General features: G+C 46.1%; 1 protein-coding gene across 2 annotated transcripts; it reads right to left on the reverse strand.

Annotated features, from left to right (window-relative positions):
* Positions 1 to 22099: 22099 nt before the first annotated feature.
* LOC141271876 (uncharacterized) lies at positions 22100 to 59288 on the reverse strand. 2 transcript variants are annotated; one of them, XM_073682078.1, is made up of 7 exons: positions 59184 to 59288; positions 45261 to 45410; positions 44955 to 45134; positions 44748 to 44871; positions 44567 to 44664; positions 44276 to 44366; positions 22100 to 23773 (listed from the first exon to the last, which is right to left on the reverse strand). In XM_073682078.1, the coding sequence occupies exons 2-7, from the start codon at positions 45336 to 45338 to the stop codon at positions 22506 to 22508; spliced, it is 1839 nt and encodes a 612-aa protein (XP_073538179.1). In that variant the 5' UTR covers positions 45339 to 45410; positions 59184 to 59288; the 3' UTR covers positions 22100 to 22505. The 2 variants fall into 2 exon arrangements, with proteins under 2 accessions (XP_073538179.1, XP_073538178.1); XM_073682077.1 differs by lacking the exon at positions 59184 to 59288 and having other exon boundaries at positions 45261 to 45443.
* Positions 59289 to 60948: the final 1660 nt, after the last annotated feature.

Genomic DNA, 60948 nt, shown 5'->3' on the forward strand with positions numbered 1-60948 from the left:
CTACCCCCCTAGTGGACCGTGGCCTACCTTCCGACGATCCTCTTCTGTAGGCCGCGGCTCCGCTGCTGCTGCTATGGACGAGGACCTGGCGTCGCGTCCTGATGACGTCAGCGTCGCTCTCTCTCCCTTCCAGGACCTTGCGCAGCGTCGGTGCGTGGGCGGAGCTTCGGATCTCGCGCGGTTTTGACGTCCACGCCCCTCTTCTTCCCGCGCGGCGTCCTGAAGATGGCGTCCGATGGCGGGAAGCAGCCGCGGATGGCGGAAAGAAGGCAGAAGACGGCGGGAAACGGTCCAAGATGGCGTCTGATGGCGGGAATCGGCTCCGGATGGCGGGAAACGACTCCGGACGGCGGGAAATGGTCCGAGATGGTGTCTGATGGTGGGAAACTTCTCCACAGGTAAGTTTACAACAGTCTTTTTCAGGCACGCAGTACCCGGTGGTTGCGGGCACGAAATCCTGCCGACTACGCCAAAGCTGACTCGCCCCCTGGGCCGTGGGGCACTCGGATCCGGGCAATAGGGAACGATGGGGGTAGTAGTGGCAACCCGGTGCCGTGGCTCAGGGTGGTCAGGCCAGTGGTAGTCCGTTATATTATGTCCGACTACGCCACCCGTGGATTGCGGTTATTAGGAACCGCCGCTGCATGCAGACCGCTGGGGCTGATGAGGTGTGCAGCTATGGTAGTGTGACTCCCCACGGGAAGAGTGCGGCCCCAGGGCAGTATAGTGGATGGTGGGAGTGATGGTAGTGCTGGAGGAGCAAGGAGCACACAGACAACAGGTTGCAGTCCAGGGTCTTTACTAACAGGTAAACTGACCCACAAACAGTCCCAGCTAGGAGGGGACCTGGATGTCTGAGAGCAACGGGGAAATTGGCCCTGGTCAGGGTGAGGGTGTAGGCCTACCGTGCTTTCTGCGCTCCTTCTGACTATCTCCTCCTGATAGGATAACAGCCCACGTTTCCGAGCTTCCGTGCTTTCTCGCCTGTATGGCCTGCGACGTGGGTTCCTTTCTGCTCCCAGCCTGGTACGGCTTTACTGGTCCCTTCGGTTGTGGCAGGGCCTCCAGGCTTCTTAGGCCAAGGAAAGTACAGTCCCTTGCGAACTGGTTCTCTGCTGGGGGATGTGGAATCCTTCCAGCCTCAGACACCAAAGTCTGGTAAAGTTAAGTCTTTTCTCTGCCAAGACAGGCTCTCTTCGCCTCTTGTCTCTGGCTTGTGGCTCTCTTCCTGCTGCCACACTTCCTCTTAGGTGCAATCAACTTTCTGTCCCTGCTCCACTCTGGGACACCTCTCAGAGCTGAGACAGGCAATCCAGTTCTCTCTAACCCTGCCCTCAGTACCAGCTTTTATAGGGGCAGCCAGCTCCCCCGACTGGCCTGAGACAGGAGGCATTGCATGCTAATGTTCCCCTGACCAGAGAACCTCCCCCTTGCTCTCAGACACAGCTTTAATTGCACTTGTGGCATCCAGGTCAGGGTGACACACATGTATCGCGAGATTTTGGCCAACAACCTCCTTCCCTCAGTAAGAGCATTGAAGATGGGTCGTGGCTGGGGCTTCCAGCAAGACAATGACACAAAACATACAGCCAAGGCAACAAAAGAGTGGCTCAAAAAGAAGCACAGTAAGGTCATGGAGTGGCCTAGCCTAATCCCATAGAAAACTTATGGAGGGAGTTGACGCTCTGAGTTGCCAAGCGACAGCCTCAAAATCGTAATGATTTACAGATGATCTACAAAGAGGAGTGGACCAAAATTCCTCCTGACATGTGTGCAAACCTCATCATCAGCTACAAAAAAACGTTGACTGCTGTGCTTGCCAACAAGGGTTTTTCCACCAAGTATTAAGTGTTCAGCATACATTCTCTGCCCTTGAGAAAGCGGCTTGAGACGCTGCGAAACATGCATCAGGCAACCACTCTCTTCACCCCCATACTCCCCGTGTGACACGCTGTGCCTTCTTGGTAGGTGACCTTTCCTCTTGCTACATACCATTTGATGAATGGGTTTGAATGAGCTATATGCTGTGATCATTACTACTTTTTGACGTGTCTTCTTCCCTTCATCCTTTATGTAGCCATTGTGGAGGGTATTCTTCTTTATCAATACTCTGGGGTATTTATGGCACAATTAGCGATTCCAGCCCTCCTTTCTGATTTTTTGTAAGTTAACACTTACAGTGAGGCTTTCTTGGGCATTGTGCAATTGTGTCATTTCTCAGTGTTATTATGAATATACTGTACTACTTAGTTTATCCTACCTTGATGCATTATACCATTTGGCACTACCTCTATGTCTGTAACTTATTAACCTTGAGAGTTTTAGGTTTAATAAAACATTGTTATTTGTATGCAATATTCTGCTGTGTATTACTCCTCTTTTCATGGTTTGTTCGTTCAGCTTGCATGTGGATAGCAGTCTGTTTAATTTTATAGGGTACTGTCCACTTCTTTTGATAACTGATATTTCTGGCAATATTCTTTTGTTATTCCAGTATTAAGTGTTGTTTGCCAGAGGGATCAAATACATTTTTTTGCATTTTGCAGTGAGAAATAAGTATCTAATTTATACAATGTGATTTTCTTAATTTGTTTTTTGGATATTCTATCTCTCAATGTTAAAATTAACCTACCCTTAAAATTATAGGCTGTTCATGTCTTTGTCTGTGGACAAAATTACAAAAACAACAAGGGATCAAATACTTATTTCCCCCACTGTACTTTCCTGCAGTCTCTATTTCTTGATGATTGCTTGCCCCTCTCACCCTCCTTCTTGCTGCAGGGTTCTAATTAACTCTTCCTTTGACATGCTTTGTACTTCAGCACCAAGGGCTGAATCCTTCAGATCAACCTATTGCGCCACTCCTGGTGACTAGTGTGTCCTACAGTTTGGACTATATGTCTAAGACCATTCATGAATCACAGCAGCAATAGTAAGGAGTCACTGTAAAATGACTGAGACGAGATTATCCCATGTGGCCCGATATGCCTTCTCAACACCATGGAGAAGCATTATAAATGTTAGGGGGTCCAGGAGCTAGGTACAAAAAGTGATGACCTCACTGGGGGACCAGGACCATTATTCTATTGGCTATACCTATGGTGCATCATGTACCAGCAGTTTATTTTCTATCCTATAAGTTAGAAAGTGTACATGACTCATGGTGGCAGAGGCACCTTGGGTATCCATGGACATGGGGACCCACAGGACACAGTAATTAACCCCACAGGGATTCTGTACACAATATCTGCAATCTTGCATAAGGAAGGGTGTCACAAAGGATGCAAGTTTTACATAAAGTACAGAGACTACAGGGATCTCTGTGTTTTCATACTATCATAGATTACATACACAGTTCTATGTCTATTTTCCCAGATTTATGTTCACTCATTGAGAGACGCTTTGAATACTTCTAACCAATACACTTCTCTTATTCCTTCTTAGTCTTTTTATTATATCACATGCATGGACAAAGGTGGTACCTCTCAGATTGATTATTTTCTTTCAGTTGCCAGTCCTCATGACTGCAACCTAAATGGGCTTGTAGAGTTGTATCCGTAGAAGACTCTACTCTTATCCCAATTAGCTCGCAAGAGAAGGAATTCAACTCCCAAATATTCTCGAAAAAGAAGAATTTTGGGAAATATCAAGATCAGGTAACCAGTCGTATGTACCCATGCAACTTTGATACATAACCAAACAAATAACAATCCAAAAAACTATACTACCAATAGTTATTGCAATTACTTCCACTAGGCAAAATAACATGTCATGGGAGAATAAGTTCTTTTTCTACAAAACCTTTATCCATCTCCTCTGATTCAGACAGATTACAACCATGGCAAAAGAGGAGGGGTTACCTAGATCAGAGCATAATGGCAGGTTTTAAGTACTCCGAACAAGGAGTTCCCTTCAACATCCTGCAGGGGGCACAGCTTGACAAAGAAATCTGTGTTAAGTCTCCCCTCACTGGATATACTGGCTGGATAGACTATAACTGCTATTATCTTTCCTCTCTTGAGTTCACATAGCATGGACACCAAGGATGATGATTCATTAGAACTAGTTCACATAAAACAGAGCACACTGAGGACAACTATTCCTATTCATCAACACAATTTTACAATACGTAAGTCACTCAATCCACACTCCACAATCGCTGGTATAAATCCTCCTGCTGTATTCGGGCTAAGGCTGCATTCAGCGACTCTTTCAAGAGAGTGCCCTTATCAATTAACAGGGGACAATTAATACCCTCAGGCTACTACCTTACCGTGAAAGATTCCTCTGTTATGAACAATCACATTTCCCTGATCCTGTTGGGGACCAATTTTTCACTTCACCACATGTGAAGGAACACACCTAACGAATCCCTTATCAGAGACCGTAGTCCCTTATTGGTCACTCAAAAATCATTCAGTCCCACATACAAGGATCCTCATAGTTTACAACAATATCACTCCAGACTTTACAATCACATAGATAATGAGGCCAACATACAGTGGGTAGGAATTGCAGCCATTTGGTAAATTCTAAAAAGTTCATTTTTTTTCTCATTAAAGTACCCCATCTTGACTGAAACCCCCCCCCCCAGAAATGTAGAAATTTTTGTAAATGTATTAAAAAAGAAAAACTGAAATATCACATGGTAATAAGAATTCAGACCCTTTGCTCAGTTTTGAGTAGAAGAACCCTTTTGAGCTAGTACAGCCATGAGTCTTCTTGAGAATGATGCAACCAGTTTTTCACACCTGGATTTGGGGATCCTCTGCCATTCTTTCTTGCAAATCCTCTCCAGTTCCGTCAGGTTGGATGGTGAACGTTGGTGGACAGCTATTTTCAGGTCTCTCCAGAGATGCTCAACTGGGCTTAGGTCAGGGCTCTGGCTGGGCCAGTCAAAAATGGTGAGACAGTTGTTCTGAAGCCACTCCTTTGTTATTTTAGCTGTGTGCTTAGGGTCATTGTCTTGTTGGAAGGTGAACCTTCGGCCAAGTCTGAGGTCCAAAGCACTCTGGAAGAGGTTTTCATCCAGGATATTTCTGTACTTGACCACATTCATGTTTCCTTCAATTGCAACCAGTCGTCCTGTCCTTGAAGCTGAAAAACAGCCCCATAGCATGATGCTGCCACCACCATGTTTCACTGTTGGGATTGTATTGGGCAGGTGATGAGCAGGGCCTGGTTTTCTCCACACATACCACTTAGAATTATCACCAAAAAGTTTTATCTTCATCTCATCAGACTAGAGAATCTTATTTCTCATAGTTTGTTCTTCATGTTTTTTTGAGCAAACTCTATGCGGGTTTTCATATGGCTAGCACTGAGGAGAGGCCTCCGTTGGGCCACTCTGCCATGAAGGCCCAACTGGTGGAGGGCTGCAGTGATAGTTGACTTTGTGGAACTTTCTCCCATCTCCCTACTGCATCTTTGGAGCTCAGCCACAGTGATTTTGGGGTTCTTCTTTACCTCTCTCACCAAGGCTCTTCTCCTGCAATTGCTCAGTTTGGCTGGACGGCCAAGTCTAGGAAGACTTCTGGTGGTCTCAAACTTCTTCCATTTAAGGATTATGGAGGCCACTGTGCTCTGAGGAACCTTGAGTATTGCAGAAATTCTTTAGTAACCTTGGCCAGATCTGTGCCTTGCCACAATTCTGTCTTCGAGCTCTTTGGGCAGTTCCAGCCTTTCATCAATGAGAAGCAAAGGAGAGCCAGGCTGGAGTTTGCCAAAGACCATAAGGATTGGACCATAGAGGACTGGAGTAAGGTAATCTTCTCTTCTGAGTCTAATTTTCAGCTTTGCCCAACACCTGGCCGTCTAATGGTTAGACAGAGACCTGGAGAGGCATACAAGCTACAGTGTCTTGCACCCACTGTGAAATTTGGTGGAGGATCAGTGATGATCTGGGGATGCTTCAGCAAGGCTGGAATTGGGCAGGTTAATCTTTGCGAAGGACGTGTGAATCAAGCCGCATACAAGGTTATGAAGGAGCACCACATCAAGACCCTGTAATGGCTGCCCAATCTCCAGACCTGAACCCCATTGAAAACCTCTGGAATGTAATCAGGAGGAAGCCATCAAACAAAGAACTGCTTAAATTTTTGTGCCAGGAGTGGCAAAAGGTCACCCAAAAGCAGTGTGAAAGATTGGTGGAAAGCATTCCAGGACGCATGAAAGCTGTGATTAAAAATCATGGTTATTCCACCAAATATTGATTTCTGAACTCTTCCTGAGTTAAAACACGAGTAGTGTTGTCTCTAAATGAATAAGAACGTGTTTTCTTTGCATTATTTGAGGTCTGAAAGCACTGTTTCTTCTTTACTATTTTGACAATTTCTCATTTGCTACAAATAAATACAACATTTTTAGCTTTGAATTTCGGAGATATGTTGTCAGTAGTTTATAGAATAAAACAATGTACATTTTACTCAAATATACATAGATTATATGTATATATATATATATATATATATATATATCTTCTGTGGTAAAGTGGCTTGCTCGGCTGTACACAGCTCTGATTGCTCTCATAAAACATGCCCTTTTAAATATGGCTGATTAACCCTCTTTTTGGAGGCCAGTTGTGGACAACTTTTGGATTGCCTTATCTATCTTCTGTAGGCGATTTTCCCAATCTGGGCTTTAGACAGGGCCGGAGTCAGCACCCGGCGCACCCGGGCAAATGCCGGGGCCCTGAGCAGGCAGAGGGGCCCACTGGCGGTCGCGCACCCCGCCGGGCTATGGGCGGAGGAGAGGGGAGCGGTGTCAGTGCCCGCCCTTCTCCCCTGCTTGCTCAGGGCCCCGGCAGCCGGATACTTACCTCTCCCTGTGCCTCCGCAGATCAGCTGTCTTCCTGCTCTGCGCTCCCTGTGACGTCTCAGGTCAGAGGGCGCGGTGACGCCTTTACACCGCGCCCTCCCCTGAGCCGTCACAGGGAGCGCTGAGCGGGAAGACGCCGACAACGCTGGAGTTCGGACCCGAGCAGCGGGTAGCAGGTGAGGAGAAGGGAGGTGAGTATTTGATTTTTTTTTTTAATGTATGGAGGCATGGGGCAGTATAAAGAGAGGGGGGGACATCCTGCATGGGGCATTATAAAGAGGGGGGGACATCCTGCATGGGGCATTATAAAGAGGAGGGGTGACAGCCTGCATGGGGCATTATAAGGTGAGGAACAGCCTGCATGGGGCATTATAAAGAGAAGGGGGGGGGGACATCCTGCATGGGGCATTATAAAGAGGAGGGGTGACAGCCTGCATGGGGCATTATAAGGTGAGGAACAGCCTGCATGGGGCATTATAAAGAGGGGGGGGGATTCCTGCATGGGGCATTATAAAGAGAGGGGGGGACATCCTGCATGGGGCATTATAAAGAGGAGGGGTGACAGCCTGCATGGGGCATTATAAGGTGAGGAACAGCCTGCATGGGGCATTATAAAGAGGAGGGGTGACAGCCTGCATGGGGCATTATAAGGTGAGGAACAGCCTGCATGGGGCATTATAAAGAGGAGGGGGGGATTCCTGCATGGGGCATTATAAAGAGGGGAGGGGGATTCCTGCATGGGGCATTATAAAGAGGAGGGGTGACAGCCTGCATGGGGCATTATAAGGTGGGGAACAGCCTGCATGGGGCATTATAAAGAGGGGGGGGCATCCTGCATGGGGCATTATAAAGAGAGGGGGGGACATCCTGCATGGGGCATTATAAAGAGGAGGGGTGACAGCCTGCATGGGGCATTATAAGGGGGGGACAGCCTGTATGGGGCATTATGTGGGGGGTAACAGCCTGCATGCAGCATTGTATGGGGCCAGTATCCTGTATGGAGCGTTATAAGGGGACTGGTATCCTGTATGGAGCGTTATATGGGGGCCAGTATCCTGTATGGAGCTTTGTAAGGGGACCAGTATCCTGTATGGAGCGTTATATGGGGGCCAGTATTCTGTATGGAGCCTTATATGGGGGCCAGTATTCCGCATGGAGCCTTATATGGGGGTCAGTATTCCGCATGGAGCCTTATATGGGGGTCAGTATTCCGCATGGAGCCTTATATGGGGGTCAGTATTCCGCATGGAGCCTTATATGGGGGTCAGTATTCCGCATGGAGCCTTATATGGGGGTCAGTATTCCGCATGGAGCCTTATATGGGGGTCAGTATTCCGCATGGGGCCTTATATGGGGGCCAGTATTCCTTATGGGGCCTTATATGGGGGCCAGTATTCCGTATGAAGCGTTATATGGGGGCCAGTATTCCGTATGGAGCCTTATATGGGGGCCACTATTCTGTGTGGAGCGATTCACCGGTTTCTGAGCTATTGTGGAATTTACAATAGATATCACTCATGTAATGTAAGAAGTGAAATCTTTGCATTGTACTATATATATATATATATATATATATATATATATATATATATATATAATATTTCTCCGCCGTATCTCTGCATCATGAATCGTGGTATGTGTTAAATGTTAAAGGGGCCCACTGAGACTCTTTCGCCCAGGGCCCAGAAAAACCTGGAGCCGGCCCTGGCTTTAGATCATGATGTCGTCTAGGTAAGAGGAGGCGTACTCCCTGTGTTAGGCTAGGATCCAGTCCAAGACCCTCTGGAAGGTAGCTGGGGATACCTGCAGACCGAAAGGCATCCTGGTGTACTGAAAACACCCGTCTGATGTAGAGAAGGCAGTCTTCTCCTTGGCACTTGGAGACAGGAGAATTTGCCATTACCCTTCTGTTAGGTCCAGGGTGGTGATGTATCTGGCTGGCCCTAGCCTTTCAATAAGTTCATCTACCCGGGGCACCGGGTACGCGTCGAATTCAGACACTTCATTTAGTGTTCTGTAATCGTTACCAAACCGCAATTCTCTGGTTAGATGAGCGATCTAGCTTTCGGGGGAAGGGCTGCTACATGGGAGGCTTGCGGGGCCCTCTCTCTTTGTTGCAGGACTTTTCCCACACGACCTGACGTCACAACCTCCCCATGAAAAAGACACTGGACTCTGGCAGCAGGGACTGTTAAGCTCTCTGGGTCACTCCCACATCTCCACCCCTGGTCTAAACGCCCAAAAACTACAATGAGCTATACCTCCTTACTGGACTCTCCTAGGGAGCCAGTTCTGGTGTCATCGGATTCATCCGGGCCCAAGCTACGCGTGGATACCAAGAACCAGGGCCCTAGGGGCCCCTGCAAGGCTGTGTCAGGTATCTCCAATTCCTTGCATGCTGGACTGTGTTTAAAGCTAGGATGACATTCCCCATTCCCTCAGGTTCCCAAAAATCTGTTTGGTTTATCGCTGAGATGTATCGTATTCCCATAACTCGGTGTTGAATTATAGTATCTTACACAAAGGAAGCACATGGCTGGGGGAGGGGCCGCTCTGTGCCACTCACAGCTGCTGGAAGGAATGTCACTCCCCTGCCTCTAGACCCCCCGTCCCTTGCAGCTGCAGTGTCTCAGATTTGCATATGTAGACGTCTATAACAGTGATTTACAGGGGATTATCTTGAATATTCTTCATACCTCCCCCCTTTAGGGAGTAGCCCCACCCAGTGTTTCCATGAGCACCCATTCGCAACTTCCCCTTGTCGGGAAAAGCCAAATGGCGAAGTGGTACGGCTGGAGGCTCCATCTAAGCACCCTCCAGTTCATTCCGGATACGGTGTGTAACCAGCTGAGGGGGTTGTGGTGAATTGGAGTCTTTACAAGTATGGCTGCAGGGCCCACACAATTGCCAGACATTCCTTCTCCATCATGTAATAGGTCACCTTCCTCGGCAGGAGCTTCCGGCTCAGGTACAAAACGGGGTGTTCATGGCCTGTAGTGCCAACCTTGCTGAGCACAGCACCGAGGCCAAAGTCACTGGCGTCGGTCTGCACTACAAATTGCCGCGTGAAGTCGGCTGCCTGTAGTATCGGGAGCTAGAAAGGGCGGCCTCACAGTCGTTTGTCCAATCGACTGCGGAGGGCAGCTTCTTCTATGTGAGGTCCGTCAGGGGCTTCGCCAGACTACTATAGTGAGGGACGAACCTCCTATAGTACCCGGCGGTGTCCAGGAAGGACATCACCTGTTTCTTGGTCCTGGGGGTGGGCCAGGATGCGATTGCATCCACCTTCCCTGGCTCTGGCTTCAGAGCTCCCCCAACTACCCGGTATCCCAAGCAGTGGGCCTCACTCATACCCAGCTGGCACTTTTCAGGCTTAAAAGGTCAAGGCTGCCCGTTGGATCCGCCCAAGCACCTGCACCAGATGCTCCAGGTGATCCTCCCAGGTGAGACTGAAGATGGCAATGTCATCAAGCCGGATACTATTCGAGTCCCTTGAGCAGCATGTTGACCATCTGCTGAAAAGTGGCAGGGGCATTCTTCATGCCGAATGGCATCACCGTGGACTCGTACAGTCCGAATGAGGTGATAAAGGCAGAGCGTTCCCATGCCTCGGGGGGGTCAGGGGAATGTGACAATATTCCCGGCTCAGATCCATGATGGTCAGATACTTGACCCCGGCTAACTGATCGAGAAGGCCATTGATGTGTGGCATGGAGTACGCATCGGTGACCATGACAGAGTTGAGCCCCCTGTAGTCCACGCAGAACTGGGTTTTCTGGTCCTTCTTTGGGACGAGGACCACAGGCGAGGCCCAAGAACTGCTGGAGGGTTGAATGACCCCCAGCTTCAGCATCTTGTCAATCTCCTGGTGCATGTGCTGCTGCAGTTCTAGGGAGACCAGATATGCTGAACGCCGGGTAGGGGAGTGATCCCCGATGTTCATGTGGTGGACGGCCGGCTCGGTCCTTCCGGGTTTGTTGCTGAACACGTCCCGGAAGGGGTGTAGAGTTACCCACAGCTGGGACCGTTGGTCTGACAACAGCTGGTGGCAAACATCCACGTCCTCGATGGTCACACGCACTCTAGCCTGGGCGAGCATGTCCTCTCCCTCCTCGGCCAGATTGCACACAGGGAGGGCGCAGGCCTCCTGATCATGATGTGCCTTCATCATGTTTACGTGGAAGGCCTGCTGCCTTCCCCGGGGGTGGTCCAGGGTGACTAGGTACGTCACGGCATTGAGCTGCTGGTGCACGAAGTACGGGCCTTCCCAGGCCGCCTGAAGCTTGTCCTGGGGTACGGTGACCTGTACCCACACCTTTTGACCCACCTGGTCGGTCCTCTCACAAGCATTCTGGTCGTACCATCGCTTCTGGTCGGCCTGGGCTTGCGTCATATTGTCTTGCACCAGCTGCGCCAAGACCTGCATTTTGTCACAGCGCACAACATATTTAATGACCGACACTCCAGGGGTTGCCAAGTCCCCTTCCCAGACCTCCTTCACCAGAGCTAGGTGGCCCTGCACACGCCGGCCATACGGGAGCTCAAATGGTGAGAACCCCGTTGAGGCCTGTGGAACCTCCCGGTAGGCAAATAGCAGGTATGGGAGGTAACGCTCCCAGTCGCGCCCGTGAGAGTCAATCAACATTTTAAGTATCTGCTTCAGGGTGTCATTGAACAGATAGCACAGGCCATTGGTCTGTGGGTGGTATGGGCTGGTCACCAGATGTTGCACCTGTACTTGCTTAAAGAGGGACTCCATGAGCTGTGACATGAACTGGGTACGCCGGTCGGTGAGCATTTCCTGGGGAAAACCCACTAGGGGGAAATCTCCAGCAAGGCGGTGGCCACCTTGTGGGCCCGAATGGACGACAAGGCTACCGCTTCCAGGTGGCATAGCCTGCTACCATCAGTATGAAGCCTTTCCCCAGAGCTGCTGGGAGTGGCCATCGGGCCAACCAAATCCATAGCCACCCTCCTGAAAAGCTCTTCAATGATGGGCAGAGTTACTAGTTGGGTTTTGGGGCACAGCAACCCTTCCCCAACGTCTGACAGGTGTCACACAACAGGCAGTAGGCAGTCACCTCGGCTCCCATCCTTGGCCAGTAGAAATGCTGGGCTAGTCAGGCCTTGGTCTTAGTGATCCCTAGATGTCCGGCCAACAGAATCTCATGCGCCATCCGCAACAACTCAGCCCTGAATGGATAGGGTACCACTAACTGTCGGTCCCTGGGCCACACCTCCGGTGAACCTCGCTGAACTGTTACCCGGTACAGGTGTCCTTGGTCCCAGACCACCAGCTCGAGGTCTGACTCCGAGGGAGGCTGTGCCGCTTGCTCCTTAAGAGCTTTCAGGCTGTCGTCAGTCTCTAATGCCGCCCGAAATCCCTGACTGGACGTGGCCAGAAAAGACGAAACTGCCACGTCTTCCATCAGTTTCCCGAGACCTGTTTCCTGGCCTCCGTCTGACCCGGTAGCACCTCCTCCGCTTCTGACCATGCCTCCGGTCTAAATGGACTACTCTGGCCCTCTGACATCCTGGTTTTGGGGGAACCCTGCCATGCGGCCTTACCTGGGAGCCCTACCTCTCCAGGGACTGCCCCGCCCTCTATGGCATGCTCCTCCTCCGCAGCTGTTTGCCCAGTTTGTACCCTCTGTGACAACCTCACAAGACAAACTGTTCCAGCCTGCCGGCTGGCCACGCTGTAGGGCCGCATTACCGCCAACTAGATTAATTTCCTCCCAAGCCCCCGAGAGAAGTGGGACACCGTACATCACCCACATCCCCATCAGTAGGCATGTTAATAACATTAGCAGCAATAGGGGCGGACATGACATTGTCTGGAGTTAGGCCTTGGGGGCTCAGTGGCCAGATAGTGGGACACTAGCCGCCCTGAGTCTCTCCCAAGTAAAACACTCGTGGGAATGTTCAGAGTTACCCCCACCTCCCTCCTGGTGCCCCAGTCCAAATACACCTTGGCGACGGGCAGTGCCGGCTTGACGCCTCCAATCCCTGAGACGCAAGAGTTTTCCTAGGTGTCAAATCCTGGGGTGACACCAGTTCAAACCACACAAGAGTCATCTCAGCGCCGGTGTCTCGCAGTCCCATGATCCTGGCGTATCCTATGGTGACAGTCTGAAGGTTGTCAAGGGACCTCCCACCACCCCATCTCACACACAAAACAGTGGACGGTTCCTGGGGTGTGGACGGGTCCTTCTTGCGCTGGGGACACATGGCTTTGAAGTGGCCTGGCTGTCTGCAAAGGTGATGCAGACAGGGTTTCCCTACTGGCGTGGAGAGGAAAGCATGGGTAGGTGGCCACTTGGGCATTGGGGGCAGCAGGCACCGCGCGTTCATCTTACTCCCTCTCCAGCCGGCAAGTTTCTTGGCCTCTCGAGTCCTGTTGTTGGAGTACTCGTCGGCAAGTGTCGCTGTTGCAGAGGCCCCCTTTGGCTTACGGTCAAGGAGGTACTGTTGGAGGTCCTCTGGTCAGTTCCACAGAAACTGCTCAGTCGGGATGAGCTCCTTCAGCTGCTGGATGGTGTTGAGCTCCAGTCCCGTGGTTCATTGATCAATCGCTCTCAGTAGGGCCCGCATGTGATACACCCAGCTGTCTGCCAGACCCAGCTGCAGACTCCAGAGTTTCTTCCGGTACGTTTCAGGAGTCAGGTTGTACTGCCGGACCAGAGCCTGCTTGATGTCCTCATAGCTCAGGGTGGTTTAACTGGGCAGATACCTAAAGATTTCTAGGGCCTTACTACTAAGGCGAGGGGTTAAGAAACGGACCCACTGGTCCTCAGGCAGATGGTACTGATGGCAAGTTTTTTCAAATGCCAGCAAGAACGTGTCCAAGTCCCTTTCTTTGTCCAGCAGGGGGAAGTCTTCCACCCGTAGCTTCGGGACTCTGATCTCAGGGGACTCGCAACTGGCTGGGGCCTGCAGCTGGAGCATTTTCTCCTGGGGCTCACGCTCCCGCTGACGTTCTGCTGCGGCGGCCCTACCAATGTGAAGAAATGCCACCAGAGGGCCCCGCAGAATCCCACTGTTGCCACCACTTGTGATGGATCCACACCCCGCCACCCGCCTGACATCACAATTGTCAGAAGAAGCACGTGGTATGGATCACCAATGTGACGTTCCGCACCCCCTCAAGGATGCGACAGATTGGTACAGTTCTGCACAGACACCCCCTGTCCACACAGGTACAGGAAGGATCCAAGGAGTGAGAAGAGGTGGCCCTCTCAGTCACTGGCATCACACTCGCTCACACCCCTGAGAGGTTGAGAGGCTCCTTCACTAGCACCAGTGACTGAGAGCCTCGTCGGCCTGGGAGAGCTGTCACAAGTTTCTATTAAATATAACGGACTTTTATCGGGCTAGAAACCCACCCGGTAGCGTGTTTGTGGGTCGAACAACGGACGTGAGAGTTGTGGATCAAGATAACAGAACAGCCTAAGGTTAAATTATATAATCGCCTTAAGGGCACACTAGACAAAAACTATATTCATAAGTGTTATACAGTTGTGCTCAAAAGTTTACATACCCCGGCAGAATTTTTCCTTTCTTGGCCTTGTTTCCAAGAATATGAATGATAACAAAAAAACTTTTTCTCCACTTGTGGCTATTGGTTGGGCTAAGCCATTTATTGTAAAACTACTTTGTTTTCTCATTTTAAATCTTAATGACAACCAAAAACATCCAAATGACTCTGATCAAAAGTTCACATATCCCAGTTCTTAATACCATGTATTGACCCCTCTAACATCAATGACATCTGGAAGTCTTTTATGGTAGTTGTGGATGAAGTTCTTTATTTTCTCAGGTGGTAAAGCTGCCCATTCTTCTTGGCAAAAAGCCTCCAGTTCCTGTAAATTCCTGGGCTGCTTAGCATGAACTGCGCACTTGAGATCTCCCCAGAGTGGCTCAATGATATTGAGGTCAGGAGACTGAGATAGCCACTGCAGAACCTTCACTTTGTTCTGCTGTAGCCAATGACAGGTCGACTTGGCTTTGTGTTTTGGATCGTTGTCATGTTGGAACGTCCAAGTAGGTTCCAATGCGCAGCTTCCGGGCAAAACTTCAGCGATCCACCTCCATGCTTAACAGTAGGAATGGTGTTCCTTTCATTATAGGCCTTGTTGACCTCTCTCCAAATGTAACATTTATGGTTGTGGCCAATTTTGGTCTCATCACTCCAAATTACCTTGTTCCAGAAGTTTTGAGGCATGTCTCTGTGCTGTTTGGTGTATTGTAGGCGAGATACTTCGTGGCATTTGCGCAGTAATGGCTTTCTTCTGGCGACTCGACCATGCAGACAATTTTTCTTCAAGTGACTCCTTATTGTGCATCTTGAAACAGCCACACCGCCAGTTTTCAGAGAGTCCTGAATTTCAGCTGATGTTTGTGGGTTTTTCTTTGCATCCCGAACTATTTTCCTGGCAGTTGTGGCCGAAATTTTTGTTGGTCTACCTGACCGTGGTTTGGTTTTTACAGAGACCCTGATTTTCCATTTGTTAACCACAACTTGAACGCTGCTGACTGGCATTATCAATTCCTTGGATATCTTTTTGTATCCCTTTCCTGTGTTATACAGTTAAGCTACCTTTTCCCGTAGATCCGTTGACAATTCTTTTGCTTTCCCCATGACTCACAATCCAGAAACGTCAGTGCCTGGATTGTGAGATGCAAGAGTCTGTCTGGATTCCAAAAACTCACTCAGCTTTTATGCACACACACTGATTACAAGCAAACAGGTCACAGGTGAGGATGTTACATTTAGTAGCCATACAAATCCATTTGTGTCAAATTGTGTAATTGTTATCAGGCCAAAATCACCAGGGTATGTAAACTTTTAATCAGGGTCATTTGGTTATTTTTGGTTGTCATTAAGAGTTAAAAAGAGACAACAGAGTAGTTTGACAATAAATGGCTTCACCCAACCAATAACCATGAGTGGAGTAAAGTTTTTTTTTGGCATCATTCATATTCTCTGGAACAAGGCCAAGAAAGCAAGAATTCTGCCGGGGTATGTAAACTTTTGAGCACAACTGTACATACACAATGGTCATAGTATGGGTCCAAAAGATATAAAACAATTATTATGAGTCAATTACTGGTTAGATGGGCGACCTGGCTTTCAGGGGAAGGGCTGCCACATGGGAGACCTCTTTTTGTTGCAGGACTTTTCCCACCCAAGGTGACCTCACAACCTCCCCAGGAAAAAAACAATGGGCTCCGGTAGCACAGACTGTTAACCCCTTCATGACCGGAGCATTTTCCGTTTTCATTTTTTGCTCCCCTTGTTCCCAGAGCTATAACGTTTTTATTTTTCAGTCAATATGGCCGTGTGAGGGCTTATTTTTTGCGGGACAAGTTGTACTTTTGAAGGACATCACTGGATTTACCATATAGTGTACTGGATTTACCATATAGTGTACTGGAAAACAAGAAAAAAATTCCAAGTGCGGTGAAATTGCAAAAAAAAGTGCAATACCACAGTTGTTTTTTGGTTTGTTTTTTTTACCACGTTCACTGAATGCTAAAACTGACCTGCCATTATTATTCTCCAGGTCATTACGAGTTCGTAGACACCAAACATGTATAAGTTCTTTTTTATTTAAGTGGCTAAGTAGTGATCCAAAATTTGCTATAAAAAAAAAAAGTCGCCATTTTCCGAGACCTGTAGGGCCACTATTTTTCAGGATCTGGGGCTGGGTGAGGGCTTAATTTTTGCGTGCCAAGCTAACTTTTTTTTTATACCATTTTGGGGTAGATCCGATGTTTTGATCGCCCATTATTGCAATGCTATGGCGACCAAAAAAACGTAACTGGCGTTTTTATTTTTTTTCTCGTTACACCGTTTATTGATCGGATTAATTCTTTTTTTATATTGATAAGATTGGGAGATTCTGAACGTGGCAATACCAAATATTTGTATGTGTTTTTTTTTATTGTTTTATTTTGAATGGGGCGAAAGGGGGGTGATTGAAACTTTTATGTTTTGCTTATTTTTTTATATTTTTAAAAACATTTTTTTTTACACTTTATGCCTGCTTCAATAGTCTCCATGGGAGACTAGAAGCAGCACTTGCCTGATCAGCTTTGCTGCATACAGGCGACAAGAAGATCACCTGTATGCAGTAGATTTGCTCACTTGCTATGAGCGTCGACCACTGGGCGGCACACACAGCAATCTAGACATGACAACGACAGGGTTCTGCTGCAGACCCGGGGTTGTCATGTCAACCCATCGGTGACCCGCGAAAACGTGACAGGGTCACCAATGGGCGGAGTCAGTGACGCGCTTCCCGAAAGCACGAGTTAAATGCTGCTGTCAGAGATCGACAGTGGCATTTAACTGGTTAACAGCCGCGGGTGGATCGCGATTCCATCTGCAGCTGTTGTGGGCACATGTTAGCTGTATAAATCAGAACCGGGGATACTGACGTGGTGCGTACTAGTACGTACCACGTCGGAAAGGGGTTAAACTCTCTGGGTCACTCCCACTACTGCCCCCTGGTTGAGCCCAAGTCTCCACCCTCAGTCTAAATGCCCAAAAACTACAATGGGCTATACGTCCTTACTGGACACGCCTAGGGAGCTGTTTCTGGTGTCATCGGATCCAGCCGGGCCTCAGCTACATGTGGATACCAAGCACCAGGGCCCTAGAGGCCCCACAAGGCCGTGTTGGTTATCTCCCTTTCCTTACGCGTTGGATGGTTTTTAAAGCTAGGGTGACATTCCCCCAGGTTCCCAAAAATCTGTTTGATTTATCACTGAGATGTATCATATTCCCATAACTCTGTTTTGAATTATAGTATCTTACACAAAGGAAGCACATGGCCGGGGGAGGGGCTACCCTGTGCCACTCACAGCTGCTGGAAGGAATGTCACTCCCTGCCTCTGCAGTGTCTCAGATTTGCATAAGTAGACATCCACCAAAACAGTGCACAGTGATTTACAGGGGATTATCTTGAATATTCTTCACACCCCACCACACCGAGGAGAGCGACGAAGCAAAATGTTCCTCCTCAGGAACTCCCAAAGCCCCTCCCACACTAAAAGTACCAAACTGTGGATGGTAACCGTATGCACCAAAGAACGATGACCAGCCAGTAGATTCTTGACGATGATTAATAGCAAATTCTGCGGTAAGTAGGATGCCCAATCCTCCTAATTTTCGGAGACAAAAACACCTGAGGTAAGTCTCCAAATTCTGATTAACGTGCTCGGTCTGTCTATTGGACTGAGGATGGAAAGCAGAGGAAAAGGACAGCTGCACCCCCGGTCAAGGACAGAACGTGTTCCAAAACTTGGAAACAAATTGGGTCCCCCCCCATCTGACACCACATCGGAGGGAATCCCATGAAACTTCGCAATCTCATTTATAAACACCTGAGCAAGAGTCTTGGCATTCGGAAGTGCCGGTAATGCGACAAAGTGAAACATTTTACTGAACCTACCTACAACCACCAAAACCACAGTTTTGCCTGCAGATACCGGTAAGTCAGTAATAACATCCATGGACAAGTATGTCTGTGGCCTGCTAGGAATAGGTAGTGGAAGAAGAGGACCAGAAGGACGAGTATGCGATACTTTATAACGCGCACAAATACTACAAGCAGATACGTGTTCAACCACATCCCGATGCAGCCTCAGGCACCAAAAACAACGAGGAAGGAGGTCGACAGTTGCCTTACCACTTGGATGACCTGCAAGCACAGAATTATGATCTTCCTTAATTACTTTGCGGTGCAGATTAGATGGTACAAATAACCTTCCTGAAGGGCAAGAGGCAGGGGCGTCCCCCTGGGCCTCCAACACCTCACCTCAATTTGATTTAATTCCCGGAAATCTAAACAGGGACGTAGACCGCCATCTTTTTTCTTCACGAAGAAGAACCCTGCTGCCACGGGTGAAGATGAGGGTCTTATATGTCCCTTCTCCAGACTTTCCCCAATGAAATCCTTCATGGCTTTTCTCTCAGGGCCAGAAACATTATACAGTCTGCACTTTGGTAGTTTAGCTCCGGGGTTTAGGTTGATAGGATAGTCATATGCACGATGAGGAGGCAAATCCTGACACGCCCTCTCAGAAAAAACATCCTCAAAACCCGACAAAAATGCAGGTAAGGTCTCTGTAGAAAGGGAAATATTTAAACAGTTGTCCTGGCTGTAATCTCCCCACTCAATGATCTCTCTAGATTGCCAATCCACCAACAGATTATGTTTCACCAACAAGGGTAGACCCAAAACAATTGGGGTGGGAAGACCGTCCCGGACATAGCAAGGAATTATCTCACAATTCACCGACCCCACCCTCAGTTTTACACCATGCACAATCTGAGTCAGAGCTCTCTGTGCAAGTGGCACTGAGTCAATAGCAAAGATGGGAATGGGCTTAGCTAAAGTATAGCAAGCAAGACCACGAGTTCTCACAAACTCAGCATCACCAAGCTGACTCCAGTTCCACTATCAAACAAACACAGAAATTTGCTTGGTTTTGCTCTCTAGTACCACCTCTGCTGTCAGGACAAACCGGGAACTGCAGGTTGACAATAAATGCACCCCTTGCTTATCCAACTCCAGACACCCCCCCCCCCGCCCCGGAAAAGGAGCATTACCCTGAAAAGAAGGCTTTGGAGAAGGTGGTCTCATCCACCTATCCAAAAAGTTGCTATCAACACGTATAGCCAATGACATGGCAGCCTCCAAGGACTCTGGGGTTTCATACACTGCCAAAGCATCTTTAATCTTTTCAGTAAGGCCCTGACAAAATTGGCTTCTAAGAGCTGGGTTATTCCATTTTGTATCAGTGGCCCATCTGCAGAATGCGGAGCTGTATGTCTCCACTGACCGATTCCCCTGATGAAGGCGACGCAACCTGGACTCAGCCCAGCAGATTCAGCCCAGGTCATCATAAATGAGGGCTAGAGCCCCGAAAAACCCTTCCACAGACTGGAGACAAACCAAACCCTGTGGCAAAGAGAAAGCCCAGGATTGAGGATCACCATTCCCACTTGTTGCTCCTCATTTCCAGAGGAGTAAGTATGAAGTTTAAAATACAGTTTGCAAGCTTCCTTGAACACAAAAAACTTGTGCCTCCCTCCTGAAAACCAGTCCGTGAGGGCAACCTTGGGTTCAAGCTGGACTGGCCTACCTGCAGAGACCCCAACGTTTGGGAACAGCAGCCGCTGTTGCTGAACCTCATAGCGGAGGTCAGTCACCTCCATAGACAGCTTGTGCAGCTGCTCTGACAGCTCAGCAATGGGATCCATGAACCAAGCTAAAAAAAAACCCCCACAAAAAAAACAGACACTAAGGAAAGGGGGAGTGGAGATCCGTAGGCAAATCTAATAACACCCTGCCTAACCTACTGTCTCTATATTGGTTCCACACCAATTGCCGAACAGGAAACCTAAGCTTTGTATATTCCTAGAGATAGGCCCGGGATTGGGAGGGGAGAGATGAACACTGGTCAGTCCCCACTATAAACTAAAACACAACAAGGGAGACAAACAAAGGTGGGAAACTTGGCTTGAGCAGACACCAGAGAGATAACACCAAACATCCTCCAAGGCAGCAGAGAGGAATCTAGCTGACTGCTATAGCCCCAAGTAATCACAAGGGAAAATCAGAATATCACCGGCAACTCCCTGAAGCAGACAGAGTTTAACACCCAGACCAAGGTGTGTCAAACAGAGCAGGAGGAAGGTTGCCACTGGGTCCAAAAGCCAGAAGGATTAAGAAGGCGTCTGCAATACCAAACACAGAGACCTTCTGCAGCCAGCTGCAGAGCGAATGTCTGTTACATCTGACACACCCGTGACACCACCAAATCCTGGCACATTCTCAAAAGACCTGCATCTGGTCAGTAAGCTGCTTGACAGGATCCATTTTTTAATATATATGGCTGCTTATCCTGTTATGCGTTTTGCAGAGGGACCCAGCAAGACCGGCACGAAACCAGCAAAGGCGTAGTCACAGACGCACTTAGAACTACCTTCCCAGCTAGGTGAGCCCTTGAGGGCCAGGAATACTTTTCACCCAGCTCTCAGTAAATGGAAGGGGGACTTTGGAAGAGTCCTTTCCAAGTCCGCTGTCGCCGGACAGCAGGTGTCTGTTGACGCGACCGATGCCTAGTCGAGAACCATGTGAGTACTTCTGCAAAAACCCAAGGAAGTGAAACCAGAAGACAAAATGAAAAAACCTCTGAAAAGATAGCAAAACCTAATGCTAGCACCACTCACCACCAAGCACATAAGGAACTGCAATAAACAGCAAAGGGCTGAGCAGGGAGTGGGGTTAAATAGCCCGCCTAATGATCAGGCGTTGATTACCTCCCAATGATCCACAGACAGCCACTCATGCAGCTTCAGCAGCAGACTGAACATATTCCCACCACTGCTCAGTACCAAACACAACAGTGTCCTGCGTCCTCACACATCCCACAACACCAAAACGTGACGCTCCACAAGACTGTGATAGTTTCCCTGCACGCATAGTAGCTCAGCCTCCAGGGTCAGGACAATAGCGGCACTTGCGACCGCAGTAGCGTAGCACCAGACCTGCGCCATTCCCAGGTGGGAGCACAGAACCACGATTTGTAACAATCGCCCCCACCCATCCTGGGCCCCTATGTATCCCCCACACACATCCTGGGCCCCAATGTATCCCCCCACACCCATCCCAGGTCCCTTTGTCCACTCATTATCCTGCCCATTCATATAAAAAAAAATTCTCACCTTTCTGCATTTCCTCTGTGGCGTGTCCTCTTGCAGCTTCATATTGGCGTGTCTTCGACATGGCTGCCGACCCATCAGAGGCAGTCATGCAGTGCATAGCAGTGACTCTAAAAGGCCGCTGGCCACTTGACATCGCTACTATACGCCGCGCACTGACGTCAGCGACAGGCGCACAGCAGCAATGTTAAATGGCCACCAGGCCTATCAGATGGTGCACGTTAACGAGCACAGCCTCAGATTGACCGGCGGCCTTTAAACGTCACTGCTATGCGGCACATGACGATGTCAGCGTGCAGTGTATAGCAAACAGTGACATTCCCTGCAGTCATAATGAAAAAGGTATGCGCCGCACACAGAGGCCTCTGATTGGCCCATGGTTAGAAAGACCCCCAATATATCTGCCATGGGTGCCCACCGAAAACACGGGGCCCACCGGCAGGCCAGTCCGATGCTGGAGGTGGGAGAGAGAGATATTTTATTTTAATTGGAATGGATAACACCAGATGTTCCAACAAACAAGAAATGGATCGTACATGTAAATAGTAATTTACAATATGAACATGTTTATTATCGTAGTATAGAAAAGTTAAAAACTTTGTTCACACATGGAGATTGTGGATTGAAAGAGACTGATGAATGGCAGATCGCAGAGATCTGGAGTTAGGAAGAAGAGGGAGGAGGAAATATTGGTTATTTTTTGAGCGATTTAAGGGGAGGTTTTGCAATACTCTTGTCCATATAGTGAAAATTGCCTTTAATTTGATTTTAGATAACATAAGTATATTAATAACTTTATATGCTTTCATTCAAATGTAAGTTCTAACCTTCATTCTCGTTTACTTCGACTTATGGATTTTCTTGTACAGTTTGTCAAAAACATGATTTATACCTGTAAGTTTTTCTTTGTGGTCAACAAAATGTGATTTTCAAGTAAAACATTTCCCATCTTCTAAGTATGATAATGGCTTCTCCCTTTGTGAGATATTTGATGTCTAGTAAGATTCCTTTTACTGGTAAAATATTTCTCACATTCTAAACATGAAAACGGCTTCTCCCCTGTGTGAGTTCTCTGATGTGTAACAAGACATGATCTATCTGTAAAACATTTCCCACATTCTGAACAGAAATATGGCTTCTCCCCTGTGTGAGTTCTCTGATGTTTAAGAAGACTTGATTTTCCTGTAAAACATTTCTCACATTCTGAACATGAAAATGGCTTCTCGCCTGTGTGAGTTCTCCGATGTCTAATAAGAGTTGATTTATCAGTGAAACATTTCTCACATTCTATACATGAAAATGGCTTTTCCCCTGTATGAGTTCTCTGGTGTGTAACAAGATGTGATTTATCTATAAAACATTTCCCACATTCTGAACATGAAAATGGCTTCCCTGTGTGAATTTTCTGATGTGTAACAAAATATGATTGATATGCAAAATATTTACCACATTGTGAACATGAATATGGCTTCTCCCCTGTGTGAATTCTCTGATGTATAACAAGAACCGATTTATCTGCAAAACATTTACCACATTCTGAACATGAATATGGCTTATTCCCTGTGTGAATTGTTTGATGTGTAACAAGACTTGATTTATATGCAAAACATTTACCACATTCTGAACATGAAAATGGCTTCTCCCCCGTGTGAATTCTCTGATGTTTAAGAAGAGCTGATTTATCTGCAAAACATTTACCACATTCTGAACATGAAAATGGCTTCTCCCCCGTGTGAATTCTCTGATGTGTAGCAAGTTTTGACTTACTTACAAAACATTTCCCACATTCTGAACATGAATGTGGGTTCTCCCTTGTGTGAACTGTCTTTTGTCTAACAAGCTCTAATTTCGGGTTAAAATATTTCCCACACTCTGAAGAAGAAAATCCTTTCTCCTCTATGTGATATTTTGGATGTGTAACAAAAGACGTTTTGAGGGGAAAACTTTTTTGAAATTCTACACTTGAAAATGGCTTGTTTGCTGTAAAAGCAGTTACATTTTTAACACTTCTTTTGTGACTTTTATTTTTCCTATTAGTCTGTGATGAATTCGAAGATAGGACCTGTTCAAAAGGATCAGATGATAGATCTTTGCTGTGAAAGGGTGACTGTATTCGTGGAGTAGTGGCATAGACGTCAGTGATATCTTGAGTGATATTAAGGTCATCTGATTTAAAAATTGAAGAGGTCAGTTGTCCCTCTGATCTCTTGGTGCTGTCACCTGCCAAGAATAAATATTATTTTTGAATAAATGACGCTGAATTATATTTTTAGAACATTTCTAAAATATCCAAAGAAATTACAAGAAAAGCAAGAAGATCTTGAAAAGCAACTTGGCTTCCATGAACCAATCCAGCAAAATCTGTGCTCTCATGACCAAATATTCCCCTCGCTTCTGAGTCCTGCTGTGTGCTCAAATACTGTTACAGTCTTAATAAAGAAAAGAGACAAAATTAAAAGGAATCTTAGATAAAAAATATTTGCAATACAGGGAAAAAGCAAAACGTTTTTCTACGATTTTTCAGATAAATGTGGGAGCCCGCTGGCCAGATTGCTCCACCTACGTATGACAGCTACATTTATCCCATATGTCAGAGGGAAGGAGGGTAGGGATGAACATAATCCCAAAGATATTGTAGATCTTTTTAGGTCTTACTATGAGAATCTATACAACATTAAGAACCAATTTGCAGACATGTCTCCCTCATATCGCTCCAATAAGATTAAAGAATACATCCAGGAGACATCTCTGCCCATGTTGAGTCACTCAATGGTGCAAACTCTGGAAGAGATGATATCCATAGAAGAAACTGATTCTGCGATACGAGCCTCCCCGTCAGGCAAATGCCCTGGCCCAGATGGCTTTACGCCGGCATTTTACAAACAGTTTAGAGAGCAACTCTCTCCAATAATGGCGAATACCTTTAAGGCAATTGATGGAAATACTGGATTTGTCCCCCAATCTCTAGAGGCACATATTAGTGTTCTCCTCAAGCCAGGTAAAGACCCTTCAATAATTGCTAATTTTAGACCAATCTCTTTATTAAATATAGATATTAAATTATTTTCAAAAATCTTGGCCGATAGGTTAGCTCCTTTACTCCCCTCTTTAGTTAATAATCAAGTAGGCTTTGTCAATGGACGAGAAGCTGGGACAATACCATTAAGTCACTACTCATTATTTCTAAAGTAAAAATTGGGTCCACTACACTAGGTCTTCTATCTATAGACGCAAAGAAGGCTTTAGATAAAGCTTCCTCCATGAACCCCAAGTGAACTCTAAGATAGATAGGTTTGGGCCCTTCCTACCTACAGAAAATTATGCCACTATATAAAAGCCCAACAGCAAGAGTGAGCATAAATAATTCTCTTTCTGCTCCATTTGCAATTAACAATGGAACTAGACAAGGGTGCCCCCTATCTCCATTGCCATATGTAGTAGTAATGGAGCATCTGGCCAATGCTCTCAGAAATAATCCCAATATTCACGGATCTAAGTCTTATAAAGCAGCTCTGTATGCAGATGATTTACTTCTCTATATATCCCAACCACAAATAACATTTCCAATGATTCTAAAAGAATTTGATAGGTTTGGATTAGTCAGTAATTTTAAAGTCAATTACTCTAAATTAGAGGCCTTGAACATATCTCTCCCACAGACTGAAGTCTCACAAGTTATGACTAAATTTCCATTTAAATGGCAGAAAGAATCATTGAAATATTTAGGGGTCCATATTCCCTCGGATCCTAATAAATTATTTGAGCTTAACCATCAAGCTTTACTGAATAGAACATATGATCTATTGAAACATGGTAAATTGAAGCTATCTTGGTTTGGAAGAATGAACGCCATCAAAATGGATGTATTACCTCGTTTCTTGCACATTTTTCAAACAGGCCAGAGCTCTCCTCCCTACAGTTTCTTTTGTAAACTAAGGTCAGCTATGATTAAATTCATTTGGGGTAAGATTAAACCTCACAAACAAATTTCAAGAGATATTTTCAGGTCTCTGCCTTGCTGAGGATCCTAGATTGGCACTTTTATGCAGACGCTAAATAATGGGTGTGGGTGGAACAAAAAGGCTTAGAAGTCCCTTTAAGACATCTACCATGGTGTCAAGAAGACTCCGTGACCTTGGTTAAGTGCAAATTAACTAGGGAAACACTTAGAACATGGCATGCCCTGAGGAAAAAAGTGTTTCCAGATAAAACTATTAGTCCACTCACATCAATATTTTATAACCCTTCCTTTCTACCCGAATATCTACGCGGGTCCTTCCTCGATCGGAGGGTAGTGAACACCCGATTGTTTCAAATATTGGAAAATGGTATGATACCTTCTTTTGTATCTTTACAAAGTCTTTTAATGTGAAAATCAAATGGTTGAATCCTTGCAAATGCGATCCTTTCTAGTAGCACATAATGCTAATGTAAATTCGCTCTTAAACTACACCTTCATGGAGAACATGTTCCTTCAGGAAAATGGATCGACTCACGCCATTTCTGTGATCTATGAGGGACTAGGTAGAGAGGAGGGAGCGGAGAAGCTGGCATATCAGCGAGCATGGGAGAGGGACTTGGGAATTAGTTTGTCCCCTCCTGAATGGGCAAAAAGGTTTCTCTTCACACATATGCTCACTAATGCTGGGAGTGCACAAGAGAAGAACTAGAAAATACTTACACGATGGTATCACTACCCTTCTAAATTACATGCAATATTCCTTACAGTCTCAGAAATGTGTTGGAGATGTGAATATGACGTGGGTTCCATGATTCATATCTGGTGGGAGTGTTCTAGAATTAAACCATTTTGGGAGAAGGTATTTGATAATTACCAACGTATCACAGGAAACAGAGTAACAAGGTCTCCCCAAATACCTTTCCTGTCAATTCTACATTTTTCAATAGGTGCTCAAAAGAAAGACCTACTTCGATTTTGCTCAACAGCGGCACAGACGGTAATCCCGCGGTTTTGGAAACGTAAAAACCCACCTAGCATATTGGATTGGTACAATGAAATGGTGAATTTATGTAGAATGTTAAAATATTTAGATTTGAGAGTCCTCAGTGGTTGATATCTTTTAATGGCTAACTGAAAAGATGGTAACAAGTTGCAAGCTTTCAAGACTACTCAGGCCTCTTCATCAGGCTAGTACAACCAAATATCTGAAGAGTCACATATTTATACACATTAGGATACAGAAATAATGCAATAGATGAGACAGGTAATGTTAAGCAGAGCAATTACTGTGGGATAAAGATTATTTCAGGAGACTGAACCTGAGGGAATACTTCAATGCTACAGAAGATTCAGAACTGACCCGAACTGAAGGAAAAGGGATCTGGACAACCAAGAAGAGGTCAGATTGAACACCTCCGCCTGGACGCAACCCTCATTTGGATACATATATAAACTCCGTCAGACATGTGATAAAATCCACCATCCTCGACACAAACAGGAGACAAGCATCCAATATCGGTGCCCAGGAGATAAAGGCCATACAATCTTTGAAAAACAACAAAGAAATCATCATTAAACCTGCTGACAAGGGTGGTGCAATAGTGATGATGAACACATCAGAGTACATGAAGGAAGCAAACAGACAACTGATGGACACATGCTACTACAAAAAAACTGGAGTCTGACCCTACACAGGACTATTTCAAGGAACTAAACAAGTTGGTATCTTGTCTGCCTGATGAATAAATAAGAGTTAATGGCCTGTTACCAGAGAGTCCAAGAATAGGGCCATTCTATATGCTTCCCAAAATCCACAAATCTAGTAACCCAGGAAGACCAATTATTTCATGTGTGGGCACCCTTACGGAGCAAGTTTCTGGATGTGTAGAGGGTATTCTTAAACCCCTGGTAAAGAATACACCCAGCTACATTCAAGACACAATGGATCTACTGAATAAACTAGCAGCAATAGGTCCTCTACCAGAAGGAACCATCCTGACCACCATGAATGTGGAATCTTTGTACTCTAATATCCCACACCAGGATGGATTAAATGCCTGCAAAATCTTCATGGAAAATACAGGAATTGATGCAGATTCTGTGGTGAAACTTACAAAATTCATCCTCACCCACAATTACTTTGAATTTGATAACAACATATAGCTACAGGAGACTGGTACATCGATGGGAAGTAAAATGGCTCCACAGTAAGCAAATCTTTTCATGGTCAAGTTTGAAAGTGAGTTTTTGTCCTCATGTCCCATCAGGCCTCTGGCCTACTATTGTTTCATTGACAATATTTTAATCAACTGGACGGGGTCTGAGCAACAGCTGAAGACGTTCCATGAACACTTTAAATCGATTTCATCCGCCATTAACCTAACAATGAACTACTCCTATACTGAAATTAACTTTTTGGACACCACCATCAAGCAACAGATCAATGAAATAGAGACATCTTTGTACCGGAAGCCAATCGACTGTCCAACATACCTTAAATGGGACATTTTCCATCCGAAACACAAAAAACTCTATTGTATACAGCCAAGCCACCTGATACAATCAGATATGTTCCAACCCTATGGTGGCCTCAGAAAGACCTTTTTTAATCAGGGTTACCATCCAAGAACACTTGAGAACCAGATTACAAGAGCCACCAGAATATCAAGGAATCATCTCCTACATTACAAAAGTAAACAAGAAAGCAACGGGGTGCCTCTAGTAGTTACCTACAACCCAAATCTGGAGGTGCTAAGGACAGCTGCATGGAAACTACAACCCTTACTACAAAAAGATGCCCAATTACAATCCATATTTCTAGACCCCCCACTTCTGTGTTTCAGGCAACCCCCTAATTTAAGAAGCATCATTGTCAGAAGCTCCCTGTCATCTCCACCACCTACAGGTACCTTTCCCTGCAACCAGAAAAAAATGTAAAACCTGTCCATTTATAATGACCACAGACAAGATAAAGATCTCCAATTTACATCAGGACTACAAGATTCCAGTTTTTTTCAGCTGTATCACATCTAATGTAGTGTACTTAATTATATGCACCAAATGTCCATCAGGTGGTCTGTATGTAGGGGAGATGGGGCAAAAACTTAGGACAAGGATGAATCATTATCGCCACACAATAAAAGAAAAAAGAATAGATCTACCTGTGGCCAAGCATTTTTGTTTACCTGATCACAACATCGCAGACATGAAATTGTTGGTATTAAAAGGTAACTTAATAATAATAATAATAATTTTTATAGTGCCTACATATTCCGCAGCACTTTACAATTAAGCGGAGACATGTACAGATAATAAATTCAATACAAGGTAAGACAGTTTAAACCGTTACATTAGGAGTGAGGTTCCTGCTCACAAGCTTACAATCTACAAGGAAATGGGCGGACACAATAGGTGAAAAGTGCTTGTTCTTTCAGGTCTGGCAATTATAATAAATAGGGATTTTCATATAAAGCTGCATGATCCGGTCATCAGCCCGTATGTTTAAATGCAATAATCAAGTATCGAGTGCAGTTATCGTGTGCATGGAAGGTGTAGAGACAGATGAACAGTAGGGAGCAGATTCTGAATAATATTTAGGAGGGAACATGTGAAAGTTAGTTTACTGGGTATTTGAGATGGTAGGCTTGTTTAGAGATGGGTTTTTAAAGCGCACTTGAAGGCGTGGGGGCTAGGCATCAATCAGATCGCCTGGGGTAGTGCATGTGCGAGGTTCGGATTATGGGGAATGTTAGTCTTAGGTCATTTGTGGAACGGAGGGCGATAGACAGAGATGAGAGGATATATAAGGTGGTGAGGAACTGTGGAGAGCTTGGGTGAGAGCGATGAGTTTATATTGGACCCTGTAGCGAATGGGTAACCAGTGTAATGGCACAAGATGGAGGCATCGGTCAAGCGGCTGGACAGAAATATGACCCTGGCTGCCGCATTCAGGACGGATTGGAGAGGAGAAAGTTTGGTAAGAGGGGGACCGATCAGAAGAGAGTTGCAGTAGTCCAGACGAGAGTGAATAAGAGAGACAGTAAGAGTTTTAGCAGTTTCAAAGGTGAGAAAAGGTCGGATTCTGGAGATGTTTTTAAGATGCAGGTGACAAGAGCGAGTGTGTGTTCGGATATAGGGAGTAAAGGAAAGTTTAGTGTCAAATATGACCCCAAGGCAGCAGGCATGCTGCTTGGGGGTTACGGTTGAGTCCTCCAAGGTAATTTCGATGTTAGGTAGAGTTAGGTTAGTAGAGGGGAGAAATACAAGAAGTTCAGTTTTGGAGAGATTGAGTTTAAGATAGAGGGAGGACATGATGTTCGAGACAGCAGACAGACAATCCTTGGTATTTTGTATTAGGGTAGGGGTGATGTCAGGGGAATAAGTGTATAATTGGGTGTCGTCAGCATACTGGAACCCAAATCTGCTGATTGTCCAATAGGGGCAGTGTATAGACGAGGAGAGGAAGATGAGCCGGCAAAGGATACAGTGAAGGAGCGGTCAGAGAGGTAGGAGGAGAACCAGGAGAGAACGGTGTCCTTGAGGCCTATAGAGCTGAGCATAGTGAGGAGAAGCTGGTGATTCAGTGTCAAATGTGGCAGACACATCCAGGAGAATCAGCAGGGAGCTATGACCTTTGGATTTAGCTGTTAGCAGATCATTAGAGACTTTAGTGAGGGCAGTTTCAGTGGAGTGTGAAGAGCGGAAACCAGATCGTAGAGGGTCAAGGAGAGAGTTATCTGAGAGATAGCGGATTAGACGGGAGTGGGCCAAGCGTTCCAGGAGTTTAGAGATGAAAGGAAGATTAGAGACAGGTCTGTAGTTAGCAATGCAGTTCTGGTCCAGGGATGGCTTTTTAAGTAAAGGGGTTATGATGGCATGTTTAAATGAGGAGGGAAAGATACCTGAAGAAAAAGAAAGGTTAAATATTTTAGTCAGGTGAGTGGTCACTGTTGCTGGTTGTAGGCCGAGAAGAAGTGAGGAGCTGGGTATCTTCTTCTTCTGTAACAGGCTCAAAGATGGCTAGTGAGCTTGAAGTGCGGTAGGAAAGGGGATCCAGGCACTGAGGAGATTGGGATGAGATGTCCTGATGGATGTGGTTGATTTTTTCTAGGAAATAAGTGGCCAGGTCTTCACCGCTGAGGTTGGTGATGAGGGCCTGTGCTTTAGGTTTTAGGAGGGAGTTTAAGGTTTCAAAAAGTCGTATTTTGGATTGTTGGACAGTGAAGTGATGAAGGTGGTGAAGTAGGATTGTTTGGCCAGATGAAGGGCAGAGTTATAGGTTTTGAGCATGAATTTATAGTGGATGAAATCCTCTGCTAAAAGAGATTTTCTCCACTGACGCTCAGCACACCTTGAGCAACGATGAAGAAAGAGTGTTTGCATAGTGTGCCAGGGCTGCTGTTGTCTGTGTCGGGTCTTTCTGCGTGTTGAAGGTGCTGCTTCATCTAGGGTGCTCTTCAGTGTATTATTTTAGTGTGACAATGCTAAGTCTGGACAGGAGAGGGAGATGGGGACTAAAGATGTGTGGAGATTGTCCATAAGCTGTTGGGTATGAATGGTACGTGTATTCCTATAAGTGTGGTAAGTAGGGGTGTCCCGGGTGAGGAGACAATTCTTGACAGAGAAGGAAAGAAGGTTGTGGTCCGAGAGCGGGAGAGGGGAGTTAGTAAAGTTATGCAGCGAGCAGAGATGGGAGAAAACCAGGTCCAGAGTATTCCAGTCTTCATGGGTAGGAGAATTAGTAAACTGTGAGAGACCGAATGAAGAGGTTAGAGAAAGTAGATGAGAGGCAGATTGGGAGAGGGGATCATCCATGGGGATGTTAAAGTCTCCCATGATGAGGGTGGGGATGTCACAGGATAGAAAGTGAGGAAGCCAGGAGGCAAAGTAATCCAAGAACTGGCAGGAGGAGCCTGGATGGCGATACATGACCGCCACTCGCAGGGAGAAGGGTTTAAAGAGTCTGACAATCAAAACTTCAAAGGAAGGAAACATAAGTGAGGGGACCGGTGGGGGGGGGGTGACCTGGAAAGCACATTGTGAGGAAAGGAGCAAACCAACACCTCCACCCTGTCTGTTCCCAGGTCTGGCGGTATGTGAAAATTTCAGCCCACAAAACAAGAGAGCAGCAGCGGCGGTGGCGTCTGACTGCTGGTTCCAGGTTTCTGTAATAGCCAGAAGGTTAAGGGAATTAGAGAGGAAAAAATCGTGGATGTAAGTTAGTTTGTTACACACAGACCGTGTGTTCCAGAGAGCACAATGGAAAGCGATAGGAGAGGGCATGCACTGAATGTTAATAAGATTAGCAGCGTTTCTATATGCAGCTGGAGGAGAGTAATGTATGCTAGTGGAGGGAGGTCCTGGGTTATGGGAGATGTCGCCTGCGACTAGTAAAAGGAGAAAAAAAAAAGAGAGCAGGTGGTGCAATGATTTTTATGAACGTTTTGAGTGCTGTATGGAGGTACTGGATGGTTTGGAGTGGGTGAGAAATGTCAGTAGAGCCTCAGAGTTACACATGGGAGAGGGGAGAAGGGAGGGGTTGATATGGAGAGAGTGCACAGAAAGTGTTAAAGGGCGAGAGAGTTGTGAGAAAGCAGAAGTGAAAACAAATCAAATCTCAGAGAGAGAAGAATCTCGGAATATAAACTAATGATGACCTTTGACACCTTCAGAGCAGGAATGAATGAATAGAACTTTGGGGTCATCATAACAGTCCTTATCTATGAACCAATCCAATATTTACAGCGAGAACTGTTTATCCTCCTCCCACAGCAATTGCTCTGCTTAACGTTACCTGTCTCATCTATTGCATTATTTCTGCGTCCTAATGTGTATAAATATGTGACTCTTCAGATATTTGGTTGTACTAGCCTGATGAAGAGGCCTGAGTAGTCTTGAAAGCTTGCAACTTGTTACCATCTTTTCAGTTAGCCATTAAAAGGTATCAACCACTGAGGACTCTCAAATCGAAATATTTTTCTATCTACTGGCTAACACGGTACAAAAAAATATATATATTTTTTTTTTCCCCTGCCGAATGGAAGAACTTTCTGCAGATGTTTGGAGCAGATGGATTCTGTTTCAGGATTCACATAATTTTCATACCCTGTTTTAATAGTTAACAGATTTATATGATTGTGCTCATAATCAGCTGCATGGGCATAAGGACCAACCCCCCCCCCCCACCAATCCCTCATCCCTAGGTCTTTTCTCGCTTTCTTTCTTCTCTTGATTTCTTCAGACATAATATAGAAGTTACTTCAACATAAGAACCTCTTATTGGTGATTATTACATAAACAATATGATGTTCAAGGTATTACAATGTGAATTGATATCAAAAGAGGTGATCTTACTGGAACTGTGGAAATTTTCTATATTAATATGTTTTCTTCGAATTCAATATATTTTTTCATATGCAAAATGTATAATAATAATCAATAATTAATGTTTGGTTAATGTTTAATAGAACAGATTGAATATAAATACTGCTACCGTCTACATTTTTAGCATTTCTGTAGCAGGAAGAACCCACTTAAAAAATTCTTGTGGTTGTGTCTCTAGAAGCACAAGCCGGGCACCACTTATTGGGCACTAAAATGGCATATATGCAGTTTTCTCTCTCCAACATCGACTGCATGCTAGTTTCCAGAGATTACCTGTGAAGTCAAAATAGTCACTACCCCTAAACATGAATTCCATGAGGGTAATACAGTCACTTTATGCGATTTGTCTACTGTTCTGTATTTCCACCGTTCTTGCACTTTACGGGCACCATCTGAAGATCACAAACTATTCCAGCACCATTTGAATTCCCATAGCCAAATTGTGCTCCTTCTCTTCCAGGGCTGTGGAGTCGGAGTCGGTATAAAACGGACCCACTCTGATAATTCAATACAGTTTGTGGGGAATATTTTTTCATAAGAATTTGGGAAAGTTATGAAATGTTCTATAAATGTCTGTCCTATTCCTGATCTAAGGGTCTAGACTTTTAGCTGAGATGAATGTGTGCTACAGTAAATTTATCACTTAAATATGAGCCATGTATGAAGGAGTCGGAGTCGTGGAGTCAGAGTCATGGAAATTGAGGAATCTGAGGTTTGGCTTACCGACTCCACAGCCCTGTTCCCTTCTGTGCCCAGCCATGTGCCCAAACAGTATGATATTGCCCGATTCAGGAGAAGTTACAAAATATATTGTGGGGTACATTTTTTCTTATATCTCCTTGTAAAATTGAAAAAATGGAGCTACATCAACAAGTGTTTTTATTTTAAGGTTTGAATTCCACTTTGTGTTAATTATTGTGATATACCTAAAAGGTTAAATAGACTTAAGTCCTTTGAGTTCAACCTATAGCCTAACATGTTGATCCAGAGAAAGGCCAAAACCCAATGGGGCAGACACTAGTGGCTCAAGATTAAGAGAAAAATTCCTTCCTGACTCCACATACAGCAATTAGACTAGTTCCCTGGATCAACGTCCCATCACAGAATCTAGTGCGCATAAACTGTAATAATTTAGTAGTGAATCAACCATTACAACATCATGCGGCAGAGAGTTCCATAGTCTCACTGCTCTTACAGTAAAGACTCTGTGATTATGATTAAACCTTCTTTCCTTTAGACATAGAGGATGCCCCCTTGTCCTAGTTGTAGGTTTAGGTGTAAAAAGATTAGAAAGAGCTCTGTACATTATAATAAGATCGCCCCTAAGCCTCCGTTTTCGAAACTGAATAACCTCAAGTTTAATAACTGGTCTTGGTATTGTAATCCACCCATTCCCTTAATAACCTTGGTTGCTCTCCTTCGCACCCGCTCTAGTTCAGCTATGTTCCTCTTATTCACCGGAGATCAAAATTGTACAAAGAATTCTAAGTGTGGGCGCACTAGTGTCTTGTATAGAGGCAAAACTATGTTCTCATCATGGGCATGTATGCCTCTTTTAATGCATGCCATTATTTTAGTCGCCTTGGCAAAATGGGGATGCGTCTTATAATCCGAATGTAGCTTACAGGGGATGGTGTGGCTGCAACTGAGCGGGATCCCAGCAGGTAGGGTCACGCTGCAGCAAGCTGACAGCAGTGGAAGAAGCGGGGTAATGCTGCAGGCCCCGGGCTGGGTGGAAGGGTTATTCGGCGGTGCCAAGCTGCGGCACGCTTCAGGCTTGTAGAAAATGTCGATGGAGTCTCTCCGCACTTCCAATAGTTTTCACTGAAATGGACTTCGGGAAAGTGGTGTATGTGCAGATTGAGATCACTGCGCCACCACCGGCAGCGGTCTTCCAGAAGTCCACCTCAGTGAAAATGATAGGAAGTGCAGGGACTCCGCTGACAGTTTCTGCAAGCCCACAGCCCCCTGCAGCCTCACACCACTGAACACCCCGTCCTCTCAGCCCAGGGCCCGCAGCATCGTCCCATTCCTGCCGTCGGCACCAGCTTCCCCTACAGCAGCGACCTTCCCTCTTGGGACCACGCTCCACCACACCTACTCCCTCCCCCCCAGTAAGCTACTGTAAAATCGGACTGTAAGACGCACCACAATTTATTAAAAAAAAAAATCCTACTTTCTTTCCCAAATAGGATAGCGCAGCTGAATTTAAAGGAGACTCCATAGTGGGAGACAATATGGAACTCTGGGTCTTCTATATGTAACCAGAGATAGGGGGGTAGGGGCTGATATTCGTGGTGGAGTCCCTCAGCCCCTTCTAAGTCTCCCCTGAAAAATCTAAATGGGAGGAAACGCATTGGGAGCATTATACCTCCATGAAATTTCTTGGTGGTGAAACCTAGAAGGATGAGATCACACCAGGACGATCTAAGCCATGGTACACTGTAGGACTGGGTGAGACTGTTTCATTATGTTTTTCTACAGCTATAGCCCTATAAATGTCACAGTGAGGCTTTGACAAATTTCCCCTACGTTGATATTAGTACCTCATCTGGTCTAAGCACTGGTATATATGTCTGTTGGATTATTTGTCTTCTAGAATAGAGTGCTCAGTTTGAAGGATTTATTAAAACATGGGCATGTGTGACTTCAATATGCACTGATTTAAAATATTGGTAAATCCTGAATATGCATTGATTAATGGTTTATGAGTATATAAATGTATGGCATATATCTTTAGAGATCATCAGCAGGAATTATATATGCACGGTGTTGAGTGAAACCACTACACAGTATATGTCCCTTTGAGCATAATTATGTATCCCTTGATGAAATTGAACTCTAAATGCCAATAGGGGTTAATATCTAAAACTCTACACACTTGTGTTTTACACAACTGTGGTTGATTATTGAACTCTATACATCTGTGGCATTTCAATATATACGTTATGCATGTATGCACGGCTATTAGCTGCTGATGGCTGAATCAGAAAGCCCTGAGTTTGTGGACGGCTTCTGGTTTTGTTGATTTTAATGTATATCTATAAATGTTATATTTTAATACTACTTTGCTGCTTCATTTTTGACTACTGATAGTAGTTATCATAGAATCATAGAATGGTAGAGTTGGAAGGGACCTCCTGGGTCATCTGGTCCAACCCCCTGCTCAAAGCAGGATTCACTAAATCATCTCAGACAGATGTCTGACCAGCCTCTGTTTGAAGACGTCCATTGAAGGGGAACTCACCACCTCTCGTGGCAGCCTGTTCCACTCATTGATCACTGTCAAAAAGTTTTTTCTAATATCTAATCTGTGTCTCCTCCCATTCATCTTCATCCCATTGCTTCTAGTCTTTCCTTGTGCAAATGAGAATAAAGATGATCCTTCTACAATGTGACAGCCCTTGAGATATTTGTAGACAGCTATTAAGTCTCCTCTCAGTCTTCTTTTTTGCAAGCTAAACATTCCCAAATCCTGTAACCGTTCCTCATAGGACATGGTTTGCAGACCGGTCACCATTCTGGTCGCTCTTCTCTCAACTTGCTCCAGTTTGTCGATGTCTTTTTTAACCCCTTTACAACCTATGACGTCTTAGTACGCACATTTGCGTACCCCCCGTTCAGTGAGGGCTGCTGCACTGAGCCCTCACTGAACCGAGCACATGTCAGCTGATTCTTACAGCTGACATGTGCCCGCAACAGCCGCGAGTGGAATCGCGATCCACCCGCGGTTGTTAACATGTTAAATACCGCTGTCAATCTCCAACAGCGGCATTTAACGCGCGCTTCCAGGTTGCGCGTCATAAGCCCCGCCCGTCGGCGACCCCGTCACGTGATCGCGGGTCACCAATGGGTGGGCATGACAACCCAAGGTCTGCAGCAGTGGTCGGTGCTCATAGCACAAGACCATTTCTGCTGCATGCAGGGGATCTGCTGGTCCCCTGTATGTAGCAGAGCCGATCAGACAACTGCTGCTTCTAGTCTCCTATGGAGACTATTGAAGCATGCAGTAAGTGAAAAAAAAAAGTTTTTAAAAATATAAAAAAATTAAAAAAATATAAAAGTTTAAATCACCCCCCTTTCGCCCCATTCAAAATAAAATATATATAAAAAAACCTACATAGACATATTTGGTATTGCCGCGTTCAGAATCGCCCCATCTATCAATATAAAAAAAGAATTAATCAGATTGGTAAACGGTGTAACGAGAAAAAAATTCTAAACGCCAGAATTACGTTTTTTGGTCGCCGCAAAATTGCAATAAAATGCAATAACGGGCGATCAAAACATCGGATCTACCCCAAAATGTTATCAATAAAAACGTCAGCCTGGCACGCAAAAATAAGCCCTCACTCAGCCCCAGATCACGAAAAATGGAGATGCTACAGGTCTCGGAAAATGGTGCTATTTTTATTTTTTTTTTTTACCAAATTTTGGAAATTTTTTTCACCACTTAAATATAAAAGAACCTATACATATTTGGTGTCTACGAACTCGTAATGACCTGGAGAATAAGAATGGCAGGTCAGTTTTAGCATTCAGTGAACGTGGTAAAAAAATAAAAATAAAAAACAACTGTGGCATTGCACTTTTTTTTGCAATTTTACCGCACTTGGAATTTTTTTCCCGTACACGATATGGTAAAACTAGTAATGGCGTTGAAAAGTACAACTCGTCCCTCAAAAAATAAGCCCTCAGACGGCCATATTGACCAAAAAATAAAAACGCTATGGCTCTGGGAACAAGGGGAGCAAAAAACGAAAAAGCAAAAACGACAAAACCCAAGGTTGCGAAAGGGTTAAAATGTGGTGCCCAAAACTGGATGCAGTATTCCAGATGATGTCTGACCAAAGAGGAGTAAAGTGCGATAATGACTTCACGTGATCTAGACTGTATGCTTCTGTTAATACATCCCAGAATTGTATTTGCCTTTTTTGCTGCTGCATCACACTGTTGACTCATGTTTAGTCTATGATCTATTAGTATACCGAAGTCTTTTTCACATGTACTGTTGCTTAGCTCTATTCCTCCCATTCTGTATATGCTTTTATCATTTTTATTGCCCAGATGTAGTACTTTGCATTTTTCCCTGTTAAAAACCATTCTGCTTTTTGCCATTTGGGTCTACACTATGGAGAACAGCAGTGTGAGGGAACACTATGGAGAGGGGCAGGATGGTGGGATATTATGAAGAGGAGCAGTGTAGGGGAGAAATTATGGAGAGGGGCATTATGTGGGAAACATAATGGAGAGGTGGAGTGTGGGGGGACATTATAGAGGGGGGCAGTCTGGGGTAGACTTTATGGAGAAGGGCAGAGAGAGGGGATATTTTGTACACTAAAGCACAGTGAGGGGGCAATTATACATTCAGGGGAGCAGCACGAGTGTTATTTATGGGGCAATATAATGATACTCTTATTTCTAAGAGCACAGTGTCGCGATCTTCTGCTGAAGACGGAAGTATGCAGAGACGAGCTCTGGGTGTGAAATCTCATCATGGCATCCATACTACATGGAGACAAATGGGATGAATGCCTTGAATCAGAGAAGATGTCACCTATAAGGTACCCGGATGTAAATGTTTGTGAACCTACCTGTGTCTCAACAGTATTGTGGCTCTTGTATGGTCCGCAATTTGATGATGGCTGGTAACATGAATTCCCAACATTTCCTTACCATTGTTAAGGACATACTGGGAATTACCATTGGTACCTATACCATACCTGCCATTACAATTGGTGGCTGTACTAAGCTTGGTGCTGCATACACTGACGGTGGTTCTGGCTTTGCATTCATGTACTGAGGGTGGTTCTGGTGCTGCATTCATGTACCGAGGGTGGCTCTGCTGCTGCAATCATGTACTGATGGTGGTTCTGGCACTGCATACATGCGCTGATGGTGGTCCTGATCTATACACATAACAATCCATATAGTGCTTCATGGCTATGTTATGTTAGCGCTTATTCATACTGGTTATTTTTTGGAGCAGAACCGCTTTAATTCCTTTGCGACCTTGGGTTTTTCCGTCTTTGTTTTTGCTCTCTTTCTTCCCAGAGCCAAAACTTTTTTTATTTTTCGGTCAATATGGCCATAGAGATTGACAGCGGCATTTAAAATGTTAACAGCCATGAGTGAATCTCAATTCCTCCCGCGTCTGTTAGGGGCACATCACAGCTGATCAGATCAGCTGTCATCTGCCTGGTAACATGCGGGCTCAGCGCCGGAGCCCGCATGGAGGGCAGGGATTCCACCTTGGACGTACTCATACATCGAAGGTGGTAAAGGGGTTAAATCCTCCTGAAATACTCAAAACTTGGTTCTGGTGATGTATTAATGTACTGATGGTGGTTGTAGTGATGTACAGTATTCATGTAAGTACTCCATTAAATTTTTTTGTGGTCCTTGGGATTGGTTCGGTATGGCAATGTGCCCCTTGGAGCAAAAAATGTTGTGCACTAGTGTTGAGCAAAAATGATCGGATAACGTGTTATCTGGGCACGCTCGGTCTTATCCGAGTATCTTCGGCGTGCTCGTCTAATATGTTTGCCTCTCTGCGGCTGCATGTTTTACTGTGGTACACAGGTGCAACACATGCAAGGATTGCCTGTCTGTTAGGAAATCTGAGCATGCTCGGATAACACGTTATCCGAGCACGTTCACTCAACACTAGTGTGCACCCCTGAATTAGAATATGTGACATGGTAATATTTTCTCTTTGATGAATTTCTTTAAGAATTATTAGACTTTTAGAGAACTTTTCAACATAGTGCACTAAACTGGAGTTGCACTCATTTACGATGGACCACTGGAGCTACTATAAGACCTGACTAGAAAAGTAGAAAAAGTATTAGTGCTCCCCATTTCAAGAGGATTGTGCAGTAATTATCATTTGCTTAGGATCGAAAATATCTTGAAATACACGACATGAAGTCATTAGAGCCATCAACCAAGCACAGATAAGAGATATATCATGGCATAGGTGTAATAATTTTAGTGTAGTTTATCGTGAACTTCTTTCACGGGTCTTTTTTCACAGAAACTGAAGAATCAGGATAAAGGGAAACTCTGCTGTTATTGTACAGTAATTCACATTACATAGGTTGAAAAAAAGACCACGGTCCATCAAGTTCAACCTTCCTCCACAAATTATACAGTGGGTACGGAAAGTATTCAGACCTCTTTAAATTTTTCACTCTTTGTTTCATTGCAGCAACTTGGTAAATTCTAAAAAGTTCATTTTTTTCTCATTAAAGTACACTCTGCACCCCATCTTGACTGAAGAAAAACAGAAATGTAGAAATCTTTGCAAATTTATTAGAAAAGAAAAACTGAAATATCACATGGCCATAAGTATTCAGACACTTTGCTCAGTATTGAGTAGAAGCACCCTTTTGAGCTAGTACAGCCATGAGTCTTCTTGGGAATGATGCAACACGTTTTTCACACCTTTATTTGGGGATCCTCTACCATTCTTCCTTGCAGATCCTCTCCAGTTCCGTCAGGTTGGATGGTGAACAGCCATTTTCTGGTCTCTCCAGAGATGCTCAATTGGGCTTAGGTCAGGGCTCTGGCTGGGCCAGTCAAGAATGGTCACAGAGTTGTTCAGAAGCCACTCTTTTGTTATTTTAGCTGTGTGCTTAGGGTCATTGTCTTGTTGGAAGGTGAACCTTCGGCCAAGTCTGAGGTCCAGAGCACTCTGGAAGAGGTTTTCATCCAGGATATCTCTGTACTTGGCCGCATTCATGTTTCATTCAATTGCAACCAGTCGTCCTGTCCCTGCACCTGAAAAACACCCCCATTGCATGATGCTGCCACCACCATGTTTCACTGTTGGGATTGTATTGGGCAGGTGATGAGCAGTGCCTGGTTTTCTCCACACATACCGCTTAGAATTATCACCAAAAAGATCTATCTTTGTCTCATCAGACCAGAGAATCTTATTTCTCATAGTCTGGGAGTCCTTCAGGTGTTTTTGAGCAAACTCTATGCAGGCTTTCATATGTCTTGCACTGAGGAAAGGCTTCCGTTAGGCCACTCTGCCATAAAGGTCCGACTGGTGGAGGGCTGCAGTGATAGTTGACTTTGTGGAACTTTCTCCCATCTCCCTACTGCATCTTTGGAGCTCAGCCACAGTGATTTTGGGGTTCTTCTTTACCTCTCTCACCAAGGCTCTTCTCCCACGATTGCTCAGTTTGGCTGGACGGCCAGGTCTAGGAAGACTTCTGGTGGTCCCAAACGTCTTCCATTTAAGGATTATGGAGGCCACTGTGCGCTTAGGACCCTGGGGTAATGCAGAAATTTTTTGTAACCTTGGCCAGATCTGTGCCTTGCCACAATTCTGTCTCGGAGGTCCTTGGGCAGTTCCTTTGAGCTCATGATTCTCATTTGGTCTGACATGCACTGTGAGGTCTATAGACAGGTGTGTGCCTTCCCAAATCAAGTTCTATCAGTTTAATTAAACCCAGATGAACTCCAATGAAGGAGTAGAACCATCTCAAGGAAATGGACAGCATGTGACATAAATATGAGTGTCTGAGCAAAGGGTCTGAATATTTATGACCATGTGATATTTCAGTTTTTCTTTTTTAATAAATTTGCAAAAATTTCTACATTTCTGTTATTTTTTTCAGTCAAGATGGGGTGCAGAGTGTACATTAATGAGAAAAAAAATAACTTTGTAGAATTTACCAAATGGCTGCAATGAAACAAAGTGAAAAATGTAAAGGGGTCTGAATACTTTCCGTACCCACTGTACATTTTGTCAATTGTCTCTTTAGAGATGAAGAGGACTAGAACTTTAGTGCCACCTACAGGAAGTAGCAATCCTAAAAGTCAATAGTGAACCTTTATCGAGCCTCATCACATGACTTAGGATAAAAGCCAAACCAGAAACTCAATTTGCAGACACTGTGTTTCGAGGTACTGCCCCTCGTCAGTGCAAAGTGTGAGTTCTGGTTTGGCGGGATAAGCATTTTGTCACTAATTTAACTATAACCCACAATGTTATTTGTACTGAGGAAATCATCCAGCCCTTGCATAAAAGCTGTTATAGCGTCTGCCATTACTACCTCTTGTGGTCGCAATTCCACAGTCTGACTGCTCTAACTGTAAAGAACCCTTTCCTATTTAGCTGCCAGAATCACCTTTCTTCCACCCGTAATGACTGCCCCCTGGTCCTTCGTATGGTCTTTGGAAGGAATAAGTCATGTGCCAGTCCTTTGTATTGATCACACATATATTTATACATTAAATGAGATCCCCTCTGAGGCGTCTTTTTCCTAAGATAAACAAGCTCAATTTTTTCAACCTCTCATCATATGAGAGGGCTCCATCCCTTAAAATTTGGAGACCAAAACGGAATCCCATATTCTAGAGAGGTCTCACCAGCGATTTATAAAGGGGTAACAATGTGTTGGGATTGCGTGATTTTCTCTGTTTTTATACACCCTAAAATCCTGTTTGCTAGATACTCAGGAATGGAATTTTTATTTTCTGGCCTTGCAGATTCAACAATGCATGACTCCAGTACAATTTATTATACAACCCCTGGCAAAAATTATGGAATCACCAGGCTCGGAGGATGTTCATTCAGTTGTTTAATGTTGTTGAAAAAAGCAGATCACAGACCTGGCACAAAACTAAAGTCATTTCAAATGGCAACTTTAGGGCTTTAAGAAACACTAAAAGAAATCAAGATTAAAAAAGTGGTACTCAGCAGAGGGAAAAAATTATGGAATCACTCAATTCTGAGGAAAAAAATATGGAATCACCCCGTAAATTATTATTTCCAAAACTAACACCTGCATCAAATTAGATCTGCTCATTAGTCTGCATCTAAAAAGGAGTGATCACACCTTGGAGAGCTGTTGCACCAAGTGGACTGACATGAATCATGGCTCCAACACGAGAGATGTCAATTGAAACAAAGGAGAGGATTATCAACTCTTAAAAGAAGGTAAATCATCACTCAATGTTGCAAAAGATGTTGGTTGTTCACAGTCAGCTGTGTCTAAAATCTGGACCAAATACAAACAACATGGGAAGGTTGTTAAAGGCAAACATACTGGAAGACCAAGGAAGACATCAAAGCGTCAAGACCAGAAACTTAAAGCAATATGTCTCCAAAACAGGAAATGCACAACAAAGCAAATGAGGAAAGAATGGGAAGAAACTGGAGTCAATGTCTGTGACCAAACTGTAAGAAACCACCTAAAGGAAATGGGATTTACATACAGAAAAGCTAAACATAAGCCATCATTAACACCTAAACAGAAAAAACAAGGTTACAATGGGCTAAGGAAAAGCAATCCTGGACTGTGGATGACTGGATGAAAGTCATATTCAGTGATGAATCGCGAATCTGCATTGGGCAAGGTGATGATGCTGGAACTTTTGTTTGGTGCCGTTCCAATGAGATTTATATAGATGACTGCATGAAGAGAACATGCAAATTTACACAGTCATTGATGATATGGGGCTGCATGTCAGGTAAAGGCACTGAGGAAATGGCTGTCATTACATCTTCAATAAATGTCCAAGTTTACATTGATATTTTGGACAGTTTTCTTATCTCATCAATTGAAAGGATGTTTGGGGATGATGACATCATTTTTCAAGATGATAATGCATCCTGCCATAGAGCAAAAACTGTGAAAACATTCCTCAAAAGAAGATACATAAGGTCAATGTCATGGCCTGCAAATAGTCCGGATCTCAATCCAATTGAAAATCTTTGGTGCAAGTTGAAGAAAATGGTCCATGACAAGGCTCCAACCTGCAAAGCTGATCTGACAACAGCAATCAAAGAAAGTTGGAGCTAGATTGATGAAGAGTACTGTTTGTCATTCATTAAGTCCATGCCTCAGAGACTGCAAGCTGTTATTAAAGCCAGAGGTGGTACAACAAAATACTAGTGATGTATTGAAGTGTTCTTTTGTGTGTTTCTTTTTCATGATTCCAGAATTTTTTTCTCAGAATTGAGTGATTCCATAATTTTTCCCTCTGCTTGGTCTGAAAAAAATTACCCTTATTGAGTACCACACTTTTTATCTTGATTTCTTTTAGTGTTTCTTAAAGCCCTAAAGTTGCCATTTGAAATGACTTTAGTTTTGTGCCAGGTCTGTGATCTGCTTTTTTTCAACAACATTAAACAACTGAATGAACATCCTCCGAGCCTGGTGATTCCATCATTTTTGCCAGGGGTTGTATAAATGCTCAAACTAATAGGGACAGATTTGGGTGGAGAAGCAAGTTGTGGTATAGTGGCAGAATGGTGACCTTTAATTGTTACATGGTCGGACTACACCGCCGACAAAGCAGTGACAGCCAGTGACTGAGGAGAATCTGTGACATCTCAGCATTTAGTGGTTACTACTCACCTGGGTAGTCATATGTAGGAATCTCCTCTTTACACCACTCATCATCCCTCACATATGTCTCTGTAGTATTAATATGGGGCAGATCTTTACCCTGAAAGAAATAATGGAAAAGTCACAGACAGATGGAGAAGTCACATCTATGATCAGCTCTAATCCTGACATCTCCACCGTTCTCATTACACAAGTATAAAACATATAATACTGGTAGATGAAACAAGACTGAGCACAAGAACTTCACAGCAGTCTCTACACATCATAGGGGAGATCTCATGACACTTTCTCTCCATCTACCTGATGATCCTGAGGAACATTGGGATTTTCTTGGTTACAGTCCTGTGGAAGAAGAGGACGGGGACATCTCTCGGGTGTTGTCCTCTTACTGGATAAAACTGGAGAAAACACATACAGGAACTGAATTCATTCTTTACATACAAATAATTATAGGCCGTGTGTATTTAGTCCTGTCTATTACCTGATGATGTGAGGGGCTGGGGAACCTCCATCATGACGTCCTTGTACAGATCTTTGTGTCCTTCTAAATACTCCCACTCCTCCATGGAGAAATACACTGTGACATCCTGATACCTTATAGGAACCTGACACATACAATGATACAGTCATCCCCTCGATCCCTTCATAGCATTATTGTATAATGTCCCAGAATTCCCAGCAGTGTCACCTCTCCAGTCAGCAGCTCAATCATCTTGTAGGCGAGTTCCAGGATCTTCTGGTCATTGATGTCCTCATGTATCAGGGGGTGAGGTGGAGGCTCCATTATCGGGCTCAGGGGTCTTCCCCATCCCTCAGACACAGGGGCTTGACAGCGCTCACTAGAGGTCTTCTTCACTACTGTGTAATTCTGGTTATGGAGAGACACATTAATAAATCTCACTACAGACATTTCCAGAGTCCTCACCTCTCCAGTTCTATCCATCTGTTATTCCCATAGATAAGAATGATGTAATGTGACATTAGAATCTCTCACCTCTCCAGTAAGCCGGAAGAGGATCTCTAGGGTGAGGTGTAATAGCCTCTCTGCCATTTTCTCCTTGTCCATATTCATACTTGACGGGTCAATCAAGAAATTTCTCTTATATAGAAGATCTCCACTGAGAGGATCTGATACTGTAAGGAACTGAATGGGAAGAAGATGATGATTTAACATCATACAGATCCCATGTAAGAGATAATAAGGGCAACATATGAGGGGATAGAATGTGCAGATTTTGTATTCACAGATCATATAAACATCACCCACTTGCCGCACTTGTGACTTGGATGTGATTGTAAAGGGGGACTCCGCTTCTCCCAATCACTTGTCGATCCAACTATAATAGGCTGAAAATGATCTAAGCGCACTCCACATTCACACCACACTTCTCGCAACCATCACTCGCCATTTTGATAGGCCAACAAGACTCCTGCCCCGGGTGGCACACTAGTTCACATGCACAGCTAATTTTTCAAAGCGTCAATAGGTACTTCTTGCACTTTGGCATACACTGGGTAAAAAAAAACAAAGCTATACTTTTCCTCTTTGATGTGGGTACGTTTAGAACAGCAAGGAACAAACTTATTAAACGTTAGATTTAATATCTAATATATACTTACCTTGTAATGTCTTCACATCCTGCTCCGTCCAGATGTGTCCGGATCCTAGAATTGCAAGCGGCGGAAGTTCGCCGACCGCCATATTGGGACACCCAAATGATGGGTGTCCTCTTGGGCGGTACCACCAGCGGAACACCATCGCACCACATACACAATGTATACGCCGTAAGCACCACCACACACACACACACACTGTATACGCCGTACGCACCACACACACACACACACACTGTACACGCCATACGCACCACACACACACGCACACTGTACACGCCGTACGCACCACGCACACTGTACACGTAGTACGCACCAGACACAAGCACACTGTACACGTAGTACGCACCAGACACAAGCACACTGTACACGCCGTACGCACCACGCACAGTGTACACGCCGTACGCACTCACGCACAGTGTACACGCCGTACGCACGACACACACACACTGTATACGCCGTACGCACCACCACACACACTGTATACGCCATACGCACCACCACACACACTGTATACGCCATACGCACCACCACACACACTGTATACGCCGTACGCACCACCACACACACTGTATACGCCGTACGCACCACACACACTGTATACGCAGTACGCAACACACACACTGTATACGCAGTACGCAACACACACACTGTATACGCAGTACGCAACACACACACTGTATACGCAGTACGCAACACACACACTGTATACGCCGTACGCAACACACACACACTGCATACGCCGTACGCACCACAAACACACACACACTGTAGACGCCATACGCACCACACACACGCACACTGTACACGCCGTACGCACCAGACACAAGCACACTGTACAAGCCGTACGAACCACGCAGTGTACACGCTGTACGCACCACGCACAGTGTACACGCTGTACGCACCACGCACAGTGTACACGCCGTACGCACCACGCACACTGTACACGCCGCACGCATGACACACACACACTGTATACGCCGTACGCACCACCACACACTGTATACGCCGTACGCACCACCACACACTGTATACGCCGTATGCACCACCACACACACTGTATACGCAGTAGGCACCACCACACACTGTATACGCAGTAGGCACCACACACACTGTATATGCATCACCCCCACACACTGTATACGCCGTACGCACCACCCCCACACACACTGTATACGCACCCCCCCACACACACACACACTGTATACGCACCCCCCACACACACACTGTATACGCACCCCCCCCACACACACACTGTATACGCACCCCCCCACACACACACACTGTATACGCACCACCCCCACACACACACACTGTATACGCACCACCCCCACACACACACACTGTATACGCACCACCCCCCACACACACACTGTATACGCACCACCCCCCACACACACACTGTATACGCACCACCCCCCACACACACACTGTATACGCCGTAAGCACCACCACAAACACACTGTATACGCCGTACGCACCACCACACACACACACTGTATACGCACCCCCCCACACACACACTGTATACGCACCACCCCCACACACACACTGTATACGCCGTACGCACCACCACACACACACTGTATACGCCGTACGCACCACACACACACACTGTATAAGTCATACGCACCACACACACACACTGTACGCACCACACACACACACACTGTATACGCCGTACGCACCACACACACTGTATACGCCGTACGCACCACACACACACACTGTACGCACCACACACACACACACTGTATACGCCGTACGCACCACACACACTGTATACGCCGTACGCACCACACACACACACACTGTATACGCCGTGCGCACCACACACACACACACACTGTATACGCCGTACGCACAACACACACACACTGTATACGCCGTACGCACAACACACACACACACACTGTATACGCCGTACGCACCACACACACACACTGTATACGCCGTACGCACCACACACACACACTGTATACGCCGTACGCACCACACACACTCAACAGCTCAAACGGGACAGCACATGAAGGAGAGAAACAGCAGACAAGGGGGATAGCACATGGGGTAGACAGGTCAAATAAGAGAGCACAGACGGGAGAAGTCAGCACATGGGGGAAAGAGAGTGGATGGGTGGGTGAGCACATGGGGGGGGGGGTGGGGGGGTAGAGATTCTCAACGCTGCAAAGCCTGCCCCTATCGTGCCATTACCGCCCTCCCGATGCGATAGCATCGCATCTTCATCTAGTATAAAAAAATAAAGGACAAATGAAATATTTATACACAAGGGAAAAAACGTACAAAAATAAATGGGTTAAATACAGAAAAGTCTTATGGATTGAACCTTCTAGCGGAGGAGATCATCGCAGAAATTAGTACAGATCTACAATTAGAGAATGAACCAGCACTGCAACAAAGATTAGGAGTTCTGTGCCATACACCAATATATAACACGCACGCCACCAATGACAATTAAACACCAGAACATTGAGTGGCTTCCCCAGCCTCTGTTCTTATGCATTTGATTATAGGTAGTGTTGAGCGAACATGCTCGACACTGCTCGGTACTCGCCCGAGCATCACGCTACTCGGGATGTTCGGCGAGCACCGAGCATTTCCGGGTTACTCGGGCGGGAGCTCGGGTCTCCGCCCTGCATGTTTGGCGCTCTTTACAGAGCCAATGAACATGCAGGGATTGCCAGCCAGTCACTGTAATGCTGCAGCCATGTTGGTTGTGGGCATTACAGTGATTGGCTGGCCGCACAGCGTCACCTCGAGTATTTAAAACGGGGCGCCGCCATCTTGGACACAGTCGCTCCGGATTAGACAGTGTAGGGACAATGCTGCTGATTTAGGGAGAGATATAAACTGCGAAATAGTTAGTGAAGGGTCTGTAAAGGCTGCCAGAACAAACAAACAGTCGTTTTCAGGACTAATATCCATTCCAGATACCAGGCAGGCAGGCTGTATAGGAGACACAGTGGTTATACCAGCAAACGCTGCATTACAGTCCTGTGTGCTCCTGTTGCTGAAATTGCTGGACTTAGCACCAGGTGTCGGGGGCCAGGAAAAATCCTTTTTTTTTCATCTAAATCCTCCTTTTTTTTCCTCCTTCACACTGTACAAATACCCGTCTTATTAACCTTTTGGTGTGTGTCCCCCCCCCCCCCAAAAAAAAAGCGTGTCTCTGATTTTTCAGACACAAATATAACTGTTGAAAATAGTCTGGTGTAGGCTAGAGAAACAGTAGTGTTGTTTTGCACTTCCACGGTTCAAACCTCTGTATTATCCATTTTGGGCCATTTGTATCTTAAAAAAAAACAGTTTGAGTGTGTCGCTCACTGTTCAGCCGCAAATATCTCTATTTAAAAAAGTGTGGTATACCCCAGTAAACAATAACTGTGGTTTTGCCATCCCACGGTAAAAAATCTCTATTATTTAGCTTTTGTTAGTTTTTTCTGTAAAGAAAAACAGTAGTGTCTCCTGACTGTTGTGATATATCTGTTGAAAATAGTCTTGTGTAGGCCTGACATCCCAGTGTGGTTTCGCAGTTCCACGGGTCAAATCGCTGTACTATCCAGTTTTGGGCCTTTGGTATCTAAAAAAAAAGCAGTTTGAGTGTGTCGCTCACTGTTCAGCCACAAATATCTCTATTTAAAAAAAGTGTGGTATACCCCAGTAAACAATAACTGTGGTTTTCCTCTTCCACGGTTCTAATCTACTCTTTCTTACCCTTTTTCCATTGATAGTGCAAGTGTAAGCTATTTTACTTCATTTACAATGGGCAAGGCGCGTGGCAAGGGACATGGAAGTGGACGTTCTGGTGATGGTTCGTGCAGAGGACGGGGCCGTGGCCAAGGTGAAAATGTGCCACAACCAACAGCCACATCTTCTCGCTCCCACTTCTTGACCGAATTACTAGGGAAGCACAGAACAACACCAGTATTGAGAACTGATCAGTGTGAACAGGTTATTAATTGGATAGCAGATAATACTTCCAGTTACCTGGGCACCACCACCTCCGGTCTGTCTTCCACACGGTCAACTCTTAGTAGCCGTGAGTCTCGACCGCATACTCCTCCTCACCCTGATGCTCCTTCCTCCCACCATGCCGAGTGTCGTCAGACAGCAAGTGATCCCACACTTGCACACTCTGAAGAGCTGTTCACTAGTCCATTTCCATATTTGGGCCCCTCGCCTGATACGCTTGAAGTGGTGGAAGAGGAGATCCCATGTTGCGATGCCCAAATATTTGAACAGCCACGGCCACAGGAAGTCGACGTTGGCAATCTGTCACAAGAGGTGGACGATGACGAGACACAATTGCCAAGAAGTGAGGAGGAGGATCGTGGTGCGCAAGTGGAAGAGGAGGAGGTGGTGGATGATCTAGTAACTGACCCAACGTGGAAGGAGGACATGCAGATTGAGGCCAGCAGCACACAGGGGGAGGGAGGCAGAGTACCCCAACAGGCAGGAAGAAGCAGTGTGGTGGCCGCAGACAGAAGGCAGGTAACCGTTCCCCGTAACACCAACACGAGGGACGTTGCCAGTACAAGCGGTAGGTCTTCCAGAGTCTGGAATTTTTTTAAAGACTCTGCTGATAACCCCAAAAAGGCCATATGTTCCACCTGCCATGCCAGCATCAGCAGGGGTGACAAAACTACCAGCCTGACCACCACCAGCATGATCAGGCACATGGCAGCAAAGCACCCGACTTTGTGGGGCGAAACCCAGGGTCCACGACCAGTGTCGGCGGCTGTCACCACTGTTTCTTCCACTGTTGTGCGTGCAATAGAACCCCCTGTTGTGTGTGCAAGGCAATCCCCTGTCCATACTGCATGTAAAGATGCCCCCTCCTCTCAGTCTTCACTTGTTATGGCAGTTTCTCAAGAAATAGCATCAACGTCCACATCCACGTCCCACCGCAGCGTTCAATTGTCCATATCCCAGACCTTTGAACGAAAGCGGAAATTCGCAGCTAACGCCCCACAGGCCACAGTCCTAAATTTGCACATTTCACGACTGCTTGCATTGGAAATGCTGCCTTTTAGGCTGGTGGAGACGGAATCCTTCCGCAATCTTATGGCGGTGGCTGTCACTCGGTACTCGGTCCCCAACCGACACTATTTTGCCCAGTGTGCCATCCCCGCACTACACAAGCACGTGTCCCAAAGCATCTGCCGTGCTCTCAACAACGCAGTTACTGGGAGAGTCCACCTGACAACGGACATGTGGACAAGTGCTTGTGGCCAGGGACGGTACATCTCTCTGACGGCACACTGGGTAAACATAGTGGAAGCCGGGACCCAGTCGGACCTTGGGACGGAACACATCCTCCCCACACCGAGGATTGCGGGCCCTATGTCAGTCAGAGTTGCCCCCACAGTGTACAGCTCCTGCGCATCCTCCTCCTCCTCATGTTCAACCTCCATCTCAGATATCACCACATCAGTTACAAGCTGGAAGCATTGCAGTACTGCCTCCGCCAAGCGGCAACAGGCTGTGCTGAAACTCATAAGCTTAGGTGATAAACCTCACACTGCTTGTGAGTTGTGGACAGCTGTGAAAGAGCAGGCAGATCTGTGGCTGAGACCGCTGAACCTACATCCCGGCATGGTCGTGTGTGACAATGGCCGTAACCTGGTGGCGGCTCTGAGGCGAGGTGAGATCACACACGTACCATGCCTGGCTCATGTGCTTAACCTCGTGGTTCAGCGGTTTCTAAAATTGTACCCCGAGTTGCTAGATCTGTTCGTGAAAGTACGCCGCCTGTCAGCTCATTTTCGCAAGTCGGCTACAGCTTCCGCCGCCCTTGCTGTGTTGCAGCAGCGTTTGCAGCTTCCGGCACACAGACTGGTGTGTGATGTCCCCACACGTTGGAACTCTACCCTCCACATGTTGCAAAGGATTTGTGAGCAGAAGAGAGCAGTTGTGGAGTACCAGCTGCAACAAGGCCGTCGATATTCAGGTCAGACTCCACACATAAGTCCTCAGGAGTGGACCTGGATGTCTGACATATGTACCATCCTGACAAACTTTGAGGAGGCCACCAAGATGGTGAGTGGCGATGACGCCATCATTAGTGTCAGCATCCCACTTGTCTGTCTTTTGCAACGCTCTCTGCAGAGAATTAAAGAGGAGGCATTGCAGCCAGAGTATGATGAGATGGATCAAGAAGCCGCAGCGGGCAATTGCACACAGCCCAGCCTCATCTCATCCCAACGTGCATTGGGGGACAATTAGGGAGGAGGAGGAGGAGGAGGAGGAAGAACAGGAGCTGCTATCATGCGTTGTAGACGGTAGTACCTGTACAAGTGTTATACCGTCGGTTCAGTGTGGGTGGCCTGAGGACAGGGGGGAGGAGGAAGAGGAGGAGAGCATGGTCAGTCGTCATCTTGGTGAGGACACGGAAATCTTGCCCGTTAACAGTCTGGCATGCATGGCTGACTTTGTTACGCTGCCTTAACCGTGACCCTCGCGTTGTCAAAATGTTGGGTGACAGTCATTACTGGTTGGTGACACTTGTAGACCCCCGCTACAAGGAGAACTTTCACTCTCTTATTCCTTAGGTGGAGAGGTCTACAAAAATGGGGCAATACCAGAAGGCCCTTGCTGCAGAACTCTTAAAAAAATTCCCATCTGAACACGCTAGCGGCAGAGGTCACAGTTCGTTGCCCAACCAAGGCGTACAGGCGAGAGAGATGCAACTCCAATCCAGCAGAGGCAGGGGAACACTGTCAACGTTCTGGGACAGTTTTCTGACACCCGCCCAGCTTACAGGCCCTGAGGCGCGGGGTACTCTCACAAGGAGTGGAAAGTTTCAAAAGATGGTGAGGGAGTACCTTGCCGATCGTACCAGCGTCCTCCGTGATTCCTCTGTGCCTTTTAATTATTGGGTATCCAAGCTGGACACTTGGAATGAACTCGCTCTGTACGCCTTGGAGGTCCTGGCCTGCCCTGCCGCTAGCGTGTTATCGGAGCGTGTTTTTAGTGCCGCTGGGGGAATTATAACTGATAAGCGCACTCGCCTGTCAACTGAGAATGCTGACAAGCTGACCCTGATCAAAATGAACAAGGGCTGGATTGGGCCAGACTTCTCATCACCACCAAATGACAGCAGAGTAACAAAGTCAAATCCACTGTGTTATTTCGGGAGGTGTATTCACATGCACCGCTTCACATCCACACATGGGTATACGCTTCCTCGTTTCGGCTGTTTAACCCCTTAAATACCGGGGACGTATTAGTACGCATATTTGCGTACTGTCCGTTCAGTGAGTTCAGTTCACTGAACGGAGCACATGTCAGCTGATTCTTACAGCTGACATGTGCCCGCAACAGCCGCGGGTGGAATCGCGATCCACCCATGACTGTTAACATGTTAAATGCCGCTGTCAATCTCTGACAGCAGCATTTAACGCGCGCTTCCGGGTAGCGCGTCATAAGCCCCGCCCACCGGCGACCCTGTCACGTGATCGTGGGTCGCCGATGGGTGAGCATCACAACCCAGGGTCTGCAGCAGACGCCTGTGGTTGTCATGATCTTGTCGCTATGAGTGCCACCTAGTGGTCGGCGCTCATAGCACAGGACCATTTCTGCTGCATGCAGGGGACCTGCTCGTCCCCTGTATGTAGCAGAGGCGATCGGACAGTTGCTGCTTCTAGTCTCCTATGGAGACTATAGAAGCATGCAAAAAGTAAAAAAAAAAAGTTTTTAAAAATATAAAAAAAAATAAAAAAATATAAAAGTTTAAATCACCCCCCTTTTGCCCCATTCAAAATAAAATAATAAAAAATAAACCCCACATACACATATTTGGTATCGCCGCATTCAGAATCGCCCGATCTATCAATATAAAAAAAGAATTAATCCGATCGGTAAACGGCGTAACGAGAAAAAAATTCTAAACGCCAGAATTACGTTTTTTGGTCGCCGCAAAATTGCAATAAAATGCAATAACGGGCGATCAAAACATCGGATCTACCCCAAATGTTATCAATAAAAATGTCAGCCCAGTGCGCAAAAAATAAGCCATCAACCAGCCCCAGATCACGAAAAATGGAGACGCTACGGGTCTTAGAAAATGGCGCTATTTTTTTTTTTTACCAAATTTTGGAATTGTTTTTCACCACTTAAATATAAAAGAACCTATACATGTTTGGTGTCTATGAACTCGTAATGACCTGTAGAATAAGAAGGGCAGGTCAGTTTTAGCATTCAGTGAACGTGGTAAAAAAAATAAATAAAAAACAACTGTGGTATTGCACTTTTTTTGCAATTTTACCGCACTTGGAATTTTTTTCCCGTTTTCCCGTACAGGATATGGTAAAACTAGTAATGGCGTTGAAAAGTACAACTCGTCCCGCAAAAAATAAGCTCTCACATGGCCATATTGACCAAAAAATAAAAATGCTATGGCTCTGGGAACAAGGGGAGCAAAAACGAAAATGCAAAAACGGAAAATGCTCCGGGGCTTAAGGGGTTAATCTTCTTCTCCTTATCCTCAGCCTACACCACCACTATACCACCAGGGTGCCAGCATTGCAAGATCCTCCGTCCTTATTTTTGGCAGCTTTTGCTTAAGCAAATACTATGGGACACCCACTCCCCAATAATGGGACTTATGTTTGTAATATGCTGTACTGCATGGCTCTTGTAAGAAGCATTGCAAGTTGCTCCATCCTAATTTTTGGCAGCTTTTGCTGGGAAAGCATAAGCAAATACTATGGGACACCCACTCCCCAATAATGGGACTTATGTTTGTAATATGCTGTACGGCATGTGACACACCCCTGGGCCGTGTGTACACGTGTGTGGGATACCCGGTGCCGGGTCTCTGGGGTCTGTAGTCTCCGTGGCCGTGACCCGGTCCCGTGGCTCAGGCTGGTCAAACCAGTGGCAGTCTTTCTTAGGTTTTGAGGTTAATTGTCCGACTGCGCCACCCGTGGATTGCGGTCAGGGAGTACCACCGCTGCGAGGCAGACCGCTGAGGCTGGTGTTGTGTGCGCAGCATAGAATGGGATAACTCCCCTCGGGAGGAGTATAGCCTCAGGGCAGTGAGTGTGGATGATGGGGGTGATGGTGCACGAGCGCAGCAGGAATGACTCAGAGTCTTTGCAGTGCAGTTCAGGGTCTTTACTGATGATTATAAGGTAGACCCTCCCGGGAGTACTGGCTAGCATAAGATGCCTGGTCAGTCTGTGAGCAAGCAGGAGTTCCCCTGGCCAGGTGGAGTTGTAGGCCTCCCCGTCTGTCTGCACTCTTCCTGGCTACCTTGCTGTAAGCGGGCAGAAGTAGCCCACGTCCCTGAGTGTACCGTGTAGTGCTCACCCGTATGGCTCGTGACTTGGGGCCTTCTGTTAGCCTCCGCTCCACGACGGCGGTGCTGGTCCCTTGCTTGTGACTGAGCCTCCAGGCTTCTATGGCCAGAGGACCTGAAATCCCCTGCCGGCTGGTTTCTGCTGCTGGATATATAAGTCCTCACAGCTTCGGACTCCTGTGTCCGGTTCCTATTGTCTTCTGCCAGGGCGAGCTCTGCTCAGCTTCCAGCCCCTGGTCTTTAGCTCCTACAGAGCTCCTTGCTGTTACTTTCCCTTGCTCTCACTCTGACTGACTGTTCTCTGACTCACTCAACCCCGCCCCAGATCCAGTTTATAAGGGCAGAATTCTCCCCTCCCAGGATTGGGGCAGGAGGATGTTGCATGTTTAAGGGATCCTGACCAGGAAACCTCCCACTTGCTCTCCGACGTAATATCTCTATTACTGTGGTGACCAGACCCCTGGGGTGCCACACATGGCTCTTGTAAGGGGCATTGCAGTTCCTCAAAATTTTTGGAAAGCCTTCCATTTACTGCTTAGGCCAACAGTGCACGGGAGACCCAGTTGCTATAAATGGAAAAAAAGGTTTAGTTAACGCCCTCTGACCTCCATGTCATTTCCAAGGGGCATTGGAGTGCTTCGAAATTTTTGGTAGGCATTGCACTCACTGTATGCCCTATAACTGTGTAGCCGAACCGCTCCTTTTGTTACAGAAACATATCCTACAAGACATATCTGGTTCACTGGCCTGATATTGATGTGAATGGTCCCTGTTCCTCCTGCTCTTTCTCCTTTGCCACTACCTCATCCACCATTTATCACCTGAAGCTTTGTTTTAACGGGAGTCATAGAACTTGGATAGTAGCAGGAAAACATCCAGCAATCCTCGGAGGAGGTAGGATATGCGCCAAAACGCTGACCACCTCAGGCCTAGCCGCTACTACATACATGCGCTTGCATTACAACAAAACAAAGCAGATGCTAACTTCTATCATCCTCATCATGCTCCTCACCTTGGCACTCTCAACTCCCCTGATGCAGAAGCCAGAGCCCACCGAAGGAGTCTGATAGTCCGGTGGGCTCAGCCAATGCTGCCCTAAAGCAGGCCAGGCTAAGAAAAGTGTGGGAAATGTTACCGGGACAAATAGGGGTGGCTGGGGACCGAGTATGGACACCCGGCCACCCCCTGGAGGCTGGGGAGCAAGCGGGGACACCCGGCCACCAGGCGGCTGGGGACTGAGTATGGATACCAGGCCGCCGACACAGCCATGGCGTGGTGGCCAGATTCCGCCTCCACATGCCTAAAAGGCCCAATTTAAAGTGCAAGCAAGCAAGCAGTATGGTATTGCAGCCTGGGGGTGGGTGGGTGGCAGGCTGCATACTTGCGCTTGCATTGCAAGGAATGGGAGAGGTACAATTGAACACTGCCCTGGGACAAGGACTTGAATGGGGATAGTTGCAAGTCTGCAACGACAGGTGCAAGGTGGGAGGTATCTTCGCATGTACCATGAACAGGGTTTTGGCATGCACACACTACTGCGGAATAGGCTCTCCTTCCCACTAAATGCACTGGAGAGGGCACAGGTAATGTTTTGGTATACGCGCTTAATCTTATGTATAAGGCACACCAGGACAAATATGGGCAGCTGGGGACTGAGTATGGATACCTCGCTGCCGAAGCAGCCATGAGGTAGTGGCCAGCTTCGGCCTCCTCCAAACTAAAAGGCCCCATTTCAAGTGCAAGCTAGCAGTATGGAATTGCAGTCTGGGGGTGGGTGGGTGGCAGGCTGCACACTTACACTTGAATTAAAAGAAAACATAGCAGATGCTAACTTCTGTCATCATCATCATGCTCCTCACCTTGGCACTCTCAACTCCACCGATGGAGAAGTCAGGGCCCACCGGAGGAGTCTGGTTCTCTGGTGGGCTCGTCCAATGCTGCCTAAAGCAGGCCGGGCTAAGAAAAGTGTGTGGGGGGATGTTCCAAGGAGAAATAGGGGCGGCTGGGGACCGTTTATGGACACCCGGCTGCCCCCAGGCGGCTGGAGACCGAGTATGGACACCCGGCCGCCTGGCGGCTGGGGACTAAGTATGGATTCCAGGCCGCCAACACAGCCATGACGTGGTGGCCAGATTCCGCCTCCACATGCCTAAAATGCCCAATTTCAAGTTCAAGCAAGCAAGCAGTATGGTATTGCAGCCTGGGGGTGGGTGGGTGGCAGGCTGCATACTTGAGCTTGTATTGCAAGGAATGGGGGAGGTACAATTGAACACTACCCTGGGACTAGAACTTGCATGGAGATAGTTGCAAGTCTGCATCTTCTGATGCGGTAAGGATCACTTATGATGGGCACACTTTTAGACAGTGACCTGGGAGTCAGAGATGCTTCCAGGGGTCTTCCCCATGCTGTTCCCTTGTCTTTTCAGCACTTTATGCATGTGTCACACAGCACATGGCCAGATAAGGTTGTAAAATGTTAAAATGACATTTCACGGTGAATGCATTTGTCATAGTTGAAAGCAATACAAAAGTGCAAAAACGCATAAAAAATGCTACTTGTGAACATAGCCGAAGGTGTGGAGGAGTATTTTTGTTTTTGGTCATTTATTTTAACTTATACACAAGTCTTTACCCTGGAAAGGATGTTCCTTAACATATTTCACAGGAAAAAAGTTTCACTTTCGTTTTTGAACGTTTTATTGTGAGCCTGTAAAAGTGGCTTAATACCTCTGACCACGTTGTCGACAGCAGTGATCTGCTCGGGTCGAGCTTGGCCCGAGCATTTTAGTGCTCGCTCAACACTAATTATAGGTAACTCTTTTCAGACTTGCACGTCTGCAATATTGTCTACATATACAGATACGTCATTTAGAACTGACACTTTCTACCTGAGGAAGCCACGTTTGGTGGCATAACGTGTGGGGTCTCATACTCTCTTCCTCCATTATTATTATTACTCGTTAATATTATAGCGCCATTAATTCCATGGCGCTTTACATGTGAAAAAGGGGTATACATAGCAAACAACAAATACAATTGTTTGAAAAGTCGCCGACTGGTACAGGAGGAGCGAGGACCCATGTTGTCTGTGGGTTTGTTTTCAGCAACCCTTATTCATGTATTATCCTGTTTTATTTCGACATTGGATTAATAGGGAGATTGTATTTGTCTCCTTTTCTATTTTGTTTTGGAGATTGATGTGGTTTTATTTTCACAACAAGTATTTCCCCTACTTTTTGTTTATACAAGTTATTAAGACTATTTAGTGCTCTTTGTATAGATCAATTAAGTTAATTATATTATTTCGGGCTACATTGCAAGTCCCGTCTTATTCTTGCACAGAGGGGGAGGCCTATTCCCATCAACACACCCCAATATATCGCCATGAGAGCCGGGGCCTAGACAATGGGGTCCTAGAACAGCGTCATTAAGAATATAAGGTGAAGAAAAAGCTAAAATCCAGCGACATTGTGTAAAGACCTAACAAGTTCTATTTCTGGGATAATCTGTCCCCAGAATGTCTCCATTACAATGTACAGCTCCTACCGCAGATAACAGCCCCTCATACATCTATAGCACCGGCCCCCCGGCCCGGGGCCACATCTCCAGACCTGGGAACCTGATCCAGGAGGTCGGTGCTGTGTCCCGGGGTCTTCTGTATCAGGAATGGGGAGAGGGGGCATTTATTTATTAGCCGGTGGGGTGGGTGGTACCGTACTGTGGGGGCATCTTGTAGTATCAGAATGTGTGTGTGGGGGATGGGGGAACTGTGGGGACGTTATACTGTGTGTGTCAGACAGGGGGCGCTGTACTATGGGGCAATATGTGTTTCCTGAAGCTTCATAGTTGGGTCGTATGTATCTATCAGAGAAGGAATAAAAATCTTTGTAATTCTTAGTGGCAACAGAAAAGCACCAACAACATAGAGACAACACAGAAAGGGTTAATGCCCCCTGCACCCAGTAATGGGGGATCTCCACATACCTCCACCTGCAGAGCTGCCACCACCAGACTAAATGATAAAGACAAAATCCAAGTCGGCTAAAGGACCTCTGCTGACGTCATGCCCATGTGACCATGCAATGTGATGATGTCACCGGAAGGGGCGGGGCCTCCGGCTCTATTGTAAACCTGATACTGGAAGGCGCGCTCTGCTGCTGCTGAGGCTGTGGTGATGACACCGAGGGGATGAGGGGATTTGGGGGCGCAGATAAGTGGGTGTTACTGTATAGGGGCTGCACAGGGAACAGGGGGATTTTTTTATGTGTGTGGAGAATGAGAGAATCCTGTTATTTGTATGGGGAAGGAGGAATTCCTGTTACTTGCATTGGGCTGCTTGCTGGGGGTCTGTGTGGGGAAGGAGGGGGTGCTATTACTTGAGTGGGGCTGATGTTTTGATATTACATGGTGTAGCGCAGGATAATGTGTGATGTCCCTTGAGTTGGGCTGCGTCATGTGGGGGACTGCACAGGGAAGTGTAGTTTTACCTGTGAATCTATGTGGGGGGTGGGAAGGTTGTGATGTGGGGGCTGCTATTCCTTCCATGAGCCTCTTCCTGGGGGGCTGCACTGAGGACTGGCTCCTGTTTTGCACATAACTGTTTTTCTCATTAATAGTATTGGGTGACACAGGACTGCAGGTTTACACCCAGCCACTAGGAGGCTCCACACTGCGAAAAAAAAATCAAATGTCTCCGCATAAGGGGCTATATCGTCTCCTCACACAAGTGGGGTGTTGGTGTCCCCACAATTCGTGCCAGACTACTGGAGGGGTGGCACTGCAGATGTGTGCTGAGTATAATTCCTCCAAAACCCCCCTCCCCATTTCTGTTGGCTTGCTATTTACTGTCCCCACCTTTTTTATTTCCTTTTGGACACATCTCCCCCACCACTCCTTTCTGTATTTTCTTGATGTTTCTCTATGGCCTTTTTTCTGCGCCATCCTAGAAAGCGTTATCTGTGGTATGGGGCCCACCCAGGTCTCCTTCCTTCTGACCGGTGGCCTTTTTTCTTTTTTTTTTTCTAGGCTCTGGTCAACCTCCACTGGCTTCTGCTCCAAGAATGCTGAGTTGCCAGGTAGTCTCACAAAATAAGGCTTTTATCGCAACTAGATTACAAATTTTGTACTGCCTATAGGGTGCCATTATACTCCAACCTCCCCCCCTCCCAGGTTGGGGTTAGTGGGTGATGGGTGTTGGAGAGTGAGATTTGCGTCTCCTCAAACACTGTGAAAACTGCTTATTTTCTTGGGATTTCTCACCTGGTTTCCAGTAGGTGTTGGCATTGCTGCCTCTTTTCGCCTGTCCTGGCACTATTTCTTTCCTCGGCAAACATCCAGACAGAAGACCCAGGTGTCTTCTTTCACCTTTGCCATTTGATGACACAGCGTGGTTTCACAGCTCCTGCACCTTTGCTGGTTAGCAATATGCGCCCCCTGGGCCTATATTCATTCTTTCCAGGCACCCCATCATCTTGCTGGGAGTCCTGAAAGCCGCATCCTGTGTTCATTTCACCTTTTCAACTTGGGGGGAAATCTCTCCTTCAGGGAGATCTGGATGGCTCACGTGAACACCACTGCCCCGACCCTCGTATATCTCAGTGGTTATAAGATGAAATGCCTTCTAGTGGCAGGGCGTATACTCATGCTTTTGTGTCCTCTAATGTATTCAACCAGAAAAGAATTTTATGGTAAATACACAAATCACATTTTTCAACAATTATTGCAAATAAAGCGCTGGGGACTCGGGTAC

This window comes from Phyllobates terribilis, unplaced genomic scaffold, assembly GCF_046119375.1.
Source record: "Phyllobates terribilis strain yellow unplaced genomic scaffold, ASM4611937v1 Scaffold_5__5_contigs__length_657084704, whole genome shotgun sequence".
NCBI classification, from domain to species: domain Eukaryota; kingdom Metazoa; phylum Chordata; class Amphibia; order Anura; family Dendrobatidae; genus Phyllobates; species Phyllobates terribilis.

Bases quoted from the DNA above. Each gene is read 5' to 3' on its own strand.
- LOC141271876 (XM_073682077.1), bottom strand. From the start codon at position 45,443: ATGATGTTAAATCATCATCTTCTTCCCATTCAGTTCCTTACAGTATCA. The intron at 44,367-44,566 runs GTAGATGGAGAG...TATTTCTTTCAG, and splicing joins ATGTTCCTCAGGATCATCAG to GGTAAAGATCTGCCCCATAT. The intron at 23,774-44,275 runs GTGAGTAGTAAC...TATTCTTGGCAG, and splicing joins TCCTACATATGACTACCCAG to GTGACAGCACCAAGAGATCA.